The 72,089-nt window shown below is 48.2% G+C and overlaps 1 protein-coding gene across 1 annotated transcript; it reads left to right on the top strand.

The window, feature by feature from the left end:
- Nucleotides 1-70,157: 70,157 nt before the first annotated feature.
- Nucleotides 70,158-70,977, top strand: LOC123082322 (uncharacterized). The gene has a single exon (XM_044504676.1). The coding sequence runs from the start codon at nt 70,226-70,228 to the stop codon at nt 70,799-70,801; it is 576 nt and encodes a 191-aa protein (XP_044360611.1). The 5' UTR covers nt 70,158-70,225; the 3' UTR covers nt 70,802-70,977.
- The last annotated feature ends 1,112 nt before the right edge of the window (nt 70,978-72,089 follow it).

Below are 72,089 nucleotides of genomic sequence, written 5' to 3'. Positions count from 1 at the left end.
ACATATGCCTTCAATGCGATTATGTCTCTAAGTCATGCCTCGACACGTGGGAGCTATAGTCGCATCGAGGGTGTTATACCGGCCACCTCTCCCCCTTGCTCCTTTATATACATGGGAAGGGGGGCACCTCTAGACACAAGTTGATCATTGAGATCTCTCCAGCTGTGTGCGGTGCCCCCTCCACCATAATCCACCTCGGTCATACTGTAGCGGTGTTTAGGCGAAGCCCTGCTGCGGTAGCTTCATCAACATCGTCACCACGCCATCGTGCTGATGAAACTCTTCCCCGAGCTCTACTGGATCATGAGTTCGCAGGACGTTACCGAGCTGAACGTGTGCTGAACGCGGAGGTGCCGTACGTTCAGTACTGAGGATCGGTCGATCGTGAAGACGTACGACTACATCAACCGCATTGTCATAACGCTTCCGCTTAACGGTCTACAAGGGTACGTGGACGACACTCTCCCCTCTCGTTGCTATGCATCACAATGATCCTGCGTGTGCGTAGGAATTTTTTTGAAATTACTACGTTCCCCATCAGTGGCATCCGAGCCTGGTTTTATGCGTTGATGTTATATGCACGAGTAGAACACAAGTGAGTTATGGGCGATACAAGTCATACTGCTTACCAGCATGTCATACTTTGGTTTGGCGGTATTGTTGGATGAAGCAGCCTGGACCGACATTACACGTACGCTTACGCGAGACTGGTTCTACCGACGTGCTTTGCACACAGGTGGCTGGCGGGTGTCAGTTTATCCAACTTTAGTTAAAACGAGTGTGGCTACGCTCGGTCCTTGAGAAGGTTAAAACAACTCCAACTTGACGAACTATCATTGTGGTTTTGATGCGTAGGTAAGAACGGTTCTTGCTCAGCCCGTAGCAGCCACGTAAAAGTTGCAACAACAAAGTAGAGGACGTCTAACTTGTTTTTGCAGGGCATGTTGTGATGTGATATGGTCAAGACATTATGCTATATTTATTGTATGAGATGATCATGTTTTGTAATGGAGTTATCAGCAACTAGCGGGAGCCATATGGTTGTCACTTTATTGTATGCAATGCAATCACCCCTGTAATTGCTTTACTTTATCACTAAGCGGTAGCGATAGTCGTAGACGCAATAGTTGGCGAGACGACAACGATGCTACGATGGAGATCAAGGTGTCGCGACGGTGAGAATGGTGATCATGACGGTGCTTCGGAGATGGAGATCACAAGCACACGATGATGATGGCCATATCATATCACTTATATTGATTGCCTGTGATGTTTATCCTTTATGCATCTTATTCTACTTTGTTTAACGGTAGAATTATAAGATGATATCTCACTAAATTTCAAGATAAAAGTGTTCTCCCTGAGTACGCACCGTTGCCAAAGTTCGTCGTGCCGAGACACCATGTGTTGATCGGGTGTGATAAGCTCTACGTCCATCTACAACGGGTGCAAGCCAGTTTTGCACACGCAGAATACTCGGGTTAAACTTGACGAGCCTAGCATATGCAGATATGGCCTCGGAACACTGAGACCGAAACGTCGAGCATGAATCATATAGTAGATATGATCAACATAGTGATGTTCACCATTGAAAACTACTCCATTTCACATGATGATTGGTTATGGTTTAGTTGATATGGATCACGTGATCACTTAGATGATTAGAGTGATGTCTATCTAAGTGGGAGTTCTTAAGTAATATGATTAATTGAACTTAAATTTATTATGAACTTAGTACCTTATAGTATTTTGCTTATCTATTGTCAGGCCCCATTTCCAAGTCACATCGATCTAGCCGGTAACACCTCATATCACTTTGCCGCCTCACGCACGGTATTCCCATGGGTGTCGCCTTACCATGGCCCGGGACTGTTTGCGCCTTTTGGCTCACGTATATGATAGTGTCGCTAGCATCCATATGACAGAGAACCCGGGCCGACATGGCTAGTCGTGAACCCAAAGTGGCACTAACCTATGGGGACATGCATACATGAATCACATCGAGCATGTCGGCCAGCAGCGTGTGAATCTGGGCTGTAGCACTAGGCTAACAGGACTCTGGGAACCCGGGCTGTAGCAGGCTGGGCAGGACTCCGGATGTCACAGCATGACATTTCCCCGAAGGGACAGACACAGGAACGAAGTGAAGCACATGCCGGCCAATCAAGTGTCCTGAGCAGTAGTGCTGGGCTAGCAGGACTCCGGTGAACCGGGCTGTAGTGGACTACTATGCTCATGGAAGCACTAGACTACATTTCCCCATAAGAGAGGCTGCCAAGGATAAACAACTAGATTGTCGGATCCCACACATACCAAGCATTTCAATCATACACACAATATGCTCGATATGTGTAAATACAACATGGCATCACAACAAAACTCTACAACTCAAAGTACTTTATTTAAAGGCTCCGGAGAGCCATACATAACATGTTCATACAGGTAGGGGTCACATGACCCGACACTCAAGTCATACAAGCATACAAGAACATGCGGAAGCAAACTAGTCTGAGTGCAGACACTAGAAAGAAAGAAGGCTTGACGAAGCCTATCTATCTACATAGGCCCCTCCATGGCTCGGAATCACCACCTGGGTGGCAAGTCACTCATCGACGTCGAGGTCTACGTAAAACCCATTGGAAGGGGCGGTGTTGTTGTCTGAAAACAGTAATTAAAGCAACATGAGTACAAAGGTACTCAGCAAGACTTACAACAGATCCTACTATACATGCTCATTATCAAGAAGGTGGTGGAGTTATTGCAGCAAGCCAACTTTGACTCTTGGCTAAGCTATCCTACGAGACACCACTTGTAAAATTAGTTTTCACACACGAGTCCACTAAACACCAACACAATACTCCACTATGGATCCTCCCTCGTCATCCTACGAGAGGGCCATCCTCGGTACTCACACTTATCTTGAGTCTTTTAGTAGTAACCATTAACTTGTCTATGAACTGTATAGGTAACCAAGTAGTCCTTTACTGCGGACGCGGCTATTCAAATAGATGATGTTAACCCTACAGGGGTGTACTTATTCACACACACTCTCACCACTTACCGTCGTTTACACTACATGTACTCGACAACCTTCAAGCGGAAGCCCAACGAGGGTGTCGGCCACGGCCTACCTAAACACTCAAGTCTCTAGTCTAGGTTTATCGCGTATCTAGGTTCCATCCACAAGGAGTCCAGCCGAGGTTTCCACATATGGCCCTGAACGATGTGTACAGGGTTCCCGAGACACCAAGCGGGCGACTCGGTACACCGTGCCACGGTGTATCTACCGCATCATAGCCCACCCCTAGGGTCAGCGCTACGCACGGCCGCCAACACATAACCTATAAACACCAAAAACTAGTTGCAACTCCTGGACAGAGAACTAGGGTGGTAAAGAAGCCGAGAGGGTCCATTGGTTTCGGGCCCAATGTATGGTAGTAACTGATTCTTGAATCACACATACAGATCTCAATTCTTAAGGACGGCCTCAATGAAACAACCCAGCATGTACTCCTACATGGCCTCTCATCGATACCTTTACCAAATCATGTTCAACACATCCCTCACATTACCGACGTAATCATTTCACTCTAGCCCATCACCCAGATGAACCAGACCTGACACAACTCTAAGCATAGCAGGCATAGCAAGGTAGGAAACACATACATGGCTCAATCAACTCCTACACATGCTAGTGGGTTTCATCTAGTTACTGTGGCAATGACAGGTCATGCAGATGATAAGGGTTCAACTACCGCAGCACACAGCAGTTTGAAACGTTGTTGTCTTAATGCTGTAAATGAGAGTAGGAGCAAGAACATGGGATTGTATCAATATGATCAATGGGGCTGCTTGCCTGATGGAGTAGTAGTAGGGTCCTACCCTTCAGTTGGATACTTGTGAATATCCTCGGAGGAAGAACCTACCACGAAAGACACCACAGAACACAATCATCACATGGCAATATGCAACAATATGATGCATGCTATGACATGGCAATATGAGGTGTCCTGGCTAATGCATTGTGAAACAAGTTGGTTTGAGTCTATTTGAATCAAAGGTTCAAATGGAAGCTTATGTTAGTAAGTCATATAAGTGCATTAGCTTGTTTCACCTAAATAGCAAGGTTAAAGTGTTCTGTCATGCATGAAACCATTAAAGATGGAAAGATTGAATTTTTCTGATCAAATTTCATATATAAATCTTTGCATTTGGAGTTACAGATTAAAAGTTATGAATTCTTCAAGTTTGTAGTATTTTCTGGAATTTCCTGTATAAGAATAATTCCAGTAATTGAATTAATGTGTCACCATTGCGTCATGGTGACGCCAGCGGTCAACGGAGCTGGTCCAGGTCAAACCTGACTAGTGGGACCCTCGTGTCAGTAGTTATTTAAACTAACTAAATTTAGTTAGTGCTAATCTAAGTTAATTAGAAGAGCGGCCCCACTTGTCATAGACTCAGGGGGAGTCAACCTGGGCCCACATGGGGTCAACTAGGGTCAAACAGGGTCAAACTCACCGGTGTTTAGCTAGGGGTCAAACTCACATGGGGTCAACTAGGGCCAGACGCGGTGGGGCAATGCGGGTTTCATGCTCCGGCGACCAAATGGACGGTGGAGACCATCTACGTGTAGCTGGGAACGAACCGCGTCGTTTGGTGGCAGTGGTGGAGCTCGGGGTGGCCGAAAACGTCGCCGGCGACAAGCTATGCGGTTGCCGGAGCATGGGTGAGGTCGAACCCGAGGCTACGGGACACGGTGAGGCACGTGGAGTGGTGCTACGGGTTCCTGTGAGTGCGGTGAGTGTGATGGACACTGTGGTGTGGCCGGAGTCACGTCGGTGATGAGCTCGGCGGCGGCGCATGCGGTGATGCTTCCTGCAGTCCCTACGGTGCTCGAGAGAGAGAACGGAGAGGATGGGGAGGTGCAGGATCTCACGGCGATCACGTAGGAGCAGACGATGCGGCCGGGGACGAACGGTGGCGGCGGTGACCGCGAAGGGGATCTGCGGTGCTGCTCGGTGAAGTCGAGCTCGAAGAGGAAGAAGCAGGGCGCGCGAGCGCTCGGGGCTCGAGCTGCTCGACGGAGATGACGACGGTGCAGCTATTGGACACGGCAGCGCGGCACAGGGACGACGGTGGACGCGAGTTTTACGGTGGCGTGGGCGCGGCAGCGTCGGCCATGGTTCGGGAGAGTGAGGGAGAGAGGCAGGGGAGCGAGTGAGGTGTCCACGGGGTCGGGGCGGCGACGTGGGGCTCGCGCAGGCGTCGAGGGGCGCGGGCGGCAAGCAGGTGGCGCCGTGGCGAGATCGCGCTCGCCGGTGTCACCTTTGTGCCTGCCTGGCGGGGACGAAGCAACTCGCTGGCATGGGCCAGCACAGCGCTGGGCCACCAGGTGGGCCGACTGGTGGGCTGCGGCCAGGTAAGTTCATTCAAAGATTTAGTGCCAAACAATTTATAGATTTCTTCTTCTAGCACTTTGGCACAATTTTCCTTTCCATCATACTCACGAAAGATATTAAAAAGGTGAAGCGTATGAGACAAACTCAATTCCATTTTTTGGTAGTTTTCTTTTATAAACTAGACTAGTGCTAAAACAAGAAACAAAAAGATTCAATTGCAAGATCTAAAGGTATACCTTCACTTACCTAGCCTCCCCGGCAACGGCGCCAGAAAAGAGCTTGATGTCCACTACACAACCTTCTTCTTGTAGACGTTGTTGGGCCTCCAGGTGCAGAGGTTTGTAGCACAGTAGCAAATTTCCCTCAAGTGGACGACCTAAGGTTTATAAATCCGTAGGAGGCGTAGGATGAAGATGGTCTCTCTCAAGCAACCCTGCAACCAAATAACAAAGAGTCTCTTGTGTCCCCAACACACCCAATACAATGGTAAATTGTATAGGTGCACTAGTTCGGCGAAGAGATGGTGATACAAGTGCAAAATAGATAGTAGATATAGGTTTTTGTAAACTGAAAATATAAAAACAGCAAGGTAGCGAGTGGTAAAAGTGAGCGTAAACGGTATTGCAATGATAGGAAACAAGGCCTAGGGTTCATACTTTCACTAGTCCAAGTTCTCTCAACAATAATAACATAGATAGATCATATAACGAGCCCTCAACATGCAACAAAGAGTCACTGCGAAGCCACTAATAGCGGAGAACAAACGTAGAGATTATGGTAGGGTACGAAACCACCTCAAAGTTATTCTTTCAAATCAATCCGTTGGGCTATTCCTATAAGTGTCACAAACAACCCTGGAGTTTTTACTAGAATATCACCTTAAGATACAAATCAACCAAAACCCTAATGTCACCTAGATACTCCATTGTCACCTCAAGTATCCGTGGGCATGATTATACGATATGCATAACACAATCTCAGATTTATCTAACCAACATAAAAGTACTTCAAATAGTGCCCCAAAGTTCCTACCGGAGAATCAAGAACGTGTGCCAACCCCTATGCATAGGTTCATGGGCGGAACCCGCAAGTTGGTCACCAAAACATGCATCAAGTGGCACGTGATATCCCATTGTCACCACAGATAAGCACGGCAAGACATACATCAAGTGTTCACAAAAGACTCAATCCGATAAGATAACATCAAAGGGGAAACTCAATTCATCACAAGAGAGTAGAGGGGGAGAAGAAACATAAGATCCAACTACAATAGCAAAGCTCGGGATACATCAAGATCGTGCCATAGATGGAACACGATAGAGAACACGAGAGAGAGAGAGATCAAACACATAGCTATTGGTACATACCCTCAGCCCCGAGGGTGAACTACTCCCTCCTCGTCATGGATAGCGCCGGGATGATGAAGATGGCCACCGGAGAAGGATTGCCCCCTCCGACAGGGTGCTGGAACGGGTCTAGATTGAGTTTCGGTGGCTACGGAGGCTTCTTGCGGCGGAACTCCCGATCTATGTTGCTCCCGGATGTTTTTAGGGTATATGGAGATATATAGGCGGAAGAAGTACATCGGTGGAGCTCCGAGGGGCCCACGAGGCAGGGGGCGCGCCCAGGGGGGGCGCCCTCCACCCTCGTGACCTCCTCGGAAACTTCTTGGAGTAGGGTCCAAGTCTCCTGGATCACGTTCGGTGAGAATATCACGTTCCCGAAGGTTTCATTCCGTTTGGACTCCGTTTGATATTCTGTTTCCTCGAAATACTGAAATAGGCAAAAAAAATAGCAATTCTGGGCTAGGCCTCCGGTTAATAGGTTAGTCCCAAAAATAATATAAAAGTGGATAATAAAGCCCAATATAGTCCAAAACAGTAGATAATATAGCATGGAGCAATCAAAAATTATAGATACGTTGGAGACGTATCAAGCATCCCCAAGCTTAATTCCTGCTCGTCCTCGAGTAGGTAAATGATAAAAAGAGAATTTTTGATGCGGAGTGCTACTTGGCATAATTTCAATGTAAATCTTCTTAATTGTGGTATGAATATTCAGATCTGAAAGATTCAAGACAAAAGTTCATATTGACATAGAAATAATAATACTTCAAGCATACTAATCAAAGCAATTATGTCTCTCAAAATAACATGGCCAAAGAAAGTTCATCCCTACAAAATCATATAGTTAGGCTATGCTCATTTTGTCACACAAAGATTTCCAAATCATGCACAACCCCGATGACAAGCCAAGCAATTGTTTCATACTCAAATAATCTCAAACTTTTTCAACCTTCACGCAATACATGAGCGCGAGCCATGGACATAGCACTATGGGTGGTATAGAATATGATGATGGGGATTGTGTGGAGAAGACAAAAAAGGAGAAAGTCTCACATCCACGAGGCTAATCAATGAGCTATGGAGATGCCCATCAATTGATGTTAATGCAAGGAGTAGGGATTGCCATGCAACGGATGCACTAGAGCTAAGAATGCTCAACAAAAGAAAACTAGTGGGTGTGCATCCAACTTGCTTGCTCATGAAGACCTAGGGCATTTTGAGGAAGCCCATCGTTGGAATATACAAGCCAAGTTCTATATGAAAAATTCCCACTAGTATGAACAAGACAACTTATGAGACTCACTATATGAAATCATGGTGCTACTTTGAAGCACAATATATGAGACTCACTACATGAAGAACAAGGTGCTACTTTGAAGCACAAGTGTGGAAAAAGAGATAGTAGCATTGCCCTTTTTATTTTCTCTTTTTTTGGGCCTTTCATTTTTTTCTTTTTGGCCTTTCTCTCTTTTTTTTTGATTGGGCAATGCTCTAATAATGATGATCATCACACTATTGATTACAACATAATGATTACAATCGATACTAGAACAAATATGACTCTATATGAATGCCTCCGGTGGTGTACCGGGATGGTGCAATGAATCAAGAGTGACATGTATGAAAAATAATGCATGGTGGCTTTGCCACAAATACGATGTCAACTACAAGATCATGCAATGGCAATATGATAAAAGTAATGCATGTCATGATGATGATCAACGGAATGGTGGAAAGTTGCATGGCAATATATCTCAGAATTGCTATGGAAATGCCATAAATAGGTAGGTATGGTGGCTGTTTTGAGGAAGATATAGGGAGGTTTATGTGTGATAGAGCGTATTGTATCACGGGGTTTGGATGCATCGGCGAAGTTTGCACCAACTCTCAATGTGAGAAAGGGCAATGCACGGTACCGAAGAGGCTAGCAAATGGCGGAAAGGTAAAAGTGCGTATAATCCATGGACTCAACATTAGTCAAAAGAACTCATATACTTATTGCAAAAATTTAGAAGTCATCAAAAATCAAGTACTACGCGCATGCTCCTAGGGGGATAGATTGGTAGGAAAAGACCATCGCTCGTCCCCGACCGCCACTCATAAGGATGCACAAGCCACGTACACTTCATGCTTCAAATTTGTTACACAACTTTAACCATACGTGCATGCTACGGGACTTGCTAACTTCAACACAGGTACTTCTCAAATTCACAACTACTCAACTAGCACGACTACGATATTATCACCTCCATATCTCAAAACAATTATCAAGCATCAAACTTATCTTAGTATTCAACCCACTAAAAAGAAAGTTTCACATATCTTGAATACCAAGTATATTAACATTAAGCAAATTACCATGCTATTAACGACTCTCAAAATAATCTAAGTGAAGCATGAGAGATCAAGTTTCTTTAAAACAAACCACCACCATGCTCTAAAAGATCTAAGTGAAGCACTAGAGCAATAATTATCACGCTCAAAAAGATATAAGTGAAGCACATAGAGTAAACTATCAAATTTCAATTCATGCATGGCTCTCTCAAAAGGTGTGTACATCAAGGATGATTGTGGTAGACTAACAAGCAAAGAAACAAATAATACAAGACGCTCCAAGCAAAACACATATCATGTGGTGAATAAAAATATAGCTCCAAGTAAATTACCGATTGAAGTGGACGAAAGAGGGGATGCCTTCCTGGGCATCCCCAAGCTTAGGCTCTTGGTTGTCCTTGAATATTACCTTGGGGTGCCTTGGGCATCCCCAAGCTTAGGCTCTTGCCACTCCTTATTCCATAGTCCATCGAATCCTTACCCAAAACTTGAAAACTTCACAACACAAAACTTAACAGAAAACTCGTAAGCTCCGTTAGCGAAAGAAAACAAAATACCACTTCAAGGTACTGTAATGAACTCATTCTTTATTTATATTGGTGTTAACCCTACTATATTACAGCTTCTCTATGGTTTATAAACTATTTTACTAGCCATAGATTCATCAAAATAAGCAAACAACACACGAAAAACAGAATCTGTCAAAAACAGAACAGTCTGTAGTAATCTGAATCAAACGTATACTTATGGAACTCATAAAATTCTCAAATAAATTGATGGACCTGAGGAATTTATCTATTAACCACCTTCAAAAATAATTAACTAAATATAGCTCTCCAAATAAAAATGGCAGCAGTTCTCGTGAGCGCTAAAGTTTCTGTTTTTGACAGCATGATCAACAAGACTTCCCCCAAGTCTTCCCAAAGGTTCTACTTGGCACAAACACTAATAAAAAGCATAAAACCACATCTAAACAGAGGCTAGATGAATTATTTATTATTAAACAGGAACAAAAAGCAAGGAACTAAAATAAAGTTGGGTTGCCTCCCAACAAGTGCTATCGTTTAATGCCCCTAGCTAGGCATGATGATGACAATGATGCTCACATAAAAGATAAGAATTGAAACATAAATAGAGAATCATGATGAATATGACTAGCACATTTAAGTCTAACCCTCTTCCTATGCATAGGGATTTTGTGAGCAAACAACTTATGAGAACAAGAATCAACTTGCATAGGAAGGTAAAACAAGCATAACTTCAAAACTTTAAGCACATAGAGAGGAAACTTGATATTATTGCAATTCCTACAAGCATATGTTCCTCCCTCATAATAATTTTCAGTAGCATCATGAATGAATTCAACAATATAACCAGCACCTAAAGCATTATTTTCATGATCTACAAGCATAGAAAATTTATTACTCTCCACATAAGCAAATTTCTTCTCATGAATAATAGTGGGAGCAAACTCAACAAAATAACTATCATGTGTTTGAAAATTAAGATCAAGATGACAAGTTTCATGGTTATCATTATTATTTAAAGCATACGTGTCATCACAATAATCATCATAGATAGGGCAGCTTTCATCATAATAAATTTGCTCATCAAAACTTGGGGGACAAAAAATATCATCTTCATCAAACATAGCTTCCCCAAGCTTGTGGCTTTGCATATCATTAGCATCATGGATATTCAAGGAATTCATACTAACAACGTTGCAATCATGCTCATCATTCAAAGATTTAGTGCCAAACAATTTATAGATTTCTTCTTCTAGCACTTTGGCACAATTTTCCTTTCCATCATACTCACGAAAGATATTAAAAAGGTGAAGCGTATGAGACAAACTCAATTCCATTTTTTTGGTAGTTTTCTTTTATAAACTAGACTAGTGCTAAAACAAGAAACAAAAAGATTCAATTGCAAGATTCTAAAGATATACCTTCACTGACCTAGCCTCCCCGGCAACGGCGCCAGAAAAGAGCTTGATGTCCACTACACAACCTTCTTCTTGTAGACGTTGTTGGGCCTGCAAGTGCAGAGGTTTGTAGGACAGTAGCAAATTTCCCTCAAGTGGATGACCTAAGGTTTATAAATCCGTAGGAGGCGTAGGATGAAGATGGTCTCTCTCAAGAAACCCTGCAACCAAATAACAAAGAGTCTCTTGTGTCCCCAACACACCCAATACAATGGTAAATTGTATAGGTGCACTAGTTCGGCGAAGAGATGGTGATACAAGTGCAAAATAGATAGTAGATATAGGTTTTTGTAAACTGAAAATATAAAAACAGCAAGGTAGCGAGTGGTAAAAGTGAGCGTAAACGGTATTGCAATGATAGGAAACAAGGCCTAGGGTTCATACTTTCACTAGTGCAAGTTCTCTCAACAATAATAACATAGATAGATCATATAACGAGCCCTCAACATGCAACAAAGAGTCACTCCGAAGCCACTAATAGCAGAGAACAAACATAGAGATTATGGTAGGGTACGAAACCACCTCAAAGTTATTCTTTCAAATCAATCCCTTGGGCTATTCCTATAAGTGTCACAAACAACCCTGGAGTTTTTACTAGAATAACACCTTAAGATACAAATCAACCAAAACCCTAATGTCACCTAGATACTCCATTGTCACCTCAAGTATCCCTGGGCATGATTATACGATATGCATCACACAATCTCAGATTTATCCAACCAACATAAAAGTACTTCAAATAGTGCCCCAAAGTTTCTACCGGAGAATCAAGAACGTGTGCCAACCCCTATGCATAGGTTCATGGGCGGAACCCGCAAGTTGGTCACCAAAACATACATCAAGTGGCACGTGATATCCCATTGTCACCACAGATAAGCATGGCAAGACATACATCAAGTGTTCATAAAAGACTCAATCCGATAAGATAACTTCAAAGGGGAAACTCAATTCATCACAAGAGAGTAGAGGAAGAGAAGAAACATAAGATCCAACTACAATAGCAAAGCTCGGGATACATCAAGATCGTGCCATAGATGGAACACGAGAGAGAACACGAGAGAGAGAGAGATCAAACACATAGCTACTGGTACATACCCTCAGCCCCGAGGGTGAACTACTCCCTCCTCGTCATGGATAGCGCCGGGATGATGAAGATGGCCACCGGAGAAGGATTGCCCCCTCCGGCAGGGTGCCGGAACAGGTCTAGATTGAGCTCCGGTGGCTACGGAGGCTTCTCGCGGCGGAACTCCCGATCTATGTTGCTCCCGGATGTTTTTAGGGTATATGGAGATATATAGGCGAAAGAAGTACGTCGGTGGAGCTCCGAGGGGCCCACGAGGCAGGGGGGTGCGCCCAGGGGGGCGCCCTCCACCCTCATGACCTCCCCGGAAACTTCTTGGAGTAGGGTCCAAGTCTCCTGGATCACGTTCAGTGAGAAGATCATGTTCCCGAAGGTTTCATTCTGTTTGGAGTCCGTTTGATATTCTGTTTCCTCGAAATACTGAAATAGGCAAAAAAACAGCAATTCTGGGCTGGGCCTCCAGTTAATAGGTTAGTCCCAAAAATAATATAAAAGTGGAAAATAAAGCCCAATATAGTCCAAAACAGTAGATAAAGTAGCATGGAGCAATCAAAAATTATAGATACGTTGGAGACGTATCACCAAGCTAGCTTGATAACTATTATTATAAGCGAACTCCGCGAATGGAAGGCATTTCTCCCAATCCATTCCGAATGAGATGACAGAAGCTTGGAGCATATCCTCTAGAATTTGGATTGACTCGCTCTACTTGACCACTTGATTGGAGGTGGAAGGCAGTGCTAAAAGAGAGACGAGTCCCCATAGCATTTTGGAAACTTTCCCAAAATCGAGAAGTGAAGAGACTTCCACGGTCTGAGTTAATTTCCAATGGGAGACCATGAAAAGACACTATTCAGGAGATGTATGTCGGGGAGAACTGATCCACGAACACCTATGGGGCCGGCGGACCGGGCCCCTTTCGGTTCGGCGGGGGGCGGAGATCGCACGAAGAGCAGATCGAGGCGAGGCACACGAGCAGTTTACCCAGCTTCGGAGCTCTCCGGAGAGATAACACTCCTACTGCTGCTTGTCTGGTTGTATTATCTGGTGTTCTTGCTCTCCAAAGCGTGAGTGTGATGTTCTCTGGGCTACGGATGGATCGAAGCAAACTGTCTGAGGCTCCGAACCTATGAGCCGAACCCCCTCTACGTTGCGCATGTGCCTCCTTTTATACGCTAAAGGGGTCACCGACAGGTGGCAACGCAGAGGAGGGTAAAAACGTAAAAAGCGAGGTAGTTGATACAGTTGCTTGCACAGTGCACCCTACCTAACCCTGACGGCAGGGGACAAGGGCATTAAATGCCCGTCTGAGTCGCCCGAACAGTGCAGAAAAGGACCGTTAGGGGCGCCACCATTCGCCACGATGGCAATCTTGTCAGCTTCGCATGCCACTGCGCACCGCTGGCTGCACAGCCTCCCGCCACGCACGCCTGGAGAGGCCCCCAGAGCGACACGTTGGTGGATGCGCTGGAGCTTGGGCGCAGAGTGGCCGCCTGCCGCGGCAAGCGCCTTGCCGCTGTTGTTATCTTGTCGGGTCCGGAAGCTTGTCGCTCACCGGGCTTCGAGGTACCTTGGTTTGTCTTCCCGGCAAGCTCCTCTTGCCGGGGCCTTGTCGCCTTGCCGGAGCGCGTGGCGCGTCGCGGCAAGTTCATTGGAGCGCCTTGGTTGGCCTTCCCGGCAAGCTCCTCTTGCCGGGGTCTTGTCTCCTTAGCTTAAATACTTTGTTCTTGGATGGCTCCAAGGGAACCTTGGGGGATCTTGGCGATCACCCGGCAAGCCTTTGCCGCGGGGTGCTGCAACTGCCCGTGCACAAGTTCGGGGTACTAGGGTACCCCTAATCTAGTACACCGACAGGAGCCCCCGGGCCTGGGCCAGACACGGTGCCGAGCGCTGTTGGGCCAGGCCCAAGACAGGGCACGGGCACACGCGGGCTGGGCCACGCCAAATCTTGTTCCGTATCCACCGCACTCTCCCATAACGGCACGCGTTGAATGCGGCATCGTGGGAGAGATCGTGGGTGGTTGTTTATTTGGAAGGCCGAAACGTCCGCCCCGTCCCTCTTTATAAGCAGAGGAAACAGGGGCAGTTCGTTCCCCCTCGCTGGTTGCTGCTACTCCTTCTTCACAAACTCCGCCGCTCCCCCCTTCTTCTCGAAGCCGAGAGAGCAGCGTTCCGCCCCCCTTGCCACCAGCATCACCACGTCGTCGACCTTCTCCACCACCTCCGCCATGGCCCCGAAAGCCGACAAGGGAAAGGGCGTGAAGTCGGCCGAGGCGCAGCGGTTCACGGCGCTGCGGAAGGAGCGGGCGATCTTCACCCCCCAGCTCGGCGTGCAGGAGCTGAGGGAGTACTTCTACCTCTTTTGGGCGACGGAGACGCGTGCGCATCCGCGCACGAGGGTACTCCCGGCCGCTGCCTCGGAGTCGGCTCCAAATGGGTACCCGTTCTTCCCGCTATTCTTCTATTGCGGGCTCTGCCCGCCCTTCTCGGAGTTCTTTTGTGACATTATGAACACATATGGCTTCCGCCTCCTTGACTTCACCCCCAATGCTGTCTTGACCATGGCAGTTTTCGCACACTTGTGCGAAAACTTTGTCGGAGTCCACCCTAGTGTAGCCCTTTTCCGCCATTACTTCATGCCTCGGGTAGAGAGAGGAGAGCCGCTTGCCGGAGGGATTGCTTGGATCTCGAGAGTCGGCAATAAAGATGCATACTTGGAGGGTGAGCTCCGCAGCAAGTCGGCAAGAAAGATGCATGCTTGGATCGTCGAGGAGGATCCGCAGCCCTTCAGCGCCGTGCGCCAAACTCCAATAGTGCGCGGCAATGACTGGAGCAACGTGGCCCCGGAAGACGAGAGGCTGAAGATCGCCATCACTAGGATTCTTCGTCTCAGGCTTGCCGGGCTCACCGTAGGTGCTGTCGGGGCAGATTTCCTCCGCCGCCGCATTGCCCCCCTGCAGGAGAGGAGGAGGCCCGCCTAGGAATTCAAGAATTCGGCGGACATCATGAGGCTGCGGCCGGGCCTCAACTACAACTTCACTGTCTTGGAGTTGGATGCAATGCTCTTGGAATTATTCAAACGCGACCCCCAGCAATAACTCTTCGCTTGACCGGATCCGCGCCACAATGCCGTTGTGCGATTCACACGGCATCGTCCCAACTTGGCAAGAGCCTGCGGATGACATTGTGCAAGCGTTCTTCGACACCTTGGAGGAAGTGCCGGTCCGCGCCGACGAGCAGAAGAGCCTCACCCCGTGACACCACCGATGAGGAGCTGCAGCTCATCGCTACTAGGGCAGAAGAGGCGGCGGCCGCAGCTGCTGCGGGTGTGTTTGGGTTTACTGTGGAGGAGGCGGAGGCTGCAGAGGCGGCAAACCTTGCCGAACGCGCGGAGTTCATGGGCGAAGAGGAGCCTGCCGGTTCCGAAGCCGAGTCGAGCGAGGCCAGCGAGGAGGAGGCTGAACCTTCAGAGAGCTTGCCGCAGGCGGAGCCCCCGGCCCCGCCAAGGATGCGCCTTCGCAGGGCTGGGGACGCATCAGGGCGGCAGCCGGCTCCACAGCCACCGAGCCGCGCGACGCGCTCCACCGCGGCAAGCAATGTTGCCGCGGGAGCGCCTCACGCACCAGCGGCAACTGGAGCGGGATCTTCCCGGGCCACTGCCACTGCCCCCGCCAAGCGGGCAAGGGATCCTACTCCTCCACCTCGCCGCACCGGAGGAGGGCTGGACTTCGATCTTTCCGCGCTCAGCTCCGATGAGGAGGAAGAAGAGTGAGTTTCTTTGTTGCCCTTATAATCCTTCAATCTTGCTGTTTATATCTTGTATCTGACTTGATCCAATCTGGACTCTTTTCTTTTCAGAACACTGGCCCAGAGAGCGGCGAAGAGGGCCAAGGTCGCGGTGATCGTCATCGAGGATGACCCCATCGTGTCGGCAGGAGGTGGGTCAGAGACCACCTTGACGGACCCGGCAATCACTCCTCGTAGCAGCCCCCAGCGCAGCCCCCAGCGTAAGTTCATAGTTTAGCCTTCTGCTGCCGGGCGCGCTTGAGTGCTTTTTCCTTTGTTGATATCTTGCTTGTTGACTTGTGTAGGAGCAGAGGAGCCTCATCAGGAGCGCCCGTAGGCCAGTCCTGAAGTGCCACCTGCTTCGACTACACCGCCAAGGGAGGAGTCCCTGGCAAGGGAGCGCCCTCCGGCAAGGGGGGACTCTTCGGCAAGGGACGGCACTGCTGATCCTGTGGCGACCGGGGCCGCAACTAGAGATCTTGGCGCAGGTAATCCACTTGCCCAGAAACTTTCCCTTGGGTTCTGTTTCTTCCGTTTTTCCTTTCTTGAATTTTCGATTGATTTTCCTCCCTTCTTCGTTCTTCAGACCCATCTATGGCTGAGCCAATGGAGACAGAAGGCGCCGGCATGGAAGGTGCCAGTGCTGATGAGACTGCCGGCGAGGAGGCCGCCGGGGCTGCTGCTGCGGAAGCCGGCGAGGGGTCGGGCGGTCGCACTGACGACCCTGAGGCCGCAGGAGCGCCGGGCGCTGCACCGACCGCCGAACCCTTTGCCGCTTCTGCGGAGCCGGGCTCCAAGGAGCCCCAGTCTGGCGCCTACTTGCAGGCCGGTGACAACATCTTCATCAAGCTGCCCTGGGCGTCGAGCTCCAGGGCGCCGGTGGAGGGGGAGACTGTTGACGGGGAGGTGCTTGCCTCTGCTGGACTGTCATTGGTTGACGCGCCCGGCAGCAGCAGTGGCGAGCCTGAGGAGGAGCAGCTGCTGCGGAAGCTGCTGTCACTCTACCGCACCCGGCAAGCCAAGTTGGCTTCCCGGGAAGCGCTTGTCGCGAAGGCGAGAGTTGACATGGAGAAGCGCGTGGAGGAGCTCCGGGGACAGAATCAAGAAGCTCTCCGGTCCCTGGCACAGGAGCGGGAGCGAGTCGACGAGGAGCGCACGACCTTTCTTCTCGAGAGGGCCGAGGCTGAGGAAGAACAAAGACTTGCTGCCGAGAAGCAGTCCGCGCGGGAAGGCGAGCTAGTGCAGCGGAAGGCCCACCTCGATAGCTACGAGGAAGAGCTCGCCAAGCGTGAGCGAGCACTTGGCGGGGTGCTCAAGGAGGCAAAGGATGCCGCGGCAACTGCAGAGGCCGCCAAGAAAGAGCTAGAGGAGAAGGTGGCACAGCTGGAGGCCGACATTGGGAAGAGCGGCGAGGAGATTGCCGCGCTCAAGCGTGAGCGCGAGAAGGATGCTGCCGCCCATGGTGAGCTGCAAGGCCTTCTCGCTGAAAGGGGCAAGGAGCTCAGCGCCGCCAAGAATTCCAAAGCAGACCTGGAGCTGAAGCTGGCCACGCTGACGCAGACGCTGGAGGCCGCCAAGGAGCGGGAGAAGACCTTGGCGGAGAAGGTCAAGGCTGACGCGGCGCTGCTGGAGAGCATTGCAGTTACCCAGAACTCGTTCAGAGACACAGTGGAGCACTGGACCGAGGGTCTGGTGAACACTGCCGCCGTCATCAATGAGGAGCTGGCGCAGCTGGGGATGGATGACTTTGGGTATCCTTCCGACGAGAGCCTTCAACCCAGCACCAAGCTCAGCCTATTCTTCAAGGGCGTGGCGACGGTGCTCCAGCGGCTCCGGGAGAGGATCCCGAAGCAGCTGGCCGACGAGTCGCGCAAAATCTGCGCCGAGGTTCTCCAGAAGGTGCTGATGAAGGTAGCCTTCCGCAATCCAGGCCTCAGCTTCACCAACGTCCTCAGGTCCTTGCCGCCTGACGCCGATCTGGATGCACTCAAGGCCCTTGTCGCACCCATTGTGGACAAGGTGAGCGAGATCAAGCGAGTCGAGGGCGGACGCGTAGATTAAGCCGCACATTTCTTCTTTTCCCTTGTCGCTGCTAGTCATGTTATGAGAACAGTCTGTTAGAGCTGCGACAAGTTATCTTTGTAATATAACTTTATTTCTGTCTATCAATTGCAATGTTATTTCCTCTACTAGATTCCTTCCTTTGTATGTTTTTACCCTACGCTTCTAGGGAACTTGTCGGCGCAGGCGCCCGAGCCGCGAGCGCTGAGTGCGGGGACTTCAGCAGCCTGCTGGCGACGCTGCTTCCGACAAGAAACCTTGTCGCGACTAGATGCAACACGCTTAAGCTGTTGAGCGGACTCGAAACAAAGTAAGGGCGCAACTAGCCACGAGTTGGTTCCTCCGCGCACAGGTTTTCCATACAAAGCAGGGTCGTTCGAGGAAGATAACTCGAAAATTTAAAAAGTGATTGCTCAAACTTTGGCAACTTAGCTTTTCTGTCATTTGCTTCCCGGTAAGGCAAGTCTTTGCTTGAACGACCTGGCCATCTTGCTGAACGACGCCTGGCCCATACCACAATCTTCTCCTTCCCCCCGGCAAACTTGTGTGCGGGAGGACCTTCTTTTCCTTTTAAAAGAAAAAGAAAGAAGAGAAAATAATAACATGGAGCTCTTCGGCTCGTTACTGCTTACCGGATGTAGGTGCTGCACAAAGTGTCAGATAATCGCATGCAAGAAAGGAACTAACGCATGAAATGGACAAGCTGTGCGGAGCACATGGGGTTTACTTATGCACGGGATCTGCGCCCGGCTTTGTACAAAGGATTACATGCAACAGCGGCAAGACTTGTACAAAAGGTGGTTGCCGGAACGGGTTCCGGCAACCGCGCCTTATGGGAAAAACTTACGAAGATGTTCTATGTTCCAGGAGTTGCTCACTGGAATGCCATCTTCGGTCTCAAGGCGGACAGCGCCAGGCCTTGTGACTCGTCTCACCCGATAAGGGCCTTCCCACTTCGGCGTCAACTTGTTGGAATTCTTGGCGGACTGAACGCGCCGAAGAACAAGGTCGCCTTCCTCGAAGCTTCTGGCTTTAACTTTGCGGCTATGATAGCGGCGCAAAGCTTGCTGGTATCGAGCAGCTCGTACAGCAGCCTGAAGACGATCTTCCTCAAGGAGCAGCGCGTCGTCTTGCCGCAGCTGTTCTTGCTCAAGCTCATCATAAGCGAGCACTCGAGGTGATCCGTATACGAGTTCCGTGGGGAGAACTGCCTCTGCTCCATAGACTAGAGCGAAAGGTGTCTGGCCAGTGGCTCGATTTGGCGTCGTTCTGATCGACCAAAGAACCACCGGCAGCTCCTCGATCCAGTTCCTTCCGCACCTGTGCAGCCTGTCGAAAGTTCTGGTCTTGAGCCCGCGCAGCACTTCAGCATTTGCCCTCTCTGCTTGACCGTTGCTTCTCGGATGAGCAACAGAAGCGAAGCAGACCTTGGCGCCAAGGTCTTGGACGTACTGCATGAAGGTGCGGCTCGTGAATTGCGTGCCGTTGTCGGTGATGATCCTGTTAGGGATCCCGAAACGGCAAACAATCGACCTGAAGAACTTGACTGCTGACTGTGCTGTCACCTTCCTCACTGGCTGCACTTCCGGCCACTTTGTGAACTTGTCGATTGCGACGTACAAGTACTCAAAGCCCCCGACAGCTCGGGGGAAGGGGCCGAGGATATCGAGCCCCCAGACCGAAAATGGCCAGGATAAAGGGATCGTCTGGAGAGCTTGAGCTGGCTGGTGTATCTGTTTGGAGTGGAACTGGCACGCTTCACACTTGGTTACTTGTGCAGTTGCATCCTGGAGGGCTGTCGGCCAAAAGAAACCTTGCCGGAAAGCTTTGCCGGCAAGTGCTCTTGCGCCTATGTGGTGGCCACATATGCCTCCATGTATCTCTGCCAACAGCTTTTGTCCATCTTCCCGGCGAATACACTTCAATTTCACACCGTTGAGTCTTCTTCTGTACAGTATGCTATCGACAAACTGGTACATACTTGACTGCCGGGCTACTCTTTCCGCTTCTTCTTGTTCTTCGGGAAGTTCTCCTGTCTGAAGGAAATGGACAATCTGCTGTGCCCATGCTGGAGCTTGTGGCTCGACAACAAGGACTAAAGGCACATCTGCTGCTGCGGGAACATCTGCTTCTACGGCAAGGACTTGCGGCCCTGCCGGAGCTTGATGTTCCCCGGCAAGCTTGCCGGAGCAAAACTTGTCGGGAGCGTCTGCTTCAACGGAACAAACCATCAGGCTTGCTGGAGCAGACTGCCCCTCAGCATCCTTGGTGTTGATCTTGGGGACTTTCTTGGCGGCGGCTTCGGGGAGCTCTGCCGGAAAGTAGTCACCAGAAACGAACTTCCTCTTTTTGCTTTGTCCAGTTGATGGTGTTACGGATGGTTGAGTCAACTTAAGCACAAAGATCCCTGGTTCCACAGGTAACTTTAGTGTGGCGCACTTTGACAGGCCATCAGCAATATCATTCTGAGCTCTTGGGATATGCTCCATTTGTAGGCCGTCAAAGTGCTCCTCTAGCTTCCTTACTTCATCAACATATGCTTCCATCAACGGACTCTGGTAGTTCTTGTTCACTTGTCAGACGACAAGCTGTGAGTCACCCCTGACAATGAGCTTCTTGATCCCAAGGTCTGCTGCGATTCTGAGACCGGCAAGCAATCCTTCATACTGTGCAGTATTGTTGGTTGCTTGCTCTTTGGGAAAGTGCATCTGGACTACGTACTTGAGGTGCTCTCCGGTGGGTGCGACAAGCAGCACGCCTGCACCGGCGCCTTGCAGCGAGAAGGCACCATCAAAGTACATCAGCCACTCTTCGCTTGCCTCCTTGATGGGGATGCTTGTTTCTGGAATTTCTTCATCTGGGGTTGGCGTCCACTCTTCTATGAACTCTGCCAATGCTCTGCTTTGGATAGTTGAGGTACTTTCAAACTTGAGGCCAAAGCTTGACAGTTCCAGCACCCACTCAACAATCCTGCATGTTGCTTCTAGATTTTGCAGTATCCTCTTCAGCGGAAAGCGAGTGATGACTGTGATCTCATGTGCTTGGAAGTAATGGCGCAGCTTTCTCGAGGCCATAAGGAGGCCGAAAAGCAACTTCTGCACACTAGAGTACCTTGATCTAGCCCCCTGCAGAAGAGAACTGACAAAGTAAACTGGGCGTTGCACCATTCTCCTTGGCATCTCATCATGTTCCTGCGCAAACCCATGTTTGTCGGGACCAGAGCTTGTCGCTGGATGGATCTGCCGTGGTTGCTGGCTCATCATCTGCCTCCCTCTCCGCCACTAACGCAGCACTAACCACTTGATTGGTTGCCGCTATATACAGCAGCAACTTCTCTTGCGGCTTAGGTGCGACAAGCGTTGGAGTGGAGGACAGGTATCTCTTCAAGTCCTGCAGCGCAGCCTTCGCTTCCGGAGTCCATTTCATTGGACCTGCCTTTTTCAAAATTTTGAAAAATGGCAGGGCGCGCTCAGCAGATCTAGAGATAAACCTGCTGAGAGCAGCCACGCAACCGGCAAGCCTTCGTACATCCTTGACGCGCTTTGGTGCTTCGATCTGCTCGATGGCTCTGATCTTGTCGGGATTGGCTTCAATTCCCCGCTGAGACACAAAGAACCCGAGAAGCTTGCCGGAAGGGACTCCAAACACGCACTTCTCGGGGTTAAGCTTGAGGTTGATCTTGCGCAGGTTTGCAAATGTTTCGTCTAAATCTTGAATCAAGGTCGCTTTGTTCTTGCTCTTGACCACTATGTCATCCATGTAAGCTTCCACATTTCTGTGTATTTGTGGCTCAAAAGCATGGTGGACTACCCTTGCGAATGTTGAACCAGCATTCTTCAAACCGAAAGGCATCCGTACGAAGCAGTACGTGCCACACGGGGTGATAAATGCGGTTTTCTCTTCATCTTCTTCTGCCATGAAGATCTGATGGTATCCTGAGTATGCATCAAGAAACGAAAGCAAATCACATCCGGCTGTGGAGTCAACAATCTGGTGAATACGAGGCAAGGGAAATAGGTCTTTGGGACAAGCTTTATTAACATCAGTGAAGTCAATACAAAGTCTCCATTTCCCGTTAGCCTTGCGCACAACAACAGGATTGGCCAACCACGTGGGATGGAGTACTCCTCTGACAAGGCCTGCTGCTTCCAACTTCTTGATTTCTTCTGCGATGAATTCTTGGCGCTCTACTGCCTGCTTCCTGACTCTCTGCTTGACGGGCCGCGCATGAGGACAGACGGCAAGGTGGTGCTCAATCACTTTCCTGGGAACACCGGGGATATCAGACGGTTGCCACGCAAACACGTCGACATTCGCCCGCAGGAAAGCAACGAGCGCGCTTTCCTATTTGGGGTCAAGAGTGGCGCTGATGGTGAAGGTACCACCAGTGCCATCCTCCTTGGCGGACACCTTCTTAGTCTCAGGTGGAGCTGCCATTGCCTTCTTACACTTGCCGGTGGAGCTCGATGGTGCGTCCTCGACGGTAGCGCAGCACTCCGAAGAGGTGCGCTTGCCGGAGTGGGCATCAGAGCTCTTGCCGGACTTGGTCTTCTTCTTCCCCCCGGGAGCTTCAGCGGCAAGTGTCCTTCGTTCTGCTGCGGCTGCTGCTTCCCGGTAGATCTTGTCGGCACAGATAAGAGCATCCTTCTTGTCACCAGGGACAGAGATGACACTTATTGGGCCTGGCATTTTCAGTACGTTGTACGCATAGTGAGAGGCTGCCATGAACTTGGCGAGTGCCGGACGGCCAAGGATTCCATTATAAGGTAATGGAATGTCGGCAACGTCAAACGTGACCCTCTCAGTCCTGAAGTTCAGCTCACTGCCAAATGTTACCGGCAACGTGATCTTTCCCTTTGGCTTGCTCCTTCCCGGGTTGATTCCTTGAAATGTGCCGGTCTCTTCGAGCTCGCTGTCAGGGATCTGGAGCTTCTGGAGCACCGCGGAGGAGATCAGGTTCAAGCCGGCCCCGCCGTCAACTAGCATCTTAGTGACCTTGAGGTTGCGGATTGTTGGTGAAACCAACATCGGCAAGCACCCGACCGCAGTTATGCGATCCGGGTGGTCCTCAATATCAAAGATGATAGGCGTGCCGGACCATTTCAGAGGCTTGCGTGACTCGACGGGTGGTTCTGCTGCATTAACTTCCCGCACCCACTGCTTGAGCTGGCGGTGCGAGGCATGCAGAGAAGCACCACCGTCAACGCACAGGACCTCTGTGGCTTTCTGGAACTCCTGCTCATCAGTCTCCTCATCATCCATATCTTCATCGTCGCCGTCATCTTCATCCTTGTCGCGGCCGCGAGGAGGTCTGTCTCCTTGCCGCTGCTTGGCCTTGCCGCGGCGTCCTCCTCGGCCGGGACGTTTCTTGCCGGATCCACCAGCTCCTTCCTGGGCCTTCTCTTTGTCGCGCCGCTCGTATTCAGCTTTCTGTTGCTCAACAAGCTGCTCGACTCTCTTACAGTTCTGAAGATCATGGCCCTTGGTGCGGTGAATCTTGCAATACTGCTTGTTGGTGCCATCCTGCTTGTCGGCGACCGCCACCTCCGCGGCAACCTCCTTGCCGGAGTCACCAGCTTTGGCTTCCTTGGCGCCGCCACCGTTGCCGGACTGCTCAACAACTAGCACTTCTTTGCCTTTCCTCCTTCTGTTGTTCCGCCGCCGGTTTTTCCTTGTCGGGGCAGCATCTTCGCTGTCAGATCCTCCCGCTCCTATATTTTCTCCGGGGAGTCTCCTCCCTTCCTCAGCACGCGCGCACTTGTCGGCCAGTGCATATAACTCACTGACGTCCCTGATCTTGCACATCGCCATTTCCTCCCGCATCCTGCGGTTCCGCACGTTCTGATGGAACGCGCTGATCACCGCGGCAGGGTGGACGTCTGGGATGTTGTGCTGCACGCTACTGAATCTCTGAATGTACTTGCGCAGGGGCTCTCCTTCCTTCTGGGCGAGCAGATGAAGATCACTCTCCTGGCCATGAGGCTTGTGTCCGCCGGTAAAGGCGCCGACAAACTGATGGCACAGATCAGCCCAAGAGGATATGGAGTTGTCCGGCAAGTGCATGAGCCAGGATCTGACGTTGGGCTTGAGCACCAGCGGGAAGTAGTTGGCAAGGATCTTGTCATCTCGTCCCCCGGCAGCTTGCACCGCAATGGTGTAGATGCTGAGGAACTCTGACGGATGCGTCTTGCCGTCGTACTTCTCCGGTACGTCTGGCTTGAAGTTCTTTGTACTGGGCCACTGGACTTGCCGCAGCTCACGAGTGAACGCAGGACAACCTACCGCGTACGGCAGATCGCCTGGTTCCCCTGGCGCATGCATGTCAACAGAGGGCCCAGCGCGCTTGTCGGATTGACGTCGCGCTTCTCTTTGGCGCTCGATGCGGGTTCGAGCGTCTTCTTGTTGTCGATCATGAAGAACTTGGCGCTGATCGCGACGAGCTCGTGGATCCGACGATGCAGTGGAGTCGCTGTCGAGGTGGATCCGGCGAGTCGGCGATCTTGGCCTTCGGGGCGGTGATTGCATGGTAGTTGCACCTCCGCCCGTTTTGTCGCCACCGGCTCGCGTCCGGCGGTCCTGCCGCGGCGGCGACGCGCTCGGCCGCCATGGAGTGTCGCCGTTGGCGTAGCCGATGAGACTCTGAATGGTGGCTCTCCATTCGTCGATCTTGTCCGACATTGGAGGGTAATGTAGGAGAAGTTGAGCTCGCGCCAAAGCTTCTGCTAGAGTGGTGGGTGGCAGTGGCGGACGGCGCGAGGAGCGGGACGTGCTCGAACTTCTAACTATGTTAGAAGGAGCAGTATCCCGTCCAGGCGACCGTGCCCCGCTCGTGCCAGCACGCTGGCGCGCATGCTGGTCTTGAGCGCTCCGAGATCCACCAGCTTGGTTTTGGGCTATCATGCGTATGGAATTGCTAGTGCCATGACGCTGTTGATCTTGTGCCTCCTGGGAGTGGCGTGGAACATTTACAGTCGCCGAGGTTTGTGCAGCCTTGTTCTTGGACCTGGCGGCATCATGAGCTTCCTCATCGACGTCCTTTCTTCCGCCAGCGTCCATCCCACCACTCGTTTGCTCCAACGGTGGCGGAAGTGACGTGGATGGAGCGGCTGCCGCCGAAGTCTTCTTCTTCAGTGGCATGTTGATGAAGGGAATAAGGATCTAGCTCGTGTGAACGCCGGATCAGGTTCACGCAATCTCGACGCCCCCTACCTGGCGCGCCAAAGATGTCCAGGAGAACTGATCCACGAACACCTATGGGGCCGGCGGACCGGGCCCCTTTCGGTTCGGCGGGGGGCGGAGATCGCACGAAGAGCAGATCAAGGCGAGGCACACGAGCAGTTTACCCAGCTTCGGAGCTCTCCGGAGAGATAACACTCCTACTGCTACTTGTCTGGTTGTATTATCTGGTGTTCTTGCTCTCCAAAGCGAGAGTGTGATGTTCTCTGGGCTACGGATGGATTGAAGCAAACTGTCTGAGGCTCTAAACCTATGAGCCGAACCCCCTCTACGTTGCGCATGGGCCTCCTTTTATACGCTAAAGGGGTCACCGACAGGTGGCAACGCAGAGGAGGGTAAAAATGTAAAAAGCGAGGTAGTTGATACAGTTGCTTGCACAGTGCACCCTACCTAACCCTGATGGCAGGGGACAAGGGCATTAAATGCCCGTCTGAGTCGCCCGAACAGTGCAGAAAAGGACCGTTAGGGGCGCCACCGTTCGCCACGATGGCAATCTTGTCAGCTTCGCATGCCACTGCGCACCGCTGGCTGCACAGCCTCCCGCCACGCACGCCTGGAGAGGCCCCCAGAGCGACACGTTGGTGGATGTGCTGGAGCGTGGGTGCAGAGTGGCCGCCTGCCGCGGCAAGCGCCTTGCCGCTGTTGTTATCTTGTCGGGTCCGGAAGCTTGTCGCTCACCGGGCTTCGAGGTACCTTGGTTTGCCTTCCCGGAAAGCTCCTCTTGCCGGGGCCTTGCTGCCTTGCCGGAGCGCGTGGCGCGTCGCGGCAAGTTCATTGGAGCGCCTTGGTTGGCCTTCCCGGCAAGCTCCTCTTGTCGGGGTCTTGTCTCCTTAGCTTAAATACTTTGTTCTTGGATGGCTCCAAGGGAACCTTGGGGGATCTTGGCGATCACCCGGCAAGCCTTTGCCGCGGGGTGCTGTAACTGCCCGTGCACAAGTTCGGGGTACTAGGGTACCGCTAATCTAGTACACCGACAATGTACAAGTCAGCTAGCTGGCTAGCGGTTATACTCTCACGAACAGGTAGGAAGTGGGCTACTTTGGAAAGACGATCGACAACGACGGGTATAGCATTATTCCCTTTCTTGGTCCTGGGAAACCCGGTAATGAAATCCATACTGATTTTATCCCATTTCCATTCAGGAATAGCCAAAGGTTGAAGGGTGTCAGCAGGCCGTTGATGCTCTGCTTTAACACGACGACATACGTCGCAACTAGCAATGTATTGAGCAATTTCTCTCTTCATACTAGTCCACCAAATCCTCTGGTGTAGGTCTTGATACATCTTTGTACTACCGGGATGAATGGTGAGAGGGGATTCATGAGCTTCCTTAAGAATCAACCGCCTTAGGTTTCGTGCCTTGGGAACCACTAAGCGGTTTCCAAAGAATACGACACCTTGATCATCAACGGAGAAACAATTCACGACTCCTTTCTTAATGTTTCTCTTAATACGGGAGATTCCCGGATCTACCTTCTGTGCTTTGATGATCTGATCCGTAAGGGTAGGTTTCGCCACCAGGGTGGATAGGAATCCTTGAGGAAGAATGTGAAGGTTAAGCTTCCGAAATTCCTCATGGAGAAGTGGTTGACCTTGTTGTAACATCAGATTGTTACAATAGGATTTATGACTTAGTGCATCAGCCATGACATTGGCTTTTCCCGGGGTGTAAGTTATTCCTAAGTCGTAATCCGTGATCAACTCGACCCAACGTCCTTGCCTGAGATGCAAATCCGGTTGGGTGAAGATATATTTCAGACTTTGGTGATTAGTGAAGATCTCGCAACGATTACTGAGAAGGTAATGTCGCCATGTTTTAAGTGCATGGACTACAGCTGCAAGCTCTAGATCATGTGTGGGATAGTTTTCCTCATGTGGGTGTAATTGCCATGAAGCATAGGCAATTACCTGATGATCGTGCGTGAGTATGCAACCTAGTCCTTGTCACGAGGCATCGCAATAGATAATAAAGTCCTTGGAGAAATCTGGTGGTACCAATACGGGAGCAGATGTCAGGCATCTTTTCAGTTCCTGAAAGCTGAACTCGCATTGTGGGGTCCACTCGAACTTTTTATCTTTCTTGAGGAGTTCAGTTAGAGGTTTAGCAACCTTGGAAAAATTCTCGATGAAGCGGTGACAATAGCTCGCTAAGCCAAGGAAGCTCCGAACTTGCTTGACCGTTTCAGGTGGAGTCCAATCAAGGACGGCTCGAACTCGCTCGGGATTGACAGCAATACCCTTACCAGAGATTACATGGCCTAGGTAGGTCACTTCTGGCAACCAAAATTCACACTTGGAGAATTTGGCATAAAGGCGATGCTCTCGAAGTTTCATCAATACCAGCCTTAGATGTTTGGCATGTTCTTCCTCATTCTTGGAGTAGATGAGTATGTCGTCAAGGTATACCATGACGAATTTATCCAAATACTCCATGAAGATTGAGTTCATTAACCGAGAGAAGGTGGCTGGGGCATTGGTTAAACCGAAGGACATGACGGTGTACTCATATTGGCCATAACGAGTAACAAAGGCTGTTTTGGGAATGTCCCCGTTTTTTGTTTTGATTTGATGGTAGCCCAACCTCAAATCCATTTTGGAGAAGACTGAGGATCCAGCGAGCTGATCATACAGATCGTTGATCCTGGGGAGCGGATACTTTTTTTGATAGTGACCAAGTTGACAGGTCGGTAATCTACAACCATCTGATCCGTTCCATCCTTCTTCTTGACGAAGAGGACGGGGCAAGCCCAAGGATAAGAACTAGGACGGATGTAACCCTTTTTCAAGGACTCATCGAGTTGTTTCTTAAGCTCGGCTAGTTCTAAGGGTGCCATCTTATAGGGTCTTCTAGAAATTGGGACGGTTCCTGTAACAAGGTCTATCACGAACTCGACATCCCTGTCAGGTGGAACACCTGGCAGTTCTTCTGGAGAGACATCCGGGAAGTCTCGGACTACCGGAATATCTTCAAGGTCTGGAAGGGGGTTGGCATTTAGGGAGTAAAGCTGATGCTTGGCCACTCGAGTTAGGACATTGACTGTCTTGCCCGATGGGTGAGTAAGTTGAACGGTTCTAGTAGAGCAATCAATCTTAGCGTAATGGGCTGACATCCAGTCCATACCCAAGATGATGTTTATGTCCGAGGACTTGAGAGCTATTAAGGATGCAAGGAAGACAAGTCTATCGACAAGAATTTCATTCCCATGGCTTACTCTAGAAGTTTGCCATTTGGAACCCGGAGTTTGAATTACCATGGAAGTGGGCATGCCACGGAATGTCGTGTTGTGCAATCGAGTATAGCTCTCAGATATGAATGAATGAGATGCTCCCGTATCGAAAAGAACAGATGCCAGATGGCAATTAACAAGGAGCATACCAAGGACGACGTTAGGATCATCACGAGTCTCCTCAGCTGAGACATAGTTGACATGGCCACGTGTAGTGGTGGCTGGCTTGACGTAGAATGTCTTTCCCGCTGGCTTACCACGGCCAACGGACTTTCCAGACTGGTTGGGGTTGTTATTCTGGGGACACTCTCGACTGTAGTGACCTGGCTCTCCACACTTGAAACATGTCACAACATTGGGGCGTGGAGCAGCATTACCAGCGGGGCCACCATAGGTCTTAGGCGGTGCAAACTGCTGGTTGGGGCGAGGTGCCTCAAAGGATGGCCTCAGGGTGAACCTGGGTGGCAGCACTGTGTTTGGAATCCACACCCGGCGCTTCTGAGATCCAGAGACGGATGAAGAACCAAAATCACAGGAGTGCTTGCATGAAGCGTCATAATCAGTCTGACCTGTCTCAGCACTGATGGCCTTATTGACCAGCTTCTGGAAGGAGGTGCACTCGTGCAGACGAAGATCGCGACGAAGCTCGGGGCTAAGTCCCTTGCGGAACCTTGCCTGCTTCTTGGCGTCGGTGGATACCTCTTCAGGAGCATAGCGTGCCAGATTTCCAAACTCACGACTGTATGCATCCACGGCCAGTCTGCCTTGGGTGAAATTATAGAATTCTTCCCGCTTACGATCCATGAGACCCTCCGGAATGTGATGCTCACGGAAAAGCCTCAGTGAATTCAGCCCAAGTAGTGATTTGGCCAACTGGGCGCATAGCCTCAAAGTTTTCCCACCAAAGGCTAGCAGGGCCTTCGAGGTGATAGGCAGCGTAGGTAACCTTATCAGCTTCGGCTACGTTGGCAGAACGTAGCTTATGGGTGATGCTGTGAAGCCAATCATCCGCATCGAGGGGCTCCACGAAATGATTAAACTTTGGTGGATACAACTTGATAAAGTCATTGATTGACACCAAGTCGTTCCTCCGATGACGTGCAGTGTTCTGCTCAATCCGCTCCAGCAAGCGGTTAGTCTCACTCTTGTTTCTTTCTGCCACCAGCATAACTTTGGCCAGAGAAGGCGGGTGAGGCAGATTCTCATGCCTAGCTGCACTGGCTTCCCCCTGCTCCGGGGCAGTAGGGTTGCTGCGGGGGTTGACCATCCTAGGAAAAACAAGACAATGGTTTAGACAAGGATGCACAATCTTGGTGTCGGTGTCAAAACCGGCGGATCTCGGGTAGGGGGTCCCAAACTGTGCGTCTAAGGCACATGGTAACAGCAGGCAGGGGACACGATGTTTTACCCAGGTTCGAGCCCTCTTGATGGAGGTAAAACCCTACGTCCTGCTTGATTTATTCTTGATGATATGAGTATTACAAGAGTTGATCTACCACGAGATCGGAGAGGCTAAACCCTAGAAGCTAGCCTATGGTATGATTGTATGTTGTCCTACGGACAAAAACCCTCCGGTTTATATAGACACCGGAAGGGGCTAGGGTTACACAAGGTCGGTTACAAAGGAGGAGATATACATATCCGTATTGCCTAGCTTGCCTTCCACGCCAAGTAGAGTCCTATCCGGACACGAGACGAAGTCTTCAATCTTGTATCTTCATAGTCCAATAGTCCGGCCAAAGGATATAATCCGGCTATCTGAAGACCCCCTAATCCAAGACTCCCTCAGTAGCCCCTGAACCAGGCTTCAATGACGATGAGTCCGACGCGAAGTGTTGTCTTCGGCATTCCAAGGCGGGCTCCTCCTCCGAATACACCACAGAAGAATTTGAATACAAGGATAGCGTCCGACCCTGCAAAATAAGTTCCACATACCACCGTAGAGAGAATAATATTTCCACAAATCTAATATGCTGACACATTTTGGCAACATGACATTATGCCATGGCCCGGTGATTATTCGCACCGTTTCCTTTAACTAGCCCCGCACATAACGCGAGGCAGTTTCTCGACACGTCTTGTCAAAGCAGAGATCATGTCCCCCTTATTACGGGGTTCTCATTAATACGGGTGTGGGTAACCCAACCGCGCCATCGATTACGACGCTTGGGGATAAGCGAGTTTTACCAGGCTAGTGGGGGTGCATAGTTTTGGCCGCCCTTATAAAGGGATATGGTTTAACCTTTTTCTACCCACGCCTTCTTCCTCCTTGCTCATCCATTCTTGCGCACTCGAGCTCCAACGCCCAAGTCCACATCCTTCCCCTCAACCTTCTCCAATCATGTCCGGAGCGGGAGGCAAATGGATGGCTTCCTCCATTACGGAGGGACACATCAAGAAGCTGCGCGGTGCCGGATAGTTAGCCGTGAATATCGCGCATCGGCTACCCGCTGCGGGGCAGATCGTTCCTACCCCTGAACCTCACGAGAGGGTAGTTTTCCTCCACTACTTTCTCCGCGGACTTGGGTTTCCCCTCCATCCATTCGACCGTGGTCTCATGTTCTACTACGGGCTGGACTTCCAGGATCTGGCCCTGAACTTCATCCTTAACATTTCGGCGTTCGTCGTCGTGTGTGAGGCTTTCCTCCGCATCCGGCCCCACTTTGGCCTGTGGTTAAAGACCTTCAATATCAAGCCGAAGGTGGTGGGAGGCCAACAAGCAGAATGCGGCGGAGCCATGGTGCGAAAAATGCCCAATGTCATATGGCTTGAAGGCTCCTTCGTGGAGACAATAAAGGGGTGGCAATCGGCAAGGTTCTACATCACCGAGCCGCGCGACACCAACTGGGTGGCTGCCCCTGAGTTTCGATCCGGAATCCCCACGCGGCTCACCTCCTGGAAAGAGAAGGGCCTGTCCTGGGGTTCATCGATGGAGCTGGACGGACTCCAGAAATGTATCCGGAATATGGCAGGCAAGAAGCTCAAGCTTGTCAACATAGTCCAGGTCATGGTCATCCGCCCGATCCTCCCGTGTCAACAACGGGATTTCAACTTGTGGGAGTTCAACCCGGCCCAGCACCAGACTCTGAGCGAGCTCTTCGACACAACGCACAAGGATGTCTGGAGGGTGCTGTTCAAGGGCGCCGAGGTCCCTCCTCTCTCACCGAGGACCGCGGGCTAAGCGCGAAGCGCCTAGCGCATTCGGTGAGTTCTATACATCCAGTAGGATATTTATTTCCCCTAGCTTAACCATGTGCGGGGTCTGAGCTCCATGCCTTTGACAAGATTGGTGGAGACGTCGGGGCAGATTAACTGTCCGGCCCCTCTGCCCGAAGACACTGCGGACGCTCTTCTGACGGAGATGCTAACTCCGGCTCCTTACAAGGTGCCGGAGAAGACCAATAAGGCCAAGGGAACCCGAAAGAGTTCCCGACGCTAGGTGTTATCGGACTCATCGTCCAATAACTCCGCGACGCACTCCTTCCCTGAAGACAAGGAGGAAGATGAAGATGTTCCCCCTCCAGTCGGGGGAGACAATAAAAGGAAGTCCGCCCCAACCGGCGGGGCCGAAGGGTCCAAGAAGGGAAGGACTCTCCTTTCGGACTACTCCACTGCTGTTGCCGAAGGCAAGACAAGTGGCTTCTCAGGGCCAAGCCCCTGGCGAAGTCGTAAGTATTCGGATGCCAGAGTAACTCATAACATACCTTTGTCGCACTGCTTCTCCTAACGCTAAATTATGATTATGCAGACTGCCACGAGCCCGTATCGACGTATCTTTGTCGGACGGCTCCCTAGGCTCGTCGGATATGGATAGCGATCCACTTCCGACCTCCACGTCCCCTTGCCCTACGGACAACACCGAGGTATTGTCTCAAGAGGCACTGGGTCGAGGGGAGACAGTCCTGGAGGCGCCTCAAGGCGACCTTCCGGATTCCGGGAGCAGAGGGAGCAAGGCTCCTGAGGGCTCCGAGTTCGGCCCTCAGCCGAACACCGCGTCGGAACCCCCAGTGGTTCCGGACTCGGGCAGGCGACCTCCTTCCAAAAGGGGCAAGACGCCTGTGCCGGTGACCTCTGTCCATCCAGAGGCACCGAACAATCTGCTGGGAGCGCTTCGCAACGCTTCCATTGACGAAGAGCACCGCACTATTATGAGTGCGGTGGTCCAGAAGGTTCAGTCCGCCAAGAGCGGACTGACTTAAGCCTATGCCAGCCTTCTAACAAGCTTTGAGGTAGGTTTTTGAAATATAGGATAAATATTACCGCATAGACAGTAGCCCCTGATGCTCTGTTCGGTGTTCACAAAGAAAAGCCGAACAAAGGATCAAACAATATCACATGAGTCTAATATAAGTATGTCAATATGCGTATGCAGGCTTCACTGCTGGCCTCTGCCGCACTGACTGCAGAGGTCGCCGCACTGAAGCAGGACCTTAAAGGGTCCAAGGAAGAGCTCGGCCTTGCCAAGAGGCAGCTCGAGGAGAACAAATGTAAGTAGTACCTAGTCTATGGATATATATTATATAAAAACAATACGATTGCAAAATGACAGGATCATCGTAAATTTGCCAGGGGCCATGACCGAGGTGGCGACCCTGAAGCAAGCGCTATCCGAGGCCGAAAACAAAGCGGCCAAGGAGCCCACCGAGCGGGAAAGGCAGGAGGCTTGGGTGGGCGAGGTGCAGCAAGAGCTCCACGCTCTCATAACGAAGCACGAGGCGTTGGAGCTTGACTTGAAGACATGAGAGTCTGAGCTTGCCGCGGCCCTCGAGAGCGCAAAGAATGCCAAGGCTGAAGCCCAAAAGGCCCTCCAGGATATTGATGCGATGAAGAAGATAGCGGCGGGTAAGGCATTCTATATGCAAAGCAAGCATGTGAAAGTAAATTACTTGTTACTTACCGGAATCCGGAGCTCTCCAGGAGCATTCGCAGATTTGCCCCGCAGCGTGTCGGATGCCGCGAAATTTTACTGGGCCGAGGAGGGAAGCTCGACGGAGAAGTTGTTCTGGGCCCAGTATACTGAGACCGAACACCCAGTGCCTATGAGCGACCAGCTAAAGCAGCTGGTCGAGCTACACAAGGCGCCGAACAGGCCATGAAGGGCTTTATAGTCCGGATGTAGCCTGGCGACGCCCTTCCCAATAGCAACTTCGGCCTGGTGAGGCGGCTTGTGGATGCCTGCCCACGGCTGGAAGTCATCAAGCGGTCCGTCTGCATCGAAGGTGCACGCCGAGCTTTCGCCCGTGTGAAGGTGCAATGGGCCAAGCTGGACGCCGTGAAGCTGATTAAGGAAGGACCGCCGGCGGGCAAGGAGCATCGCCACCCCAAGATGTACTATGAGGGTGTCTTGAAGGGTGCCCGTCTCATAGCGGACGAGTGTACGAAAGATGTAATATTTGAGTAAACTTGCTCGTGTGATCCTGTATTATGAAAACTTGTTCATATGCGCTATGCAACGCTTGTCTGAATGTAAAATATTACCTTCTGTTCGATTGTTTATCAAATCTGAGAGATGGCTAGTCGTCGGCTTCTGCCCCCACGCCACGAGTGCTGGGGTGTTCGGGATAAACCTGAGCACTCTTGTTCCCATTGTTGGGTCCTTCGAGGGAGGTGCTCAGCACAATGAACAAGGCAATCGGACCATAATGCGTTATCACTCTCACTTAGCCATAGAATTCTATAATTTTAAATTTTTGTGAAGCCCCTAGTATTCGAAAGGCCGAATTCGGGGCGCGATACACGCCTTAAGCCGGACAGGGCTGACTCCTCGCTCTAAGCAGCATAAGTCTTTAGGGACTTGAAACCTCTTGAACAGCGACCAGTCTCTCGCCTTATCATGACAGTCAGTTTTAGCTTTCTCTATGAGGTGCTTAGCCCAGCAGAACCGGGGCACAATCGCAGTAGTTCTCCCAGTGCTACCTTAGCTGATATAGCGGAACGTAAGGTACCAAAACATGGGAGCCAGGAAAACCCAACTATTGACCCAAGACATGATTCGGAGCTGATGCATATAATGCTATAAGTTCGGGGTGCCGCACTGTCGAAAGTGTTCGGACTTCTCACGCCGTATTATGGGGTATGCTTAAGCCCCTGGCGTATTGGTCGTACCAGAGTATACGGGTGCTAGATGTCGTGAATGAACATATATATAAAAAGGAAGAATGCAATAATGGTCTTAATGCTATGCATTGTTTATTCAAAAAGGTGCGTTAAAGCAGAATGATACAAGTAGTGCGATAAGCAAAAAGTAGGACTGTTTGACATGTCCCTTCCAAGGGCAAGCTGAGGAATAGTATTAAAGCAAATATTTCACTCGTTATCGTAATCCACCTGGGAGTTCCGTGGTGTGACGTAGCTTTCTGCCTCCTTGGTTGCTGCATCATGTGTTCGGCAATCATGCTGCCGGATAGGGTTTCCAGAGATTAAAGTCCTGAAAAGAGAAAAATAACAAAGCGGGAAGCCCCTAGTGTGGTTTAAGCCGCGTATTGGGGCGTGCCGTAGTTGTGCCCCCTCCCCGCCTGTGCCCATGGTATTTTTAATGCGTAATTATGTACGCGTGGCACGGATTTTGCCGTTTGGCTGGGACTGGGGTGGGGGCTGCATTGCTATGCGAGCTCGGAACGTGCCAGGCAGTCCAGTTGCCGATTACTCCGGACGTGCTTGAAGTTGTCCGGGTCCTTAATCGCCGAACTAGTGGATTGCCCTAAGAGGCTGCTTTGTGCTTCTGCTGCGAGGGCCGCAGTGTGATCCTCCGTGCGGAGAGAGCGCTCTGTGTTTCCATTGTCTGTGATGACCCCCCGAGGTCCTGGCATCTTGAGCTTGAGATATGCATAATCTGGTACCGCATTGAATCTTGCAAATGCGGTTCGCCCGAGCAGTGCGTGGTAGCCACTACAGAACGGGACTATGTCGAAGATTAACTCTTTGCTTCGGAAGTTATCCGGGGATCCGAAGACCACTTCCAGTGTGACTGAGCCTATGCAACGGGCCTCTACACCTGGTATGACACCTTTAAAGGTCGTTTTTGTGGGTTTGATCCTTGAGGGGTCTATACCCATTTTGCGCACTGTGTCCTGATAAAGCGGGTTCAGGCTGCTGCCGCCGTCCATTAGGACTCGAGTGAGGTGAAATCCGTCAATGATTGGGTCTAGGACCAATGCGGCGAATCCGCCATGACGGATACTAGTGGGGTGGTCCCTGCGGTTGAAGGTGATCGGACAGGAAGACCATGGGTTGAACTTTGGGGCGACTGGCTCCAACGCATATACGTCCCTGAGCGCATGCTTCCGCTCCCTCTTGGGGATGTGGGTTGCGTATATCATGTTCACCGTCCGCACTTGTGGGGGGAACCTCTTCTGTCCTCCGGTGTTCGGCTGCTGGGGCTCCTCCTCGTCATCGCTATGTGACCCCTTATCTTTGTTTTCGGCATTTAACTTGCCGGCCTGCTTGAACACCCAACAATCCCTGTTGATGTGGTTGGCTGGCTTGTCGGGGGTGCCGTGTATTTGACACGAGCGATCGAGTATACGGTCCAAACTAGACGGGCCCGGAGTGCTTCTTTTGAATGGCTTTTTCCGCTGACCGGGTTTAGAGCCTTTGAATCCGGCATTGACAGCCGTATCATCGGTATTGTCGCTGTTAATGCGGCGCTTATGTTTGTTGCGACGTGACCTGCCGTTGCCGTCCTTGGTATCCAAAGTACCATGGTTCTTTGATATGTTGTTGCTGCGACCCAACCAGCTATCCTCTCCCACACAGAAGCGGGTCATGAGTGTCATGAGGGCTGCCATAGATTTCGGCTTTTCCTGGCCAAGGTGCCGGGCGAGCCATTCGTCGCGGATGTTGTGCTTGAAAGCTGCTATGGCCTCTGCATCCGAACAGTCGACGATTTGATTTTTCTTTGTTAGGAACCGTGTCCAGAATTGCCTGGCCGATTCCTCTGGCTGCTGAATTATGTGGCTCAAGTCATCGGCTTCTGGTGGTCGCATGTAAGTGCCCTGAAAGTTGTCGATGAATGCGGCTTCCAGATCTTCCCAACAGCCAATGGACTCTGTTGGCAAGCTATTGAGCCAATGCCGAGCTGGTCCTTTGAGCTTGAATGGGAGGTATTTAATGGCGTGTAGATCATCACCACGGGCCATGTGGATATGCAGGAGGAAATCCTCGATCCATACCACAGGATCTGTTGTGCCATCGTATGATTCTATATTTACGGGTTTGAAACCCTTTGGGATTTGATGATCCATTACTTCGTATGTGAAGCATAGGGGGTGTGCAGCGCCTCTGTGCTGGGCTATGTCGCGACGCAGCTCGAATGAGTCTTCCCCACTGTGTTTGGCCCGGTCGGACTTACTTTTACTGTATCCGGCGTGACGATTATCGTCTCGCATAGTGGCGCGCCCTTGTGATCCGTAGATTGATCTTGCATGTTTTGCTTTGTCCTCCAATACGTCTCGCAGGTCTGGCGTATTTTCCCATGCCTTTTCATTTGAATGGCGTCGGGGTGCGGGCTAAGCTTTTGGCTGGAATGCCTCTCTGTCGCGGCCACGAGGTGGCCGATGAGCTGCGACATACGCCAGGGATGTTGGTTTCGGTGCTTCCTCCTCCAGTCGGGGTAGCAACCTGCACTTTGGGTAACTCTTGGAGGGGCGTCCGAGTTTATATTCCTCGGCCGCCAGGACTTCAGTCCATCTGTCAGCTAGCAAATCTTGATCAGCTTGAGGCTATTACTGCTTTTTCTTGAGGCTATTTGCCGTGGCTATAAGTCGGCGCTTGAAGCGCTCTTGTTCGACGGGATCCTCTAGCACGACGAATTCGTCCTCGACGAGGCTTGCCTCATCTTCGGAGGGAGGCATGTAATTATCATCCTCCGCCTCTCCATCTGCCGCTCTCTCAGGTGGGCTGGCTCCTTCATCCTCCTGCTCTAAATCTTGCTGGAGGGGATTGTTGTTGTCTTCGGCACTGTCCGGAGTGCTATTATCTCCCGTGCCGGTATCACCACTTTTGCCTTGGCGGGACTTAGAGCGGCGCGGCTGACGCTGGCGCTTGGGTTGCTTCTTGGAGGGGTCATCCTCCATTGTCTCGTCGCCATTGCCTTCTTTGGGTGTATCCACCATGTATATATCGTATGATGAGGTGGCTGTCCAATGCCCTATGGGCAGTGGTTCCTTTTTGTCTCCCGCATCGTCGTCCATGCCGTCGATGTCTTCAGAGTCGAAGTCGAGCATGTCGGTTAAGTCGTTGACAGTGGCTACTAAGTAGGTGGTGGGTGGGCGGCGAATTTCTTCGTCATCCGCATCCCAATCCTGCCGGACATAGTTCGGCCAGGCCTCTCCTGACAAGGACAGAGACCTTAATGAGTTCAGTATGTCGCCAAAGGGCGAGTGCTGAAAAATATCCGCGGAGGTAAACTCCATGATCGGCGCCCAATCGGATTCGACAGGAACGGGCGCAGGCTGTTCGGAGTCCGTGGCCGGAGAAGGATCCGGCAGTTTGGCAACACGGCTCTTGTGAAGGGTAAGGTCGATATTCGGCTCGATCGCCGTAGAGGATACAGCCTCCGTGGCGGGGTCTATCCACCCGTCCACGGATGGCAAAACTGGCTCCGAATTGAGGGTCGGAGCGGCTGCCGGTGCGATTTCTCGAACACTGTCGATGGTAGAGCTAAATCATACTCATCGTGACCTCGCGGCGCACAAGGCAGGGGCTCGAATCCGTCGAAGATCAAGTCTCCGCGGATATCGGCCGTGTAGTTTAAGATCCCAAACCTGACCTGGTGGCCAGGGGCGTAACTTTCGATCTGCTCCAGATGGCCAAGTGAGTTGACCCACAGTGCGAAGCCGCCGAACACAAAGATCTGTCCGTGGAGAAAATTCTCACCCTGGACTGCATCGCTATCGATGATCGTAAGAGCCATCAAGCCTAATGGTGACGACACAGAGGAGCTCTCAATGAAAGCACCAATGTCGGTGTCAAAACCGGCGGATCTCGGGTATGGGGTCCCGAACTATGCGTCTAAGGCGGATGGTAACAGGAGGCAGGGGACACGATGTTTTACCCAGGTTCGGGCCCTCTTGATGGAGGTAAAACCCTACGTCCTGCTTGACTTATTCTTGATGATATGAGTATTACAGAGTTGATCTACCACGAGATCGGAGAGGCTAAACCCTAGAAGCTAGCCTATGGTATGATTGTATGTTGTCCTGCGGACTAAAACCCTCCGATTTATATAGACACCGAAAGGGGCTAGGGTTACAAAAGGTCGGTTACAAAGGAGGGGATATACATATCCGTATTGCCTAGCTTGTCTTCCACACCAAGTAGAGTCCTATCCGGACACGAGACGAAGTCTTCAATCTTGTATCTTCATAGTCCAATAGTCCGGCCAAAGGATATAGTCTGGCTGTCCGGAGACCCCCTAATCCAGGACTCCCTCACTTGGCAAGGAAGTGCGGAATGTAATGGATAACATGGAATGCTGAGATGTTCATTGCACGACATGGTAATATAGAAACTGCCATATATATACCATCGGTCATACACACCGTACATAGTTTGGTACAAGCCCAGGCTAGAGTACAACTATGGTGGAAGACGTTACATCTCATCGGAGGCATTCCAAGCTCCTATACATTATTTTTCTACACCCCCGGAACGTGATACACACCAAGTCGTATCCCACGAGTCACGCAGGACTGTGGGGAATACAACTATTACAATACTAATGAAGCTACTACCAACTCAGACGTTTCCGTAGTAATCTTCATAAAAGTCACCACCAAAACCTGGAAGTGGAACATGATCATCTGGGAACAGATGGTCCTGTGGAGCTTGCAGTCCATAGGGACTCGGATGTGGCCTTGGTCCAACAAACGGTGGCAGACGGGGACCACGAGGAGGGGTGATGCCTCCTACATCGCGCCAGTCCATACAATCTGGCAACCCAGACCGCACGGGGTACAGGTCCCTCATGTCCATGTATCCAGCTTGCATAGTAGGTGCAAACCAGGTCAAAGTGGCCCAGTGGTCAGAACGAGAGTTGAAGAGCTCCATTCGCAAGGCATGATTTTCGCGGTCCTTTTCCTTGAGCATCTCGACAGTGGTGCAGAGTAGTGAATCCTCATGTGTAGAGTCATAGTACAAATCCTGATAGTACCCCTGTGCCCCAGGGAGTGAGGCTGGCATGTAGCGAAAATCGGTGTTCCGAAGCAAGGCAGTTCTGGCTCGAATGATAGTCATCATTGAGTAAGCTGCGTCCAGCACGGACATATCGATAGTAACCCCAAGTCCATAAGAGTAGTGGAGGGGTTCAGTGGCTCCAGGATAAGAGGGGTATATCCTGACGGTACAAAGGTATTCGCTCTGATTGAAGTCTCGGAACTGCTCCTCGACGATATACTCATGATACCATCGATAGCCTGTCTCGACCATCACTCAGACTAGCATGGCCGTGTGACCGGGTACATCGAGGCACCGAGTCAGAGGAACCACTTGATTCTATGAACGGGTGGCCATCTGAAAGCACGAAATATTGCAAAGGCATTAGTATTTTCTAGGAGGAATCGGACAACATAATGGCTATAAATGCTCAGAAAAAGATTTGAGACATTCACAACAGTTGGCAAAACCACTCAACAACATCATATCAAGCTTCTGGTTCAACTGGCAACATACTAGAAGTAGTAGAAACTGAACTGAGGCTTGAACCCACAATCCATAAGTTACTACGGATTAGTAACACGTGAACCTGATAGAGAGAAGAGAGCCTAGTCCTTAACCCACGTAGAATGAGAAGAGAATGACTCAGATCAGAGGGCATAAGGTAAAGGAGTAAAAGAGCCTTACGTTCCCTCCCACAATCAATTCCCCTACATATAACTAAAGCATTTCTAGACTCGACATCGACCAGTTTGGCTCAACGAACCTACAGGCAGTCCAGCTCAGATGCCAACACTGTCAGGACCCCTATTCCAAGTCACATCGATCTAGCCGGTAACACCTCATATCACTTTGCGGCCACACGCACGGTATTTCCACGGGTGTCGCATTACCATGGCCCGGGACCGTTTGCGCCTTTTGGCTCACGTATATGATAGTGTCGCTAGCATCCATATGACAGAGAACCCGGGCCGACATGGCTAGTCGTGAACCCAAAGCGGCACTAACCTATGGGGACAGACATACATGAATCACATCGAGCATGTCGGTCTGCAGCGTGTGAATCCGGGCTGTAGCACTGGGCTAACAGGACTCCGGGAACCCGGGCTGTAGCACTGGGCTAACAGGACTCTGGGAACCCGGGCTGTAGCAGGCTAGGCAGGACTCCGGATGTCACAGCGTGACATTTCCCCGAAGGGACAGACACAAGAACAAAGTGAAGCACATGACGGCTAGTCAAGTGTCCTGAGCAGTAGTGTTGGGCTAGCAGGACTCCGGTGAACCGGGCTGTAGCGTACTACTATGGCTCATGGAAGCACTAGACTACATTTCCCCATAAGAGAGGCTGCCAAGGATAAACAACTAGATTGTCGGATCCCACACATACCAAGCATTTCAATCATACACACAATATGCTCGATATGTGTAAATACAACATGGCATCACAACAAAACTCTACAACTCAAAGTACTTTATTTAAAGGCTCCGGAGAGCCATACATAACATGTTCATACAGGTAGGGGTCACATGACCTGACACTCAAGTCATACAAGCATACAAGCACATGCAGAAGCAAACTAGTCTGAGTACAGACACTAGAAAGAAAGAAGGCTTGACGAAGCCTGTCTATCTACATAGGACCCTCCATGGCTCGGAATCATCACCTGGGTGGCAAGTCACTCATCGACGTCGAGGTCTACGTAAAACCCGTCGAAAGGGGCGGTGTTGTCGTCTGAAAATAGTAATTAAAGCAAAATGAGTACAAAGGTACTCAGCAAGACTTACAACAGATCCTACTATACATGCTCATTATCAAGAAGGTGGTCGAGTTACTGCAGCAAGCTAGCTTTGACTCTTGGCTAAGCTATCCTACGAGACACCACCTGTAAAATTAGTTTTCGCACACGAGTCCACTAAACACCAACACAATACTCCACCATGGATCCTCCCTTGTCATCCTACGAGAGGGCCATCCTCGGTACTCACACTTATCTTGAGTGTTTTAGTAGTAACCATTAACTTGTCTATGAACTATATAGGCAACCAAGTAGTCCTTTACCACGGATGCGGCTATTCGAATAGATGATGTTAAACCTGCAGGGGTGTACTTCTTCACACACGCTCTCACCACTTACCGTCGTTTACACGACATGTACTCGGCAACCTTCAAGCGGAAGCCCAACGAGGGTGTCGGCCACGGCCTACCTAAACACTCAAGTCTCTAGTCCATGTTTATCGCCTATCCAGGTTCCATCCGCAGGGAGTCCGGCCGAGGTTTCCACATACGGCCCCGAACGATGTGTACAGGGTTCCCGAGACACCAAACGGGCGACTCGGTACACCGTGCCAAGGTGTATCTACCGCATCATAGCCCACTCCTAGGGTCAGCACTACGCACGGCCACCAACACATAACCTGTAAACACCAGAAACTAGTTGCAACTCCTGGACAGAGAACTATGATGGTTTCAAAACTGAGAAGGTCCATTGGTTTCGGGCCCAATGTATGGTAGTAACTGATTCTTGAATCACACATACAGATCTCAGTTCTTAAGGACGGCCTCAATGAAACAACCCAGCATGTACTCCTACATGGCCTCTCATCGATACCTTTACGAAATCATGTTCAACACATCCCTCACATTACCGATGTAATCATTTCACTCTAGCCCATCACCCAGATGAACCAGACGTGACACAACTCTAAGCATAGCAGGCATAGCAAGGTAGGAAACACATACATGGCTCAATCAACTCCTACACATGCTAGTGGGTTTCATCTAGTTACTGTGGCAGTGACAGGTCATGCAGAGGATAAGGGTTCAACTACCATAGCACACAGCAGTTTGAAATGTTGTTGTCTTAATGCAGTAAATGAGAGTAGGAGCGAGAACATGGGATTGTATCGATATGATCAATGGGGTTGCTTGCCTGATGGAGTAGTAGTAGGGTACTGCCCTTCAGTTGGATACTCGTGAATATCCTCGGAGGCAGAACCTACCATGAAAGACACCACAGAACACAAGCATCACATGGCAGTATGCAACAATATGATGCATACTATGACATGGCAATATGAGGTGTCCTCGCTTATGCATTGTGAAACAAGTTGGTTTGAGTCTATTTGAATCAAAGGTTCAAATGGAAGCTTATGTTAGTAAGTCATATAAGTGCATTAGCTTGTTTCACCTAAACAACAAGGTTAAAGTGTTCGGTCATGCATGAAACCATTACAGATGGAAAGATTGAATTTTTCTGATCAAATTTCATATATAAATCTTTGCATTTGGAGTTACAGATTAAAAGTTATGAATTTTTGAAGTTTGTAGTATTTTCTGGAATTTCCTGTATAAGAATAATTCCAGTAATTGAATTAATGCGTCAGCATTGCGTCATGGTGATGTCAGCGGTCAACGGAGCCGGTCCAGGTCAAACCTGACCAGTAGGACCCCAGTGTCAGTAGTTATTTAAACTAACTAAATTTAGTTAGTGCTAATCTAAGTTAATTAGCAGAGCGGCCCCACTTGTCATAGACTCAGGGGGGAGTCAACCTGGGACCACACGGGGTCAACCAGGGTCAAACGAGGTCAAACTCGCCAGCGTTTAGCCACCGGCGAGGCCAGACACGGCGGGGCAATGCGGGTTTCGTGCTCCGGCGACCAAATGGACGGCGGAGACCATCTACCCGTAGCTGGGAACGAATCGCGTCATTTGGTGGCAGTGGTGGAGCTCGGGGTGGCCAGAAACATCGCCGGCGACGAGCTGTGCGGCTGCCGGAGCTCGGGTGAGGTCGAACCCGAGGCTACGAGACACGGCGAGGCACGTGGAGTGGTGCTACGGGTTCCTACGAGTGCGGTGAGTGTGATGGACACGGTGGTGTGGCCGGAGGGTGGTCGGACTCACGTCGGCGACGAGCTCGGCGATGGCGCATGCGGTGATGCTTCGTGCAGTCCCTACAGTGCTCGAGAGGGAGAACAGAGAGGATGGGGAGGTGCAGGAGCTCACGGCGATCACGTAGGAGCAGACGGCGCGGCTAGGGACGAACGGTGGTGGCGAAGGGGATCTGCGGCGGTGCTCGGTGAAGTCGAGCTCGAAGAGGACGAAGCAGGGCGCGTGAGCGTTCGGGGCTCAAGCTGCTCGACGGAGATGACGACGGTGAAGCTATCGGACACGGCAGCGCGACACAGGGACGACGGCGGACGCGAGTTTTACGGTAGCGTGGGCGCAGCAGCGTCGACCATGGTACGGGAGAGCGAGGGAGAGGGGCAGGGGAGGGAGTGAGGTGTCCACGGGGTCGGGGCGGCGACATGGGGCTCGCCCAGGTGTCGAGGGGCACGGGCGGCAAGCAGGTGGCGCTGTGGCGAGCTCGCGCTCGCCGGTGTCACCTTTGTGCCTGCCTGGCGGGGACGAAGCAACTGGCTGGCATGGGCCAGCACATCGCTGGGCCGCCAGGTGGGCCGGCTGGTGGGCTGCGGCCAGGTAAGTTCCCTCCCTCTCTTTCAATTTCTATTTTCTATTTTTTCCATAATTGTGTGGCTTTATTAAAAATACTTAGGCATCTTCAAAAATTCTAAAAATAATCAGGGGCTCTATTTAGATTATTTCCAAGAGCCCACACTTATTTCCAGAATTATTTGGGCATTTAAAATAGTTTATATCATTTAAATGCCCAAATGCAAATAGATAAAGATTAATCCAATGACCTTAGGTGTCCTAGAAAAATGTGAACCCATTTTGTCAGAGGTTCTAACCCAAAACAAAAAGGGGTGGACTTTTTAGAAGGGCATTTCAGGTTCATTGAAAATAATTTTAGTAAACCCTAGTTGTTTCCAGGGGGGTGTTGGGGGTTCTGACATCCCCATTTCAGTTTTCTGGAAAAGTAGACATGATGCAACACTATAATGCATGAACTAGCTAGGGTGTGACATCTATGTTGTTGTAGATAGATGGACCGTGCTGTTGTTCCGTTGAATTTTAATGCGTTCCTTGAGAAGGCAAAGTTGAAAAATGATGGTAGCAATTACACGGACTGGGTCCGTAACTTGAGGATTATCCTCATTGCTGCACAGAAGAATTACATCCTGGAAGCACCGCTGGGTGCCAGGCCTGCTGCAGATGGTGCTGACAATGTTAAGAACGTTTGGCAGAGTAAAGCTGATGATTACTCGATAGTTCAGTGTGCCATGCTTTACGGCTTAGAACCGGGACTTCAACGACGTTTTGAACGTCATGGAGCATATGAGATGTTCTAGGAGTTGAAGTTAATATTTCAAGCAAATGCCCGAATTGAGAGATATGAAGTCTCCAATACGTTCTACAGCTGCAAAATGGAGGAGAATAGTTTTGTCAGTGACCATATACTCAAAATGTCTGGGTATCATAATCACCTGACTCAACTAGGAATTAATCTTCCTGTTGATAGTGTCATTGATAGAGGTCTTCAATCACTGCCAGCAAGCTACAAAAGCTTCGTGATGAACTATAATATGCAAGGGATGAATAATACTATTCCCGAGCTCTTCGCGATGCTAAAGGCTGCGGAGATAGAAATCAAGAAGGAGCATCAAGTGTTGATGGTCAATAAGACCACCAGTTTCAAGAAAAAGGGCAAAGGGAAGAAGAAGGGGAAGTTCAAGAAGAACGGCAAACAAGTTTCTGCTCAGGAGAAGAAACCCAAGTCTGGACCTAAGCCTGAGACTGAGTGCTTCTACTGCAAACAGACTGGTCACTGGAAGCGGAACTGCCCCAAGTATTTGGCGTATAAGAAGGATGGCAAGGTGAACAAAGGTATATGTGATATACATGTTATTGAGGTGTACCTCACCAGAGCTCGCAGTAGCACCTGGGTATTTGATACTGGTTCTGTTGCTAATATTTGCAACTCAAAACAAGGACTATGGATTAAGCGAAGACTGGCTAAGGACGAGGTGACGATGCGCGTGGGAAATGGTTCCAAAGTCGATGTGATCATCGTCGGCACGCTACCTCTACATCTACCTTCGGGATTAGTTTTAGGCCTAAATAATTGTTATTTGGTGCCAGCGTTAAGCATGAACATTATATCTGGATCTTGTTTGATGCGAGACGGTTATTCATTTAAATCAGAGAATAATGGTTGTTCTATTTATATGAGTAATATCTTTTATGGTCATGCACCCTTAAAGAATGGTCTATTCTTGTTGAATCTCGATAGTAGTGATACACATATTCATAATGTTCAAGCCAAAAGATGCAGAGTTCATAATGATAGTGCAACTTATTTGTGGCACTGCCATTTGGGTCATATTGGTATAAAACGCATGAAGAAACTCCATACTGATGGACTTTTGGAATCACTTGATTATGAATCACTTGGTACTTGCGAACCATGCCTTATGGGCAAGATGACTAAAACGCCGTTCTCTGGAACTATGGAGCGAGCAACAGATTTGTTGGAAATCATACATACTGATGTATGTGGTCCGATGAATATTGAGGCTCGCGGCGGGTATCGTTATTTTCTCACCTTCACAGATGATTTGAGTAGATATGGGTATATCTACTTAATGAAACATAAGTGTGAAACATTTGAAAAGTTCAAAGAATTTCAGAGTGAAGTGGAAAATCATCGTAACAAGAAAATAAAGTTTCTGCGGTGTGATCGTGCAGGAGAATATTTGAGTTACGAGTTTGGTCTACATTTGAAACAATGCGAAATAGTTTCACAACTCACGCCACCCGGAACACCACAGCGTAATGGTGTGTCCGAACGTCGTAATCGTACTTTACTAGATATGGTACGATCTATGATGTCTCTTACTGATTTACCGCTATTGTTTTGGGGTTATGCTTTAGAGACGGCTGCATTCACATTAAATAGGGCACCATCAAAATCCATTGAGATGACGCCTTATGAACTATGGTTTGGCAAGAAATCAAAGTTGTCATTTCTTAACGTTTGGGGTTGCGATGCTTAGGGGAAAAAGCTTCAACCTGATAAGCTCAAACCCAAATCAGAGAAATGTGTCTTCATAGGATATCCAAAGGAAACTATTGGGTACACCTTCTATCACAGATCCGAAGGAAAGATATTCATTGCTAAGAATGGATCCTTTCTAGAGAAGGAGTTTCTCTCGAAAGAAATGAGTGGGAGGAAAGTAGAACTTGATGAGGTAACTGTACCTGCTCCCTTATTGGAAAGTAGTTCATCACAGAAACTAGTTCCTGTGACATCTACACCAATTAGTGAGGAAGCTAATGATGATGATCATGAAACTTCAGATCAAGTTACTACCGAACCTCGTAGGTCAACTAGAGCAAGATCCGCACCAGAGTGGTACGGTAATCCAGTTCCGAAGGTTATGTTACTTGACCATGACGAACCTACGAACTATGAAGAAGCGATGATGATCCCAGATTCCGCAAAATGGCTTGAGGCCATGAATTCTGAGATGGGATCCATGTATGAGAACAAAGTGTGGACTTTGGTTGACTTGCCCGATGATCGAAAAGCCATCTAGAATAAATGGATATGTCTACAAAGCTCGACTTGTTGCAAAAGGTTTTTGACAAGTTCAAGGAGTTGACTACGATGAGACCTTCTCACCCGTAGCGATGCTTAAGTCCGTCCGAATCATGTTAGCAATTGCCACGTTTTATGATTATGAAATTTGGCAAATGGATGTAAAGACTGCATTCCTGAATGGATTTCCGGAAGAAGAGTTGTATATGATGCAACCTGAAGGTTTTATTAATCCAAAGGGAGCCAACAAAGTGTGCAAGCTCCAGTGATCCATTTATGGACTGGTGCAAGCCTCTCGGAGTTGGAATAAACATTTTGATAGTGTGATCAAAGCATATGGTTTTATACAGACTTTTGGAGAAGCCTGCATTTACAGGAAAGTGAGTGGGAGATCTGTAGCATTTCTAATATTATATGTGGATGACATTGTGATTGGAAATGATATAGAATTTCTGGATAGCATAAAAGGATACTTGAATAAGAGTTTTTCAATGAAATACCTCGGTGAAGCTGCTTATATATTGGGCATCAAGATCTATAGAGATAGATCAAGACGCTTAATTGGACTTTCACAAAGCACATACTTTGATAAAGTTTTGAAGAAGTTCAAAATGGATCAAGCTAAGAAAGGGTTCTTGCCTGTATTACAAGGTGTGAAGTTGAGTAAGACTCAATGTCTGACCACTGCAGAAGATAGAGAGAAAATGAAAAGTGTTCCCTATGCTTCGGCCATAGGCTCTATCATGTATGCAATGCTGTGTACCAGACCTGATGTGTGCCTTGCTATTAGCTTAGCAGGGAGGTACCAGAGTAATCCAGGAGTGGATCACTGGACAGTGGTCAAGAACATCCTGAAGTACCTGAAAAGGACCAAGGACATGTTTCTCGTTTATGGAGGTGACAAAGAGCTCATCGTAAATGGTTACGTTGATGCAAGCTTTGACACTAATCCGGATGATTCTAAATCGCAAACCGGATACATGTTTATATTAAACAGTGGAGCTGTCAGTTGGAGCAGTTCTAAACAGAGCGCCGTGGCAGGATCTATATGTGAAGCGGAGTACATTGCTGCTTCGGAAGCAGCGAATGAAGGAGTCTGGATGAAGTTGTTCATATCTGATCTAGGTATCATACCTAGTGCATCGGGTCCAATGAAAATCTTTTGTGACATTACCGGTGCAATTGCCTTGGAAAAGGAATCCAGATTTCACAAGAGAACCAAGCACATCAAGAGACGCTTCAACTCCATCCGGGATCAAGTACATGTGGGAGACATAGAGATTTGCAAGATACATACGGATCTGAATGTCGCAAACCCGTTGACTAAGCCTCTTCCACGAGCAAAACATGATCAGCACCAAGGCTCCATGGGTGTTAAAATCATTACTGTGTAATCTAGATTATTGACTCTAGTGCAAGTGGGAGACTGAAGGAAATATGCCCTAGAGGCAATAATAAAGTTATTATTTATTTCCTTATTTCATGATAAATGTTTATTGTTCATGCTAGAACTGTATTAACCGGAAACATAATACATGTGTGAATACATAGACAAACATAGTGTCACTAGTATGCCTCTACTTGACTAGCTCATTGATCAAAGATGGTTATGTTTCCTAACCATAGACATCAGTTGTTATTTGATCAATGGGATCACATCATTAGGAGAATGATGTGATTGACTTGACCCATTCCATTAGCTTAGCACTTGATCGTTTGTCTACTGCTATTGCTTTCTACATGACTAATACATGTTCTTATGACTATGAGATTATGCAACTCCCGAATACCGGAGGAACACTTTGTGTGCTACCAAACGTCACAACGTAACTGGGTGATTATAAAGGTGCTCTACAGGTGTCTCCGATGGTACTTGTTGAGTTGGCATAGATCAAGATTAGGATTTGTCACTCCGATTATCGGAGAGGTACCTCTAGGCCCTCTCGGTAATACACATCACTATAGGCCTTGCAAGCATGATAACTAATGAGTTAGTTACGGGGTGATGTATTATGGAACGAGTAAAGAGACTTACCGGTAACAAGATTGAACTAGGTATTGGATACCGACGATCGAATCTCGGGGCAAGTAATATACCGATGACAAAGAGAACAATGTATAGTGTTGTGCGGTTTGACCGATAAAGATCTTCATAGAATATGTAGGAACCAATATGAGCATCCAGGTTCCGCTATTGTTTATTGACCGGAAACGTGTCTCGGTCATGTCTACATAGTTCTCGAACCCATAGGGTCCGCACGCTTAAAGTTCTGTGACAATCAATTTTATGAGTTTACATGTTTTGATGTACCGAAGGTAGTTCGGAGTCCCGGATGTGATCACGGACATGACGAGGAGTCTCGAAATGGTCGAGAGATAAAGATTTATATATTGGAAGCCTATATTTGGATATCGGAAGTGTTCCGGGTGAAATCGGGATTTTACCGGAGTACCGGGGGTTACCGGAAACCCCCGGGGGGTTTAATGGGCCAGGATGGGCCTTAGTGGAAGAGAGGAGGGGCTGCCAGGGCAGGCCGCGCGCCCCCTCTCCCTCTAGTCCGAATTGGACAAGGAGGGGGGCGCCCCCCTTTCCTTCCTCTCTCCCTCCTCCTTCCCCTTCTCCTATTCCAACTAGGAAAGGAGGGAGTCCTACTCCCGGTAGGAGTAGGACTCCTCCTGGCGCACCTCCTCCTGGCCGGCCGCCTCTCCCCCCTTGATCCTTTATATACAGGGGCAGGGGCACCTCTAGACACAAGTTGATCATTGAGATCTCTACAGCCGTGTGCGGTGCCCCCCTCCACCATAATCCACCTCGGTCATACTGTAGCGGTGTTTAAGCGAAGCCCTGCTGCGGTAGCTTCATCAACATCGTCACCACATCGTCCTGCTGACGAAACTCTTCCCCGAGCTCTACTGGATCGTGAGTTTGCGGGACATCACCGAGCTGAAGTGTGCTGAACGCGGAGGTGCCGTACGTTCGGTACTGAGGATCGATCGATCGTGAAGACGTACGACTACATCAACCGCGTTGTCATAACGCTTCCGCTTAATGGTCTACAAGGGTACATGGACGACACTCTACCCTCTCATTGCTATGCTTCATCATGATCCTTCATGTGCGCAGGAATTTTTTTGAAATTACTATGTTCCCCATCAGGGGGTACCCCATAGACACACAAGTTGATCATTGATCTTTTAGCCATCTGCGGTGCCCCCCTCCACCATAATCCACCTCGGTCATATCGTAGCGGCGCTTAGGCGAAGCCCTATTCTGGTAGCATCATCATCACCGTCATCACGCCGTCATGCTGACGAAGCTCTCCCTCGACACTCTGCTGGATCGTGAGTTCGTGGGACGTCACTGAGTTGAACGTGTGCAGATCGCGGAGGTGTCGTACCTTCGGTACTAGGATCGGTTGATCGTGAAGACGTATGACTACATCACCCACGTTGTCATAACGGTTCCACTTATGGTCTACGAGGGTACATAGACAATACTCTCCCCTCTTGTTGCTATGCATCACCATGATCTTGCGTGTGTGTAGGATTTTTTTTTGAAATTACTGCATTCCCCAACAATAATCTGAGTGGAGGTAGGAAATTTGAGTGGCATTGGACTCAACCTAGAGGGAAAGCAGGGGTATTCTGGTAGGGATTAATAAAGATACCTTTGAGATTATTAGTGTGGAGAAGAGGATTTACTGCATTAGGACACTCCTTCTTGATAAATAAACTAAATTTGAATGGAATCTCATTATTGTTTATGGAGATGCTCAAGATGTGGGTAAAGCTGCTTAAATGGCATAAATATCCAGAGTTTACCATGATAATGCCTCTTTACCATGTCTTATGGGGGGATTTCAATGTTATTAGGAAATCTGAAGACAAAAATAAACCTGGTGGATATAACCACTAGAGTTTTGTTTTTAGTGCTATAATTGAGCAAGCTGGTTTGAGAGAACTGTCTTTAAATGGTAGAAAATTTACTTGGGCTAATAATCTACCTGAACCCACTTATGAAAAACTAGATAGAATCCTAATTTGCCCAGATTGGGAGGATCAATATCACCTAACTGAGGTTTATGCCCTAGAAAGAGAATTCTTTGATCATACAACCCTGATCCTTGACACAGGGGAGAACACATATTCACCACTTATTTCAGATTTGAAAACTCCTCGTTGATGAGAGAGGGGTTCGTAGAATTTGTTCTTAAAATCTGGTCTGCAAAATATCATGGTGATACCATGGAACAATGGCAGAGAAGGATGGGAGTGTTTAGACAGAAAGTGAGAGGGTGGATTTTAAAATCTGATGCTTGGTATAGAAAAATCCAATGAAGATCCTGATAAAGTTAGATGCTATAGAAAAAAATGTTGAGATTATGGGTCTTTCTGCTCAGGATAGGCAAGAGCAGAGAGACCTAAGATATCAATTACATATATTATTAAAACAAGAAGAAATGAAATGGCTTCAAAGATATAAAGAAAAAGAAATAAAACATGGAGATTGTAATACAAAGTATTATCATGCTAAGGTGAACGGGAGGAGGAGAAAAAATAGAATTCTTTCTTTAGAACAAGAGGAGGGGTGATTGAAGGAGAAGACAAACTTATTAGATACATTACTGATTTCTACAAAAAATTGTTTGGACAACCACACACATCTTCAATCAACCTCAATATCTTGGGAGGGGGGCAATCGATTACTAGGGAACAGGCTGAAATTCTAGTTAAACCTTTCTGAATGGAAGAGCTTCAGGCAGTTGTTTTTGGGATGGAGAAAAATAAAAGCCCTGGCCCTGATGGAATACCCATTGACTTCTACCAGCGTTTTTCGGAGACTGCCAAGTGGGATTTGATGAAACTTCTGAATAATTCCATGAGGGAAAATAACTATGAGATTATTACTTTGGTCCCAAGGTCCGAGGATGCCAAACAAATTCAAAAGTTTAGACCCATTTGTCTATTGAATGTTAGTTTCAAGATTATTACTTAAGTCCTGGTGAACATATTAAGTAAAATCATTAAGCCTATCATCCTCCCAATGCGGACTGCTTTTATTGAAGGGAGATATATCATGGAGGGGATTGTGATACTTCATGAAGCCTTTAACTCTATACACCACACAAAATAAAGTGTTGTTTTGTTTATAGTGGACTTTGAGAAAGCATATGATAAAATAAAATGGCCATTTGTATACAAAATGCTGAAAATGAAACAATTCCCTGATAAATGGTGTGATTTGGTTATGCACACCATGATAGGTGGAAAGTTGGGATTAAGGTAAATGATAAGATTGGGCCTTACTTTAAAACTTATAAGGGGTTGAGGCAGGGTGATTCTATGTCTCCATTGCTATTTGACATAGTTGTAGATGCTTTGTCTATAATCTTGGATAAAGCCAAACATGCAGGCTATGTGAGAGGGGTGTTGTCTGAATTAGGAGATAATGGAGTGAACATGCTGCAATATGCAGATGCCACTATTTTCCTACTCAAAGATGACGAGGACAGAGCAAAAAACCTTAAATCCATACTCACAGCTTTTGAGCAGATGTCTGGGCTAACTATTAACTTTCACAAGAGTGAGGTCTACCCTTTTGGAGAGGCCAAAAACAAAAGTGAGATTTATCAAGAGATATTTACTTGCAAAAGAGGGGATGTCCCCTTTAAATATCTGGGACTACCTGTAACTAATGTGAGACTAGGCAATAATTTTTGGAAGAGTGTGACTGAAAAAATAGAAAAAGATGTGCTTGCTGGCAAGGGAGACTACTGAATATGGCTGGGAGAGTACTCTAGTTCAGGCTTGCCTGACAAATATGCCTATGGATATGACGTCCTTTTACCCATTGCCACCGGGGGTTTAAAAAAAAGGTTGACTTCTTCAAAGCCAGATTAGTTTGGCAAGAAAATGAAGATAAGAAGAAATATCATCTAGTCAACTGGAAAACATGTTGTTTGCCAAAGGATTTGGGCATCTAGGAATCTTAAATCTTGATTGTATGAATAAAGCCTTGCTAGCAAAATGGCTCTGGAAATTAGAGACAAAAGATGGGAGGTGGGTTAGAATCCTTCTGAATAAATATGTGAAAGGGAAATGTATATCTGGAATTAAAAAGAAATTTGGCGACTCTCATTTTTGGGGGAGCCTGATGCAGACTAAAGACATATATTACAAAAATATAAAAAGAAATTGGGGGATGGACAAAACACTAGATTCTGGGAAGATTGGTGGGTGGGATCTAAACCATTGAAAGAGGCCTACCCGGGCCTTTATTTCATCAGCTTAACCCGTGACATTTCAGTGGTCCAGGCCATTAACATGGGATGGGGGGGGGGGTTAAGTTTAGAAGGAATTTGACTGAAGATAAAATAATTCTATGAGATAGTTTGAAGATCAGATGTGAGGAAGTGAGAATGTATGAGGGCAAAGATCAGCCACTGTGGATGCTAACAGCCAATAGACAATTTTCAGTGCGACCACTCTACCAACAACTAGTTCAAACATATGTGGGGTTTCCACACAAATTTTTATGGAAAATAAAATTTCCAGCGAAAACCAAGATGTTTCTCTGGCTAATTGCCAGGAAAAGTGTACTGACCAGAGATAATCTAGCAAAAAGAGAGTGGAAAGGAAATCAGAGATGTGTGTACCGTGGTTAGAATGAAACCATAGATCACCTTTTTTCTCTTGTTCTGCTGATAGGTTGTTATGGAGTTTGATAAAATGCTCTTTCAATCTAAAAACAACTCTGATTGGGGTTGATGATTGTCTAGGGCCATGGATCAAGAAATTTAAACTATAGGAAAGAAAACTAGTGTTAGTTGGAACATCTGCAATTCTTTTGGCTATTTGGAGATGTCGAAATAATGTAACCTTTTGTGATAAATTGGTCACTGGCCCTATGATTTTGGTGAAACTAACTTGCGATTGGATTGTGGATTGGGCTGTTTTGCAGAGAAAAAACCCAGGACAAAATCTACTGATGCTGGGGGCAAAACTAATCGAGCAAGTAGCAAGTGAGGTCTACAGAGCTTCGCATGGATGGAGAGCTGGTGCTCCTCGTCTGATGAGCTGAAACAAGATTATCTCGCTCGTTGTTCCTGAGAAGGCTCGCTATTTCCTTTTCTTGTTTTGCTTGCTGGAGGTTGCGCCCTCGTTCTCAAATGGTCGCCTGTGACCTTAGGATAAGATTTTCCTTTGCTTTTAGACTGGTTTCTTTTAGATGTTGGTAGCTGGTTAGGTTTCGCTGTCTTGAACTTGAATTCGTGGTGGTTTCGTTAATGAAATCGGAGCCCCCCTCTATTGCTCGAAAAAAGATTTAATAAAAACATTGATCTTAATTCAATAACAGATAGATGAGTACATGACAATTATCTCAATTCAAATTGACAATTGGTGGCAACTTTAACATAGGTTCACAAGCTCATGACACAATTTTAACATAGGTACACTTGTGAATCACGGATAATGTTATAGGGTATGAATATATTCATGGGTAAGAAGCTTTACCCGTGCCCTACCCATAACTTAATGGGCAGGGTATGGATACTACCCACGGGTATAAAATTGTGCCCATACCCTGTACATGCAGGTACGGTATCCGTGGGTACCCATACCCATGGGTAAAATTGCCACCGTATCTTTGATCTATATTAATTGTCGCTGATTTAGTAACACTGACGAAAAAGTTCATCCGATAAACTACAAACTCCCAAGAACAACAAAAAACAAAACAACTTAATTATAATCATCTAGACATGATAGTCTAGATGCAACAAAGTTCAAATCAACACAAGATAGGAGCCCAGACTCCCAATTATCAAAATCACGGGGATTACACGAAACAAGCATCTTCGGGAACTACCTCTACAAATTCCCGAGTAAGAGCATCTCTAGCAGATCCCGTAAACCGGGTCATCCGGTAAAATAACCACCAGTTTGTAGGACGGAGCTCGTATACCCGGCCCAAATAGATTCCTAAAATCCGGCTGTCCCAAATTATTTTTGTAGAATCCTCTAAACCATGGTCCATTTTCTTTCTACGGGAGTAGCTACTCTTTCTACAGCACCCTCTATCCTTGACGGGAGGAAAATTTTAGCTCCAACCGCTTTCCTCGCAGTCGGCGTCATGTTCGCCCGAGCTCAATTCCAGCCAAATCTCGCCGCCGCACGGTGGCACCGCTGTACGCCGCTCGCTATCGTAGGCGCTCGGCGCAGGCCACCGACACAGTAGCAACACGAGCAGGAGCCTCATGTTTTTCTAGCTAGCTATCGCGAGCGAGGCGTGACCAGGAGCTCGGCCGCGTCTCACGTGCTACGCGCCAATAGTGGCGGTGGGAGGAGCCTCCGGCGAGGGCGCCGCAGCAAGAGCTCAGCCAGCGCGAGCACGGCGTGTAAATTGAAAGACCCAAGTGTAATTTAGATTACGGTTTTAGGGGTGTTTATGTAATTTTGCCGGGAGCATAAACCTTTTTTATTGGATTTATTCCGGCGAAACAAAAGTCATATCGTAAAAATGCGAAAAATATTTTGTGGTATTCTGTAAATCGAATTTTCTGGGACGAGGTAATACCGGATCAGCTAGAGATGCTCTAACGAACCACCTCTTTGAATTCTTGAGTAACGAACCATGGGTAATCCTACTCCCAAAATATTGAGCAAGAATAGATCTAAAATCAAAATCACATCTAACTAAGCTCCAAAATATTGAGCAAGAATAGATCTAAAGAACAAATGCTCAATATTTTCACCATGACCACAAAGACACATATTTTACTACCAGTCCAACCCCTTTTTGACAAATTATCCTTAGTTAAATGTGAGGATAATTTGTAAAAAAAATATTCTAACTAAGGATATGTGTCCACCATCAACAAAAGAAAAGCTCTGTTTTTTTTGAAGGAATCTTAGTTTTCCACAAAATTTTCTGAGGAAAAGCACAACCAGAGATAATCATTTTCGTGTACAAAGATCTGTCAGCAACGCATCCATTTAACCCCCCCCCCCCACTCCCACCCGCGCAGGAATTTCCATTTCATTGACTATTCCGTAGCTCCATAGTTTCCCAAACAAAGTTCTTTTGATGGTAAAACCATCCCTGCCTTTCTCAATAGCTTCAAACATTGTTATATCATGATCAAAACTACAATTAGATGCTACAACATAGGAGATTTTTAGTGGTTTATTATCCCAACCCAACAATCCTCCAAAAATCAAGACTTTTTTCATTTCTAATCACTTTTTTATAATATTGATAAAAGATATCTTTATTTTTAGAGTACAAAAAGGGTAAATCTCTAACTTTAGGTTTAATTCCAGAGATGCATTTTGTTAGACAATTCCAGAGATGCATTTTTTCTTAACATATTTATTTAAGGGCACATCATGCCACATGCCAGATTTGGTTTATAACTTCCAGAACCATCTGGTTAGAAGTGTCTCATTCGTTAGTTCCAAATTCAGAATACCCAACCCACCTTGATATTTTGGCTTACAACAAGTTTTCCATTTCATTAAATGATATTTGTTTGTATCTTCATCATCATGCCGCACAATTATAGCTCTCGAAAAAGTTCTCTTTTTCTAACCCCAATAGGTACGAGACATAAATATATCATGATGAGAGGATTATTAGTTAAACAAGCATGCACTAGGGTAACTCTGTGAGTTAAGTTCAGTAGTCTCCCTTGCCAACATTCACATTGTTCCTCAATTTTATCTTGAATCCACTTCCAATAGTTATTCCGAGTTCTTACATTAGACACTGGTAGGCCCAAATATTTTGAAGGAACATATCTTGGCTCACAAAGAAAAAAACCCTGATATAAGCCAATTTTCTCAACATGCACAACACATGCATAATTCACTTTTATGAAAATTTAAAGTTAAACCAAATATTTGTTCAAAGATATCATAAAATAAAATTGGTGTCATCGTCTTCTAAAATAAAATTTATTTTTCTAGCACTAGTTTCATCGCCTTGTAAAATAAAAATTTTGTCTTCTACAAATTGCAGGCTATTAACCCCATTATCCACAATTTCTCCCAAAGCTCCTTTTACAATGACATTTACAGGGAATGAACAACTAAGTAAAATAAAAGGTGTGAGATGGCATCCTCTATCTCAAACCCTTGTGAGTTTTGAAATAAGGGCCAATTTTGTCATTGACATTAATCCCAACATGTCCTCCCCTCATAGTGAACATAATCCAATCAACCATTTATCTGAAAATCCTTTTAGTTTGAGCATTTGATGAATAAAAGGCCATTTAATATTGTCATAAGCCTTTCAAAATCCATTTTAAACAAAGAACATCCTCTTTGTTGTGATGAATATAGTTCAAGGCTTCATACAATAGCACAACACCTTTCATTATATATGTGCCTTTAATAAAGCGAGTTTGAGTGTTGAATAACAAGAATCACCAGCCTAGTTAGTCTATTCATGAGAACTTTAGTAATGATATTTAAACTCACATTAAGCAAACATATAGGTCTAATTTTTTGAATTTGTTAAGCGTCATTGGTTTTTAAAACTAGAGTAATAATGCCATAATTAAATCTAGCAACATCAAGAGTTCGTGCATGAAAATAATCCAATAGGCCTTTTATATCCCATTTAACTACATCCCATAATATATGATAAAAATTAGGAATTAGTCCATCAGTCCTAGGTCTTTTGTTCTTTCCATTTGAAAGACAGTCGTCTTCAGTTCATCCATGGAAAGGAGCACAACTAACTTCTTGGCATCATCCCTAGTGACTCGTGGTATGCCATGAAATATTCAGAGAAATGTTGGGTTCCTCGGCCAGCCCAAACAACTTTTTTTTAATAAAATTCAGTGATATAAAACATCAACTCCACTTCACCTTCAATAACCCATTCCTCTTTTTCCATAGAAATAAATTTATTCCTGTCTTCTTTTACCATTGTTTTAGCATGATAATGTCTAGTAATGTTGCCCGCCCCTCTTTAATTTCATTCTCTTTATATCTCTATAGCCATTTCGTTTCCTCCTGTTTCAAGAGCCTTCCCAACTAGGCTCTAAGCCTCCTTTTGGTCTTGTCTATTACAAGGAGAATCTCAACATTTTTACCAATGTTGTATAGTTTAGCTTGAATTCCTAGGTGTAATATCTTGTACACGGCATCATCATTTATCCCGACCTCTATGTTTTTTTCCTCAAGACTCTTAATCTTTTTTGCCATCTATCTAAATTGACCCAGAATAAGATTTTGTCCAAATAGAAGTAACAAACTCATTTAACCCATCTCTACACATCCTTGAGTTCTCAAACCTACACATAGGTTGTGAATTATTATGGGATACATTATCAAGGATAAGTGGGGTGTGATGAGACGCTTCTCTTTCCAAAGAATGCAAGACAGAGAGCATAGTGTTCCTATCAACCAGGGATGAAAAACACTCTATCTAACTTTTCATTGTTTGAGTCATCAATATTGTTGGCCCAATTAAAATTTCTATCATTAATTAGATTTTTTCTTAAACCAACATGTTCAAATCACATTGAACACAAAACTCCAATGATTAGTATCAATGGGTTTATTATTCTCACAGCTCTTTCTAATTATGCTATAATCTACACCCACCATACATGATAAGGAATTATCATGGTACACTATAGACAGTTCTACCAGAAAACAGTTTTCCCTTCAATTCGGGCATCACCATAGGGAGTAATTAAGATTTTTTTTTGAAAAGGAGGATTACCCACGGCCTCTTCATTTGAATGATGCATGCACCATTTTATTAATTATTCACAAAGACCTTACAGAGTAGTACATCAGGTAGTCTGAAGCCACCATCTTAGCAACAATTGTCGCTACTCATATCCATTTGATGAAGGGGTGTCGATTGTTCGAGCCTAATACCAAACAGACATCACACCAAAGACTAACATCTAAAGCCGGAGGCCCCAACCGAGCCACATACTGGGTTTAGGGTACAAACCGGTTCGATGCACTCTCGTGTGTCGTCACTGCCGTCTTCCACCAATCCATCTTTAGAGCAAAAACTAACGCACCGACCTTGCCAGGCCTCTTTGCCATTGACGCAACCATGACGTGAGATAGCTCCTCCTCTTGCGCGAGTCCATCTCCGTGAAGGAAATATGCCCTAGAGGAAATAATAAAATTGTTATTTATATTTCCTTATATCATGATAAATGTTTATCATTCATGCTAGAATTGTATTAACCAGAAACCTGATACATGTGTGGATACATAGACAAAACACCATGTCCCTAGTAAGCCTCTACTAAACTAACTCGTTAATCAAAGATGGTTAAGTTTCCTAACCATGGACATGTGTTGTCATTTGATGAACGGGATCACATCATTAGGCGAATGATGTGATGGACAAGACCCATCCGTTAGCTTAGCATAATGATCGTTAAGTTTTATTGCTATTGCTTTCTTCATGTCATATCCATATTCCTTTGACTATGAGATTATGCAACTCCCGGATACTGGAGGAATACCTTGTGTGCTATCAAACATCACAACGTAACTGGGTGATTATAAAGATGCTCCACAGGTATCTCCGAATGTGTTTGTTGGGTTGGCATAGATCAAGATTAGGATATATCACTCCGAGTATCGGAGAGGTATCTTTGGGCCCTCTCGGTAATGCACATCATAATAAGCCTTGCAAGCAATGTGACTAAGGAGTTAGTTGTGGGATGATGCATTACATAACGAGTAAAGATACTTGTGGGAAATGAGATTGAACTAGGTATGAAGATACCGACGATCGAATCTCGGGCAAGTAACATACCGATGACAAAGAGAATAATGTATGTTTTCATTACGGTACGATCGATAAAGATCTTTGCAGAATATGTGGGAACCAATATGAGCATCCAGGTTCCGCTGTTGGTTATTGACCTGTAGGGTCCGCACGCTTAACGTTCGATGACAATTTTGTATTATATGAGTTATGTGATTTGGTGACCGAATGTTGTTCGGAGTCTCGGATGAGATCACAGACCTGATGAGTAGTCTCGAAATGGTTGGGAGGTAAAGATTCATTATAGGACAATTGTATTTGGACACCGGAAGTGTTCCGGGGGTACCGGGTATGTATCGGGTCATCGAAAGGGGTTCCGGGTAACCCTGACAAGCTATATGGGCCTAATGGGCCAAGTGAGGGACAGACCAGCCCCAAAAGGGGCTGGTGTGCCCCCTATAGGGCGAATAGGAGGAGAAGGAAAGCAAGGGAAGGGAGAAGGAAAGGGGAGGATTCGCCCCCCCCCCTTTCCTTCCCGTCTCCCCACTCTTTCCTTTCCCCTCCGATGGATATGGAAGGGGCGAGACCAATTTGGAGGAGGCGCCCAAGTAGGATTACTCCTACTTGGGGATCCCCTTGCAGCCCCTCTCCCTCTCCCACCTATATATATGTCTGGGGTGGGGGGCACCGCTAGAACACACAACATTGATTCCTAGCCGTGTGCGGCGCCCCCTCCATAGTTTACGCCTCCAGTCATATTGTCGTAGTGCTTAGGCGAAGCCCTACGTGGATCACTTCACCATCACCGTCACCATGTCGTCATGCTGACAGAACCCTCCCTCGACACTTTGCTGGATCAAGAGTTTGAGGGACGTCATCGAGTTAAACATGTGCAGAACTCGGAGGTGACGTACGTTCGGTGCTTGCTCGGTTGGATCGAGAAGAAGTTCGACTACGTTAACCGCGTTAAGCTAATGCTTCCGCTTTCAGTCTACGAGGGTACGTGGACACACTCTCCCGCTCTCGTTGCTATGCATCTCCTAGATAGATCTTGCGTGAGCGTAGGTTATTTTTTTAAAATTGCATGCTACGTTCCGAACACTCTGCGCATCGAACGCCGAGTCTCTGATAACCCACAAGTATATGGGATCGCAACAGTTTTCGAGGGTAGAGTATTAAACCCAAATTTATTGATTCAACACAAGGGGAGCCAAAGAATATTCTCAAGTATTAGCAGTTGAGTTGTCAATTTAACCACACCTAAAAGACTTAATATCTGCAGCAAAATATTTAGTAGCAAAGTAGTATGAAAGTGATGGTAACAGTAGCAAAAGTAATAGTAGCAGTTTTGTAACAATCGTAACAGTGGCAACAGAAAAATAACTTAGCAAAGATCAATATGAGACGAGCTCGTAGGCAATGGATATCAATGGTGGATAATTATGTCGGATGGCATTCATCATGCAACAATTATAACATAGCGTGACACAGAACTAGCTCCAATTCATCAACATGATGTAGGCATGTATTCTGAATATAATCATACGTGCTTATGGAAAAGAACTTGCATGACATCTTTTGTCTACCCTTCCGTGGCAGCGGGATCCTATTGGAAACTAAGGGATATTAAGGCCTCCTTTTAATAGAGAACAGGACCAAAGCATTAGCACTTAGTGAATACATGAACTCCTCAAACTACGATCATCATCGAGAAGTGTCCCGACTATTGTCACTCCAGGGTTGCCGGATCATAACATGTAATATGTGACTATAACTTGCAAGATCGGATCAAGAACACAAATATATCCATGAAAACATAATATGTTCAGATCTAAAATCATGGCACTCAGGCCCTACTGACAAGCATTAGGCATAGCAAAGTCATAGCAACATCAATCTTAGAACATATAGTGGATACTAGGGATCAAACCCAAACAAAACTAACTCGATTACATGGTAAATCTCATCCAATCCATCACGGTCCAGCAAGCCTACGATGGAATTACTCACGCACGACGGTGAGCATCATGAAATTGGTGATGGAAGATGGTTGATGATGACGATGCCAACGATTTCCCATCTTCGGAGCCCAAAACGGACTCCAGATCTGCCCTCCCGAGGAAGAACAGGGCTTGGCGGCGGCTCCGTATCGTAAAACGTGATGAATCCTTCTCTCTGATTTTTTTCTCCCCAAACATGAATATATGGAGTTGGAGTTGAGGTCGGTGGAGGTCCAGGGGGCCCACAAGGAGAGAGGGCGCGCCCTAAAGGGTGGCCGCGCCCTCCACCCTTGTGGCCAGGATGTAGGTCCCCTTCGGTTGATTCTTTCGCCAATATTTTTCATTTCAAAACTGATCTCCGTGAAGTTTCAGGTCATTCCGAGTTTATTTCTACACAAAAATAACACCGTGGCAATTCTGCTGAAAACAGCGTCAGTCCGGGTTAGTTCCATTCAAATCATGCAAGTTAGAGCCCAAAACAAGTGCAAAGGAGTTTTGAAAAGTAGATACGATGGAGACGTATCAGTCTCCACTATGCCTCGCCGCCGAGATCCGCTATCATCAATGAGTAAGGTGAAGCACCGCTCCACCAAAGAAGCCGTCCATTGGTCCCTCGAGCCCGTGTAAACCTCCAAGAATGATGCCCTCAAGGGGAAAACGACACTAGATCGCCATCGTCATCCGATCTACTGATTTAGGGTTTCCCCCGGAGGTAGCGGATAGAGGTCTGGAGCTTTTCCACGGCGATGCCTTCAAGAAGATAACGACACAAAAGAGCGCCGCCATCGTCGGTCTTGGCAAAAATCCGAGAACGAGGTTTTCACGCGGATCCGCTCGACGAACCTCCATCTCGCATCGGGCTCACGGACCACCACCGATCTCCGCCGCCACAGAGCGAGCAAGCCACTCTGGCCAGATCAAATCTAACTTGAGGGCCAACCACGCTCACAACCGACCTGTCCACCAAAGCCCTCTACGCCGCTGCCGATCCAAGGTACCGCAGTGCCGCGGTCAGGTGCAGATCCGGCGCTCGCAACCGGGAGCGAGCATCGCCGCAGAGGCTCGGATCCGGAGGCGCACTTCCGCTCGCCCGGGTGCCCCGCGCCACCCTCGCGCTCGAGAAGGAGAGGCTCCTCCGCCACTGCCGTCAGCCGTCCGGGCTTACCCCGACGGTTTCCTCCAGCGGCAGGGGGGAAGGGATGGGAGGGGGAGTGATCGGCGGCTAAGATTCGGGCCCCTTAGTCGCCCGCGCGGGGGGGGGGGGGGGGGGGCGAACGGGAGAGGAACGGAGGAAGCAACGGGCGGTGGCGGTAGGTTTAGCGGCTTCGAAGTTTGTTGTGCTTCTTATCTTGGTGTAAGATGAGAGTAATCATGCTGTAGACCTGTAGTTAAAACCGGAAACCTTATAAAAAAACTAGAATTGTGACGAAATAGTCAGCAGTTTCAAATTGGATTAAATCCGTGGCATCGTCCACAAAAGTCCCTACTTCCACTTCTATGCTTATTTCGTGTTTTTTTAACACAGTACAGACCAAAATGCTTATATACATGTGCATACACTTACTCCTATAAACAAACGTACACATATCCTACCCCTATCAGGACCTCTGAAAGACTGAGCCGACATATCATCTTGAAATTTACGAAGCCACCATAGGCACCTCGTCGTCTACGGGAACGTCTCCTTCCATTGAATGCACATCGTCAGAAATCCTGAAATAATTTTAAAAATAAATGCGAGCATCAGGACTTGAATCCTGATAGGCGGGGAATACCACAGTCCTGATTTTTTGTCATGCTTGAAAACTTGCTCTTCGGTTGCTTTTTCAGCAACTAGGAACGAACCAAACCAGCTCTTCGGTTACCCCAAGGAAGGCGACAGTGGAGTAGCAACAATCCCTGCATTGTTCATGGCAACAACAGCAAGCAAACGGTAGGACTACATGAGTCTGGACTGGAGCCTGGAGGACCAGCCAGCAAGTAATCCGCCCTAGGAATAGGATAGCTTTCTGCCAGCCTGCAAAAGAGAGCGACCAACTACCCGATGTCCACTGCATGCATCCAACATCCATCACCAGTGCACCTTTGCTACTCCTCCACGAGCACTGCATCTGCATCTGTATCTGCATGCATGACCTGTGTGCGTGTGTGAGTGTGTGTGTGTTTTCTCCCTCTCGATCATTTGCTGCTGCCGCTGCTCTCCACAGGATCCTACACAGTGGAGGGCGATGGCATGATATGATGCGCCGCAGCCTGCCCGCCCGCCTGCTCGCCGTCGACCGTCCTGCGCCGGGCCACTTTACAGGTAGGCGCCCGAAAGCGCGCGCACCACGCAGACAGACCTCACAGGGATGAGTTTGCAGGTGCTGGAGTGGAGACCGATGCTCGCTTGCTACAGTGCTCTTGAGAACTGAGATCTTTTGAACGTGTGCGTGGTTTTTCTTTGTGTTTTTTCTTCGTCTCCTGATGATGATGTGGAGAGGAGTTTGGTCGTTGCTGCAAGTTTGGAGGAGCCTTTTGCCGTCTGTCTTTCCTGAGATGATTAATTGCTGATGATTTTGTTTGGAGCACGGAAAAGGTACTGGTGCAACAATCACGTGCACCGTATTATACGGTGGAGGTGAAGAAAGTTGTGTGCGGGTAAAGTAATGTAATTATACGCGTATGCATGCTTGTACGTGCTGAAAAGGTACAGGCACTCCGTGTACTGTCTCTCGTGGTATAAAGGTTTCCTGCACCCTTGGCAATCCCGCCGGGCGTGCAATGATGTCGGGGCCGCTTCGTACGTGTAGGTCCTGCTCGGAGGGGAGTGCCTGAAGTTTTGGAGCATCGTGTGCAAGCTTGGTATTGATTTCTTTGTATTCAAACTAGAACAATGTTCGTGCGTTGCACGGGATATGCCTATCCATAATATGTGATTGAGTGAATGAATGTTTATTTTGTTTTCATGATTTCCCTTATATTTTGATCAGAAGTGATTTACCTGCCCATAGTATGCGATTGTGTAAATAAATATTCATCAAACTCTGACCGTTAATTACCCTATATTTTGATTAAAAGTTTGGTAAGTAAATTAAGTTAAATTGGTTCAAAACATAAGTAAATTAAGATAATTGATCATATACATGGAAGGTTGGACGAAGGGGTGGTGGGAATAAAGGTGAAATGGGAACCTTACGTTCTTCTTAAGCAGTAGAGATTTACCTTATATTTTGATCAGAATTGATTTACCTGGTTATAGTATGCGATTGTGTAAATAAATATTCATCAAATTCCGACTGTTAATTATCCTATATTTTGATTAGAAGTTTGGTAAGTAAATTAAGTAAAATTGGTTCAAAAGATAAGTAAATTAAGATGATTGATCATATACGTGGAAGGTTGGACGAAGGGGTGGTGGGAAGAAAGGTGAAATGGGAACATTATGTTCTTTTTAAGTAGTAGAGAAGATAGACATCATACTCCGTCCGTCCGAGAATAAGTGTACATCTAGCTTTTGTACTAAGTCAAAATTTTAAAATTTTGACCAATTTTATAGAAAATAGTAGTAACATATATGAATCAAATTGGTATATTATCAAAGTATATTTTAAAACGAATCTAGTGATACTAATTTAGTGTCATAAATGCTTTTACTTTTCCTTAAAAAGTTGGTCAAAGTTTTAAAGCTTTGACTTCAGACAAAAGCTAGATGTACACTTATTCACGGATGGAGGGAGTACATACTTAGAGCATGTACAACCGAACCTCTCAAACCCGCTTCATACGCTCGGGCGGACCGCCCGGTCAGTGTTCAGTCATGATTTTTTTGACCCAGACGAACCTGTCAAACGGCCCTCAGATGCCCGGGCTGACCGGCACTTTCCATATCCAGCCCAAATATGGGGAGGATATTGGGGTGCCCGCCATGTCGGCCTGACGGCGTGGCCCCACACAGAAACACCCGGAAACCCAGCGGTCCGACGGACGCCACGTGGCGCCGCTCCGGCTCGCCGCCCTAGACGAACTCCAACTATTTAAGTCGGCTGGTGTCCCACAACCCTAACCCATCCCCTCCTCTCTGCACCGCCAGTCCGAGCCCATCCACCTCCTCTCTCTTTCGCTCCAACGCTCTGCCCACACTCCGGCACTCCGCCATGGTCCGGAGCAAGATTGTGTACTATGTCATGCTGACGCCGGAGCGCCGCTACGAGATCCATCAGCAGACCCGGATGAGGGAAGCCGTGCGTGCCGCCCGCATCGCTGTCGGGCTGCCTCCGGACTCGCCGGAGCCAGAGGAGGAGGAGGAGGAGATGGCTCAGATGGAGGTGGAGGAGGCGGAGGAGGCGCACTAGCAGGTGTCGCCCTTCAACATGGAGCAGGCGGAGGCGGAGTTTGCCGTTGCGCAGTCCGACGAGATGGCCGAGCAGCACGCCATCCTAGAGTCCATCTAGGATGAGGCCTATGTGTAGGCCAACCGGGCATTCCTCCGGCGGGAGCAGGCGGAGTCCAACGCGATCTTCGCCGAGCTCGCCGCGGAGATAGAGGCGGAGGAGGCCGGAGCGAAGCAGCCGAAGGAGCCGGAGCTGCAGCCGCCGTCCATGCTGCCGGAGCCAGGCACGAAGATCGTCGTGATCTCCGACGAGGAGTAGCCAGGATCGACGTAGTATGTAGGTTCTATTTCCTTTTGTATGTCTTTGTATGGATACAAGAATCGACTATGAGATGTCTGGATGCAACAAGTGAAATTTGAGGCATGCTCGGTCACTGCTGGTGGACGCGCCTGGGCGCGTCCGCGGGCGTTTGAGGGTCCAGATTTGCCATATGTGGTTGTAGATGCTCTTAGAGCATCTCCCAACCAAAAGACCCCACCGGCAATCCTCACATGTCCAGGCGGATAGCCAGGGCAATATCCGGAAAAAAAATCACCTAATCGGATCCCCATATTCTGGTCATATGTCTGGGTTATCCGACACTTCTCAAACCTAGCTCATAGACGGATTTGGGCCCATCTGGCCGTGTCCGTCATGTTGGACCCATGCCAAATCCCCCCAAATCGACCTCCACCCTTGCTCGACCTGCCCTTTTCCACACTGTTTTGTCCTCGCTCACGTTGCTCCTTGTTCGTCCTGCTCTCCCACCCTAGCTCCGTCGACGCTCCCGTCCAGGCCCAACTCGCAGTGTCGCCACCGCCATCCTCTGTCAACCTCAGACACGGTCAGCACCACGAACGCTGCCCCGATACATCCTACTCCGGCCGCCATTGAGTTTTTGATGAAATGTCGAAGTTTTTTATGGTTCTTTTGCACAATTGTAGGCAATGGATAGATTCGCCGGACAATGAGTGTGCTTACCCGGAGCTTGATGAGTTCATCGATTCACCTGATTCAGACATGGATAACGACGAAGATGAGGACTTGATAGTGATAATGAGCATCCTTGAAGAATGGAGAAAAGTAAGAGGGACATGTTCTCAACTTGAAGGGTTCGATGCCATGTAGATTAGTTGTTAACGGGATAGGATATTGGGAAAACGTGGTCTCTATGCCGACTACTTCAAACCCAACATGATATTCCATGAGGGTTATCTGGGCGTCACTTCCGGATGAGTAGTCATTTGTTCTTGTGCATAGTGGAGGATGTGAAGGCATATAATTCTTACTTCATGTCGAGGAGAAGGATTATTGAGGACAACTATCATTGTCTCCTATGCAGAAATGCATGGATTCACGATGCTAGCATATGGTACAATCGGAGATGCCATTGATGAGGTTGTCCAGATGAGAGAGGGAGCACATACGTTGAGGCAATGGTGAATTTTTCGTATAACATGGTGTAGATGCTTGGAATGGAGTACTCGAGAGAACAATATGCCAAGGACACGGAGAAATTACTGGTAACTGGAGAGAGAAACTATGCCTTTTTTTCTTCTAATTTTAACTGTTTATTGTTGTATTGTTCTGTGTCATATCCATTATTCTACGTATTTGTATCGTTCAATGATCCACGTTCATGCAGGGCTGACCTAAGATTTCAGGGGCTCGGGGTAAGGTAATACTAAACCTGAGCATGGGTGGCCCGGCCCGAAGCCTGATGTCCGGTCCAGGCTCGGGACTCACTTTCCAGCCCTTAGCCCGGTAAATGCCCGACAAAACATGATTTCCAAGTTTTTATATAAATATAGGCATAGCATTAATCCCCCCAAATAGCTATTTTATTACTTAGAATATAAAAAGTAGACATGTTGTCGGGCTGCGGACCGGGCCCAAGCTTGGGATTTGGGGTCGGGCTCTTTGAAACCCGGCCCGGCCCAAAAATGCCCAGGTCTAGGCAATACATAGGGGGCCTAAAGGCACATAAACTTATGAGTATTCATATTACTATTTCTTCAAAAACAACTCAATACACTATAATATGTGTTGCCTTGTGATCTACACTATCCAAAATACAAGATCATAAACATTTATGGTAAAAGTTGTTCACTCTTGTCCATCGAGACTTGTATTTTCTATATTTGTTACACTTTTGCGCCCACTCATATTATTGTCAAACTACATTTTTCACTAAGTTGTTCTTCAAGAATAACTTAAGGTGATTCCTCGGAATTCAAAGCAGTTGTATCTGTTCTAATAAAATGCAATAGCTCATTTCTGGGTCTCCATTAAGTCATATGCATGTTTGTTGAATACTTTCTAGATGAGATCTTGCTAAGTAAATTACCGGAACAAGTCATTGAAATAACACACAAACACATCATACAAGAAATTAAGAACACTGTTGATTCGATAGAAAGGCAAAGCAAAGGCATGTAACATGGCGCGTGATCACCTGGATGGCTAGAAAAATCAGAAATTGCAAGATTTGTTACTAATTACAAGTCATGAACAAAATCCAAGTTCCTCTTACCTAATTCCAATCGACACGATCAATCAGAGTGTGAGATAGATTGATGTATGAGGATGACCTTCACGAACAAATGAACATGTAAAAGGAGGGACGGGATTTACATCGCAGAGGAAGTAGATGGGATTCAAGAAAACTGGATTATGTTCTTCCATTAATCACGCGGACAACCAAAAAAACACAGTTAGATGAAGTTGGCGAACGCCGCCGACCTGGCTGATTTGTTGACAATCGGGAAAGAGATGGGGAGAAGCCGGAGAGATTGTGCATGCAACGTGCTGCAAGCTGAGAAGTAACCAATCCATCGATGGATTATACTTTTTTCTAAATAATAAGTGCCACACGTCAGGTGCATGGCACTCCGACCCTGACGTTTTTCAGTGACAATTCTAGTCACACAGGATGGCAAATTTCAGCGACACATGACTAAAAGTTCATGTCATCCTACTGGTTCCCTCTTATTGCCATGCTTGGTAACTAAAGATGCCATCCTTGCGTCACTAAACCTGCCATAAAAAACATTCGGAGTTGCCTTGTGCTCATACCTGACGTGTGACACATTTCTTAAGGATAATCCACCCATTATATGGGCTAAACGTCATCCATCCGGATCCGGGACCGGGGCGGCCGCCCCTCCCGCCCCCCTCAGGGCCGACTCGACCGTTCATGTGTTTGCGGAAATATAAGATTTTGGAAATGAGGGATGTGGTTGGCCGAACTTAGAGGCGAGGGTTCACCGGCTCTGTCCAATGACACATCGACGGACATGTGGGGTTTAAATTAGACAAGTTCGGCTGAAGATGTTCTCATACGCTATCCTTTTATGACAATACATAGTTATATTCTTCTTCTTTTTGCGATAACACGAAAGTTTTTGTGTGAGGAATAAAACCTAGGCTTCATCTCGTTTTGTTCCAGTCGAGGGCGACGTGATGCACAACGTTGACGCCAAATGTTGACAACTGATCGCCCAAGACGCAACCAAGTTAAGATGGCGATGCGTGTACAACGGTCCGTGACACGACGGGACGGTCGATGTCTTGTGACTTTGTGAGCACATACTTACGGAGTCGATCGCTTGGGTGCCCATGCAACGGAACAGAATTCCCGTGGATCCTCTCCGTAATCGCAATGATTTCAGAATGCCTCGTGTCGTGCGTTCAGTGTTCCTGGCATCCGTGACCCAAATCTACGCGAGGAAGGCTTAATTTGGACGAGCACGCACACAAGTCTACGGCCCGAACAGTAAATAGTGGAGCACTATTACTACGAAGCCATGAACGGTGCCTGATATCCCAAAGGAACACCAACCGAAGCCCCCACGCCTCCTTGTTCACGTGCCACGGCAAAGGGTGAAATTGTTCACGGGCTCGCGCCGAGCTCCTAGATAAAATGCCCCGACGACGGCCGTCAGGATGAAACCACCGCCTCGTGCCTCCATCGTCCCGAGGATCGATCGAAGAGCCTGACGTGCAGCGATGAGCCGCCGCACCAGGCGCGGCGACCGGCAGCAGCAACAGCCGCTGGCTCGTTCTACGACCGTGTCCAACAACCCGATCTTCTTCGTGCACGACGAGGTCGACAACGTGCCGGGTGAGTTCGCCAAGCCGCTGCCGCTGCCTCCTAGCAGGGCGCACCTGCAGCCTGCGGGCTCGCGGCGCGCAGCCGGTTCCACGTTCATGGCGAGCCGGCACGGGAGCGGCTGGGTCCTGTGGAGGGTGCACCACCACGACCCGTTCCTTGCCGCCTACGTCGCCTGCACCAAGAGCGACGGCGGTGGCAAGGTCGACGCCACTCCGGCGAAGCGGCAGCAGAAGAAGAACAGGGGCAGAGGCGATGCCGCTGTCCAGGGGTGCGGCATTTGGAGCGGTTGGACCGCGGCGGGAGCCAAGTACGCCGGAGCGATGTCGTGTAAGTACGGCTGCGACGTTGGCACCGCGCAGGGCGACGATCCTGCCGCGTCCCCGGCGCCCAGGCTGCACCTGTCGCGGCAGCTGGTGGTGATCCCGGCCAGGAGGAGGGCCCTGCAACCACGAGGGCGGGCGCAGGGCTGAGGGAGGGTGCTGTACTTGTGTTTGTTTCTGGTGCTGTGTAGTGCACCCTACCATGTAGTGGAACTCCCCCAACTGACTTATATTTCGGAACAGATGTAATAGTAACCTATAACCAATGTAACGATACTACTGCAGTGTGTAAAATTGTGAAGAGATAGAACTGTACTCCTTCCGTTTATAAATAGGGCGCAACTCTGCGCCGGCGCACCGGCCGAAAATTTCGGCCGGTCCCGCGTGGGGCACACGATATAGCTTTTATAAACCGTACGATTTGGCCTTACAGAAAACGCTGAAGAAAAAAAAAGCAAAGGGGAAAGAGACCAGCGTCCCGATGGTCCTCAGCCGCCAATGACCCGCGCTCGCCGAACCATGCCCATTTGCCTCGCCGCACACGCTCACCGCCGATGCTCGCCGTCGTCGCTCTCACCAAAAAGGTCGTTAACCGTAGCGGCCTTTTCTCTTGCCTCTGTGTTGCATCCATGGTAGCTCCGGGGCGTCGACTGCAACACCGTCCCTCGCCGGTGTTGCCCACCGCCGGCGTGGTCACCGCCCCCCACGTCCGTCACCGCAGCTCGCCACCACTCGCCGCAACTAAGAAAATAAAAAAAGTCAGCTGAAGCAAAATTTTAGCCGGTTCCAGCAAAACCATGGACCTTCGTCGCCGGAACGTAGCAAAATTTTTGGCCGGTCATAGCAAAAATAAAAGACGGTTCCAACAACTCACCATGGTTGTAGTTCCCCTCGCAGGCATGGTCGCCATCACCAGCATGGTGACCCACCAGGTTTGAAGCTTGCCGTTGTGTCGCTTGCAGCTCGCTAGACACCGGTTGTAGCACTGCCTCGTGCCGGTTGCAGCCTTGCCGGCGATGGGCGTCTCTGGTTGTAGCTCTGGTGTACCACGGCTTGCAGCTCTGGCACGCATGGTTGAAGCTTCTGTAATACATGGTTGTAGCAAAAAAAAACTTCATTGATCCCCTTCCTTCAGCAAAAAGCTACTACCGATGAAAAAAAATGCTACAACCTATGAATCAAAAAGTTGCTACCGTCGAAAGTGGGAGTGTTGCGACCGGCGAAATCAAAAGTTGGAACCAGCGACGCGAAAAGCTACTGCCAACGGGAAAAAATGTTGGAACCAACGAAACAAAGATTGGTGCTCGTGGATGAAAATTGGTACAACCGGCGAAAGAAAAAGCTGGAACCGATAAATCAAAAAGTTGCAACTGGCTAAAAGTTAAAAACAAAGCCATAGCCGCACGGCGTCTTGGGAAAAAAATGGTGCTGCCGGTGT

This window comes from Triticum aestivum, chromosome 4A (assembly GCF_018294505.1).
Source record: "Triticum aestivum cultivar Chinese Spring chromosome 4A, IWGSC CS RefSeq v2.1, whole genome shotgun sequence".
Taxonomy (NCBI): Eukaryota; Viridiplantae; Streptophyta; class Magnoliopsida; order Poales; family Poaceae; genus Triticum; species Triticum aestivum.
Note: the sequence above shows the minus strand (reverse complement) of the source record. Positions and strands in the feature narration are given on the sequence as shown.

Bases quoted from the DNA above. Each gene is read 5' to 3' on its own strand.
- LOC123082322 (XM_044504676.1), top strand. From the start codon at position 70,226: ATGAGCCGCCGCACCAGGCGCGGCGACCGGCAGCAGCAACAGCCGCTG.